At 39.6% G+C, this 72,089-nt stretch overlaps 2 protein-coding genes across 2 annotated transcripts; one reads left to right on the forward strand and one right to left on the reverse strand.

The window, feature by feature from the left end:
- Positions 1-7,445: 7,445 nt before the first annotated feature.
- TTC14 (tetratricopeptide repeat domain 14) lies at positions 7,446-17,033 on the forward strand. The gene is made up of 12 exons (XM_030954450.1): positions 7,446-7,640; positions 7,719-7,840; positions 8,058-8,257; positions 8,630-8,714; positions 8,804-8,933; positions 9,531-9,683; positions 10,358-10,429; positions 11,462-11,581; positions 11,661-11,783; positions 12,492-12,609; positions 14,548-14,657; positions 15,104-17,033. The coding sequence occupies exons 1-12, from the start codon at positions 7,483-7,485 to the stop codon at positions 16,053-16,055; spliced, it is 2,343 nt and encodes a 780-aa protein (XP_030810310.1). The 5' UTR covers positions 7,446-7,482; the 3' UTR covers positions 16,056-17,033.
- CCDC39 (coiled-coil domain containing 39) lies at positions 15,116-33,882 on the reverse strand. Its single transcript, XM_030954449.1, has 21 exons — positions 33,679-33,882; positions 33,220-33,339; positions 32,640-32,786; positions 31,466-31,624; positions 30,417-30,509; positions 30,202-30,330; positions 29,487-29,678; positions 27,757-27,860; positions 27,311-27,443; positions 25,011-25,205; positions 24,183-24,347; positions 23,489-23,626; positions 22,436-22,644; positions 21,099-21,222; positions 20,207-20,366; positions 19,799-19,905; positions 18,373-18,513; positions 18,062-18,241; positions 17,764-17,846; positions 16,985-17,139; positions 15,116-15,573 (listed from the first exon to the last, which is right to left on the reverse strand). Exons 1-21 carry the CDS (start codon positions 33,787-33,789, stop codon positions 15,563-15,565), a joined length of 2,856 nt encoding a protein of 951 aa, XP_030810309.1. The 5' UTR covers positions 33,790-33,882; the 3' UTR covers positions 15,116-15,562.
- Between the last annotated feature and the right edge of the window lie 38,207 nt (positions 33,883-72,089).

Here is a 72,089-nt window from a genome sequence, read left to right on the forward strand (position 1 = left end):
ATCCTTTCCCTGTCATGTATCCTCCCTTTACACGCTGCTGGTAGAGTGGGGGTTTTTTTGACAGCACTTTGCTGTGACTGGTTTGTCAAAGACTCTCTATAGTTCCTGACCACCTGATCCTGTAAATTATCCTTACAAGAAGGCACTTCTAGCTCTGGGTAGGGAAGGCTTTTCCTTTTATCTTGGCACTCAATGCCAAAATAACCCTCACAGTCTGGGGAAAATCCCTTCCCCTTCTGAAATTTCCAAACCTCTTCTGGATTGCAGGAGCCAGAACTCTCTTTGGATACTGAAATTCATTTAAATTCATCAGTTTTGAAGAAAAACTGTTCCTCATATTTTTCAGATGTACTTTGTGATCACTCCTAACACAAGGCAGGTTTTTCCATCTTTAAAGTGAAGTGCTAAATTTACATTATGAGATTACAAACCAGGTTAGAGAGGTGGAAAAAAAAAATAGCAGGCTGCATCGAGGACCTGAGAATTACCAGTTTTCCTGGCTGCCACTAGAATGTCTCAGAGGCACAATGTCTCAGGTGCGGGGGAGTGGGCAACCAGGCACTTCAACCACATCAGCCTGAAGTGTTACTTTTCAGGACCAACCTTTTCCTGGGCTATTAACCTTCTGCTTAAACTTTAAATTGCACGAATGCTATCTGGTGCTACCCAAGCTTTACAGCGTTTTTGAAAGCGCTACATCATTTCCTTGCAGCTTCTCCACTAAGGAAACATTGTATTGGAGCTTGGATTAACCCTCACTGTCAGTGAAGATACAGATTAGAGCTCGAGTAGCCTGAATTGTGCTTGCGAGGGTTTTGTTGATGCCTTTTTACAGAGAGTATGTTGACATTTCGTACAGATGGAAAAATCTGGATTTCTTTCTCCCACTTACTGCTCTCCTACGCACGTACACACAGTCTCCCATGTATATATTTACCAGCTGTAGGAGGATCAGATCATCACAATTACAAGAGGGGAGTTTTAGACACCAGTGGTTTAGATTTGTATGTTTATTTCTCACTCCCAATCAAATCAGCACAGAGCTACATCTGTAATTAGTTGCAACAGCAAACAATTCCATTTGCATATATAAAAAGTTAATTTCTGCTATGCTAATTATCATCCATTCTTAGGCCAGAATCACAAAGGTATTTAGATGCCCTACTTATGTTTTTTCCTTAGGTACATGCTGTGCTTTTAGCTGCCAATATCTTTAAAAACACAATTTGGTATCAGTGTCGTAAAATGTGCTACAAAAGGGAGGTGCAGGGAATGCATAACTTGTATTTCAGTTGTCTCTGCATTTGATTTCGGACACAGTATTGAAGGTTGTGGTTTCTGGTTTGGTTTGGGGTTTTTTGTAAGAAAGCAGTTCTGGCCTTTGCTGTACTTTTGGCAGAGGTCCCTTTCTCCTGCTCTAAGTCACGGTCATTACCTGCACACATACACATCTTTATTTCACTGTGGTATTTATTTTTTTTCACATTTCAAGCTACCTCCTCCCATTTCTGCTTTAGATTTTCAACAGAGCCTCTATTCCCTGTGATTATATATTTTGTTCAACTGCCTTAATAAGACAAGAATCAAGAGGAAATCAACAGCTGTATATTTCCTATATTCCAGAAGCTCCAGCCAAACCATGTCTGGACTTTGACACTTGATTGCTCTGATTAAATCTTAATTATAGACAGCAGGGAAAGCAAAGAAAGTTTAGTTACCAATTTCTGTCTTTCATGCTTGACCTGAAGCCTGCTGAAGTCAGTGGGAGTCCACAAAGTCTCCTTCCAAAATCCCTCAGAGGCACAAAACTGCCCATTAAACCAGTGGCAGTTGTTTTTGCCTCAGCCTTTGTAGTTTCTTCACTGGGCCAAAAGGCAGACTGGAAGACCAGGCAACAGGTTTTACTTACAGTTTTAAAAAGTTTTATGATAGAAACAGGAAGCTTCTAATAATAAATTACAAACCTAAAGATAATTATTAAATTCAAAGCAGATTTTTTTCCCATGTCTTGTTAATTTACTTGCAAATAAGTTCAGCTTTCTGGATTTAACACTGTGAGGAATTCACCAAATGTTTAAACAAACAAATATCATATCCATACATCAGTTTGGCATTCCACTGTTCCATCTGGCCTCTGCTTTTGGTTGATAGGAAAAATAAACCTGATTTGTTGAGAGACTAATGAATATCTACTTATGGCTGTTACTTACTGGAATTATATCAAACAGATAATTCTGTAATTAACTTCTCTTTCTGTTTCTAGAAGTATTCCTTAATCACTGTATCTCCAAAAAATTCTTATTGAGATAAAAATTAATTGGAAATCATATCACACCAATTCAGCTTATCATTTTTAATGAGAGATACACCTGCTAAAGACAAAAATAATTTTGGTACATTTTATTTGTTTTCAAGGTATGCTCATGCATTAAATTGGAGCAAACATGAATATAATTAATCTGTATTGTGAATTTGTATTGCCAACTGTTTAGCTCTTCATAAGTTAATTAAAGCAGTTTCAACTTTCTAGTTTTAGTGTAGTTTAAATAGTGGAAAATTTAAAAGAAATTAGGAGGCTGCTAATTAGTTTGTGACCATGGTTACATGCCTGGTTCATTGTAAGCCATTGAAAAAACAACTTCTGATTTTTGTACATTGCTATTTAGGCAGTATTTATTGCACATGTTGCACAAATTGAATGTTAGAGCAACTGACCATGAGATACATAAATAAGTAGCTTGTTTTACCTGAAATAGAACTCCAGCTGGTTTAGATCTTCAAAATACTTTTAGGGACTCCTTTGGACAACTTTTGAAAGTTCATGCATGGTATATGACAGTTATAAAGATGCAAATTTCTGGGAAAATAATTTTATACCGAAAATGTGAATATTGCTCTACTACAAATGAGAAACTCAATAACTAAGAGAAGTTGCATGCTTACAGATCTCCTTGGAGTGCTTGCAGCCTTGAGATCAAACATCCACACTGTATTTTGCTACATCCTGGAAATGTAATTTTTGAGCTCTAAGTAGTGATCTATCTGCTGACAGGAAACTTTTGATGCTGCTTTAAGGTGCAATCACTCTAAATCTGGAAAACCAGGATGATTCTCCCTTGCTATAAAGCAGAAGATACTGCCAGTCTGTGGAGTGTTAGAAGCTGGAAAATCCATAAAACCTCACAAAAACCTGTCTGCTCAGCATACCTGCTGCTGAGCCCCCATGTATCACAGGAATTTGCTCTGCAGGCAGGATTTCTAGATGTATTGCAAGCTGTACAGGTGGGTGTGTACATATTGTCTGTGTCATGATTGCTGCTAAGTTGCCTGACTGGGGTTCCTGCCAAATAAGCAAACTCTCATTCAACACAGTCTGTTTTTCATATTTAGGGTAAAAAAATGTCAAGGGCGATGTTTCCTCCAGTAACCTTTTCAATTTCACCTGGAACCTCTAAGTTCTTGTCACTGCTTGCAGGCACAGAACGCTGCACTGGTGCACAAGCTGAACTCCCAGCGTACAAAGGCTCAGCAGTGCCACTGCCTGCAGCCTGACAGAAATCCACAGGACTCCCAGGGGGGTCTCCACTGACATTTCTGAACCATTATTCCTGTTGGACTCCAGCAGGCTCTAACTGTCGATTCAGAGCCCAGGCAGTTCCCACAGTCTGTATATTTATAACATGCAGCTGACTATTCTTTGTCTACATCTTTCTAGAAATCTGAGAAGTGCAAAGGTCCTTGACACCAAAAACAGGTGCTGAGCACACTCCAGGTAAGTTTGTACCACTGAAAGTGTACTCTCTTACAGACCATGCCAAAGCTGGACTGAACAATGAACTCATTACAAAAGGAAATGCTTGAACGGCCATGGCTTGGGTTGCTCCATCACTCAGAGTTTGGGGTTGTCTCCACATTTCCTCCATCATATTTGGTGATCATACCTGCAGATATCTTGTTTTCCTCACAGTAGGGCTATTAAATGGCTAACAGTTATTCTGTGCTGAAGGTCCCTTCATCAGTCTTGAGCTAAAATAATGTCTTGGATATTGGACAGTCTCTTTGCTGCTTCATAAATTAGCAAGTCTAGGCAGCAGGACTGCTTTTGGCAGAATTTTCTATAAGTATAACACAGCTGGAAGTACAACTCTTCATGTTCCTTCTCATTACTACTATTAGCTTCCTCTTTCTTAGCCCAAAGGACATATTTAGTTGAATATTTCACTCCTCTTTGCAAGAGGCTAAAATTTATCTTCAAAGATGTCCAAAATTTACAGAGAATAATACTTTGACATGTATGATCTTGGAGAATCTAATCTTTTTGTCAGTGATAAAATGTGGATCTGGGCTCTGGCACAAAATTCTTTCCTGCAATCAGATTTTCTTGTAAGCTTCACCAGTGATATTGGATACTTGGAAACATTTGAAAAGCAGCTTGACCTTGTTGCATTCAAGCTGTGCTCACTGGATTTAGATGAAAATCTGCTTAGTATTTCATATACCCCCTTTGAAGTTCTATCATGCCTGTTTGGGGTTGTTCGGGGGCAATATCACTGCAAGTTTGACCCTGGGTCCAAAGCCAGGGGGGTGTAAATTCATCATATTTTTACTGTGGGAGCTAAAGGCTGCAGGATGGATTTTGTGAGCTGCCTTTCAGCATGCACCGACCTGAGCTGTCAGAAATCTACACCGAGCGTGCTCAGACACGTCTGGTTTCAAAGTATCCGCATGTTCCTCCTCCAGCAGGGTGAGATGTTGACTTGTATCACTTTCTCCTGCAGAATCAGGACACTCCTGCCCACCCTGTGGTTTAGTCAGCAGATGGGATCAGGCACTACTCATCCAGGCAGTTCCTAAATCAATGGAACAGAGGATTAACAGCATATGGAGCATGCCCCATCCTCAGGCCTGGCATCTCCTGAGCAGTGTATATAGCCCTGGCTTAATTCCAAACTCTTCCATTTATCATTATTCCTGTCTGAACTGTGGTGGATGCTATTCTCTTTTATCAAAAGCATTTCCTATTGGGCAACTGAAGCAAAGCAAGCAAAGAATGAAAAGCAGGAAACTTCCACCACTGAAAATGCAATTGATTTTATTCAAATAAGAAAATATCTGTAAGAAGAATCTGCTGTTGTAGGTGGTTGTGCTTTCACAGCGATTTTTGGCTGCTGTTTTAGGTCCAGAAATTGTAACACACTGGAAGTCTACTCATAATGTCTAATTTCTTGTACACTGTGTGCATGTGTATCTGCATATGAGGCTGGGGAATTGCTTACACAAGCAGAGTTCATGCTTCAAACAACTTTTTTTTTTTAGCTCTTGTATTTGCTAGGCAACACCAATTAACTCTTACTCAAACTACCATTCCCTCAAACAAAACTGCTGCTATTTGCAGTTGTGCCACACTGCTCAGGACACTGCCACAAAACTCATCCAGGAAAGGCTCCTGTTTGCACTGCATCCATCCTTCCTCATCCACCCTTCCCATGTCAACCTGTGTCTAACCACTGTAATGTCTAGAAATTTCCATCTGGTGTATATAGTGTTTCCCCACCATGGTAACCAGCAATCTAAGAGCACACCTGGTTTCATACAGATCAGGAAGACTCTAAATCAAAATCTTGGCAGCTGTTTGGTACATAGTAAGTGTTGCGTCTCCTTTATCTTCTTTTATATTAAAACAGGGGGATGTGAAATGCAACTAAAATATAAATTTGTCCTTCCAGTGTCTTCCCCAAGTCTGCTACACCAGTGATATCCCTACTGGCTTTGAACTGAGCTTCTGAGACCAGAGTCTTTGATATGATCCTTGCCCTCTCAGCCATGCTGCTTCCTAGAGGAGTCCGTGTCCCAGATCTGCTGACAGCCAGATTGCTACTTTTTCTTCAGCATTGTACTGAGGGGAGAAGTGACATTATGTTGTTTGCAGTGGGTTTTCTCCCACACCCACCTCCCTTTTTACAATTAATTATTAAACGCGATGCCAGGGACAAATTATTCTTGGGAGCTGAAAAACTGCGATCCTTCTAATAGGCTTGGATTATTTCCAGCTGGTTTTAAGCACCTTTCTCCATTAGCTGGAGAGGTGATTAGCATGAAGAGCCTCCTGAGTGAAGTGTCTTTTCAGCATCCAAAGTTAGCTCTGGGGAGCAGGGCGGCTGCCCTGGCGCCAGGCCCGCGGCAGCAGCTTGGTTGTGCCCTCAGCCCATCGCCTTCTGCCGCAGGAATCGCCCGTATTCCCTGTTTCAGTAAAGCCAGGATGAGGGAATCGACGTATTCTCTCTTTCCAGGATGTGTCACCTGTGGGCTGTGCCACAGGACCTTGGCCAGGGACAGCGCAAGGAGCAGGGATTAAGAACACTGCAGAGCTGAGCCCCAGCCCTGCACTGCTGCGCTGGCTCATGCTCTCTCCTTTAGTCACAGAATCACGGAACCAGCTGGGTTGGAAAAGATTTCTGAGGTTATCAAGTCCAACCTGTGGTCCAACACCATCTTGTCAATTAGACCATGGAACCAAGTGGCACTTCCAAACTTTCTGAAAACACCTCCAGGAACAGCGATTCCAGCACCTCCCTGGACAGCTCGTTCTGATGTCTAATCATCCTTTCTTATGAAGAAATTCTGCCAAGTCTCCAACCTACACCTCCCCTGGAGCAGTTTGAGGCCGTTTCCCCTTGTCCTGTGGCTGGTTTCCCGGGAGCAGAGCCTCACCTGCCCCCTCCTGTCAGGGAGATGCAGAGTGATAATGTCCCCCCTGAGCCTCCTTTCCTCCAGCTGAGCTCCCGCAGCTCCCTCAGCAGCTCCTCACTGCACTGTGTCCCAGCCCCTTCCCCAGCTCCGCTGGCTTTCCCTGCGCTCCGCTGCCGTAACTCGGGGCCGACACGGCAGCGCCGGCCGAGCCCCAACCGAGAGCCGCCCGCGCTGCTCCAGGGCCGCTCCCTCGGAAGCGAACACGCTCCAGGCAGCGCCCGGAGAACGCGGCATTGCCGCGACTGCAGCTCCTCGAGCGGCCCCGCGACACCCCCGGTTCGGGCCGTGAGAGTGCCGGTTCGGGCCCGCGACACGCCCGGTTCGGGCCGTGACACCGCCTGTTCGGGTATGTGACACCGCCGGCTCGGATAGGTGACACCGCCGATGTCACCCGCTCTGGGCGCTCCGGGCCGGGGCCGGCGGGGGCGCAGCGCCCCCTCCCGGCAGCACCGCGTCCGGTGCTGCCTGCACGGGCCGCCGCTGCCGAACCGGGCAGGATTCGCCTGAGGAAAATCTGTGTAATTTGTGCCGTGTGTTTCAATTGTTCTCTCTTTAATTACTGTCTGTTTATAAACTGGAGACGGGCCCACCAACAGGGCAGGCAGCGCCGCCGCCGCTCAGCGCGGTCCTCCCGCCCGCCGGGGGCGCTGCGGCCGCCCTGTCCCGCCCCGTCGCCGTTGCCCGACCGGCGGTTCCCGTTCCGGGCGAGGCGGCGGCGGCGTTGGCGCCGGGATGGATCGGGAGCTGCTCCGGCAGGCGCTGAACCACCACGGCCCGGCGCTCCTGTCGCTGCTCCGCGCCGAGCAGCACGACAATCCCGACTTCCGCGGGCTGCTGCCGCCGCCCGGGGCCGCCCCGGAGCCGCCTCGAGGGGCCTCGCCGGCCGCCTGGTGAGGGGCGCCGGGGCAGCGGCCGGGCGGGCCGTGAGGGGCCGCGGGGCGCGACTCACCGCGTTCTCCTTCCCCCAGGAAAGAGAGGGCGAGCATCGACACCGAGATAAAGCGCTTCATCGCCAAGAAGGCGGATCTGCTGTTCGCGCACTCGTGGAAACCCAACGGGCCGATCGAGGACAGCATCGAGGAGAATGAGGGTGTGTGAGTTGGGGGCGGTCACTCTGTAAAGGCAGCGCTTCAATTTGCCGTACCTTTAAAAAGAGGCTCAAAATTTTTCCTGTTGATTTTTATAGGCTATGCGTAAGCTTCCTGTTAGTACAGGAAATCATGTTTTCATGTGTTTTGCTGTCGTCAAATATTTTGTGGTGTCAGGATGCAGCTTGGCCGTTTGTAACTGGCTGTGCCTTGTTGCAGAGTGTTATGCTGTCATGCCACCCCTGGAGAGGTTCCTGGAGGTGCCCAGGGAGGAGAGGAGAGAGCTGTTCTTCCGCGACATCGAGCGGGGTGATATCGTCATTGGGAGGATTACATCTATCCGTGAATTTGGCTTTTTCATGGTGTTGATTTGTCTGGGAAGTGGTGTCATACGGGAAATTGCAGATTTGGAAATCACTGTAAGATACAGCTTTGGTCAATAGTTCGTTTTTGACATGTATTTGTTGCCTCATGCATCTCTTAATGGAGTGGAATGTGTAAAGCTGAAACAGCTTTGGGATGACGGGTAGTGCCTGGCTTTGTGGGCAGCTTGTGATAATTTCCTCAGCCAGTGAACATGTCTTTCACAGCAGTGACCCACATGTTGGGTTGAAAAGTTCATCATTTCTGGATGCATGAATTTTTACTTGAACCAAGCCATATTTTAAGAATTGCAGTTCTGATGTGCATTAAGCTTAAAATAATCTTTTTTGGTTTGCTCTTGGGGAGGAAAAAAAAACGAACTAACCCTATGTCTTCATTTATGGCATTCCTGCTCTGTTCTGTTGCAGGCCCTGTGTCCTGTGAGGGATGTGCCTCCTCAAAGCAACCATGGAGATCCTCTGTCATATTATCAAACTGGAGACCTTATCCGTGGTGAGTAGCTGCAGAAGTTGTCAGGAATGGGTTTGTCTGGGATTTAAGCCATTTCTGTGAATTTATCCCTCTCTATATTATTTCTGCAGCTGCGCTCAAGGACGTTGACCGCTACCACGAGAAGCTGGCAGTGTCGCTTTACAGCTCAGCTCTTCCACCCAAGCTTTCCAGTACAAAGCTGGGTGTGATCACCTCTGATGACTTCCCACTGCATTATAAGTAAGGATGTGCTGTTTGGCTGCACTTGCTGGGTGCAGTCAGGGTGTCTGAAGAGCATCTCTGACAGGCTGGCTGTCCCTTAAACTCCTCAGTGGGCTTTCTGATTTAATGGGCTGATCACATCCTCCTTGTTGTTCCTCTCTTTAGCATACTTGTGTCTGGGTATGTAGGTGTGGTTGGCTTTTTAGATTCTTTGCAAAAATATAAGGAAACTAAAAGGCAGGGTGAGATATCTGTTGCTTTTGGACTGTGTTAACAAATGAATACAAAAACCCCAAAGTCTTGGGAAGCTGGAATGTTAATTCTTAGCATTTTAAAATTCCTCTTAGAAGATGGGGACACAGCTGTCTGTAATATTTGTCATGTTTTTGTATGTCCTGGCAATAGGGGGTGGGTGCCCAAATAGGTTTCAAAAGCTCACTTGGGGTAAAGGACATAAGGGTCAGTAAACAGCAGGAAAACACGTGCCTCTAGAAGAGAGCAGTTTGTGAGCAGTAATACAGGTACCATATGGGCATTTTTATTCTAAACATAAGTGTGATGAAATAGGGCACAGAGCCTGAGGTCTCATTTATGTACATTGGTGCTGTTTTGAAGGAGAAGCCTGGAAGTTGCCAACACAGGAGAGACATTTGAAGAGGTTTTGCATCGTTCCCCAGGATTTGCTAATCCATCATTAGTTGAATATTTAGCAGAAAAACTGGGACTAAGTGAGTCAAATCCACCGTCTTTGCTGAGAAGTCTTCAAATGTAAGTGATTTTTACATTGTTCCTCTCCTGTAGCTCTGTGGAGATTATTCTAATCCATTGAAATAGACTTGTGAGTGGGAGTCCTAGACCACTTAAACCTTTTACATTTTGACTTGCATGACTGCAGTACACGTCCTTAAATATTTAAAAGCAAACTCCTCTAGAGTAAGACATTTGCATTTGAAATCCTATTGCTCTGAATAAGCAAGACACCTTACCACACACAGTGTTTGATATCAGATACTTACAGAATTTATTGTGTAGCTGCTATCAGCATCTGTGGATTGAAATGCGGGATGTTTAGGTTTTCATGTCTTCTGACAGATGTTATTCACAATGTTGATTTTATTGATAGATTTGACCCCGTTTTGTACAATAAGAGTCAAATATATGCAATGATTGATGCTGTGACCCTTATGTATATTAGGCTCAAAGCAGGCATGGACTTTGTTTTTGTTAAATGTAGTGCAGTTGTACTGGTTCAGTTCAGCACTTCTAGAATGGTTTGGGAAAAACTGGTTTCAGAAATATGAAAGAACAAACCTGACCGAGGGAGAGCAGCAAGGCATGGACAAATAACATTTTAGCTTATTTCAACTCCACTGCATACTGTAAGCTTAACTTTGTAGACTCAGACAGCCAACTTGATGTTTTTATTTGTTTGTTCCTTGAAGTAAAAATTTCAGTGAAGAAGATTTTGCCCCTGCATTGAGGAAAAAGCAGTCTGCATCTTGGGCCTTGAAATGGTATGTGATACTTCTTCTTGTCAAAGCTTGTTTGTTAGATTGGGTTGCACATTATATTTCTGCAAAGAAAACACACATTGAAACAGTTTTTCCACTGCATGTGTAGCAATGTAACCAGGATCTTACTGAAAACAAACCTATCTGCCAAGTGGGAGTGTGACAGATAAAGTCCTGAGATTCAGTTCCAAAATGTGTGTCAGGTTTAAGGGAGTTGTTCTTAGAATACTTTTAATATCCTGACGCATTCTAGAGTTGAGAGCAAGATTTGTGATAACACCAAGCACACAATTTTCTGTTTTATAATTGAGTGTTGAATGACCTCATACTTGTCAAATCATTTAAGCCTTAGACTGTAGATGTAACAAGTGCACTTGCTGTCTTTGGAAAGTTAAATGGAGCAGCAGCCCTGGATAATTACTTTTGCTTTCACAGTGTCCAGTGCATTTGCAATGTTAATTGCAGAAAAGATTGCATATAATGTTAAATTTTAATTTTAAGAAAAGTCTGTAATGAATTGTTTTAAAAATCAATTTATAAAAATTCTCTTCTAATAAGTTAATCTCTTGGAAAATGTGCAAGAAATGTTCAGGGAATATGAAATGTAAAGCCTGAGGATATTTGTGTGAGGTGAGCTCTTTTGAGCATGTACCATCTGCCCATGCCACCTTGTGCCATTGCTCTAATGGGGATTTTTAGCTTTGGATATAATTAAGCCTGTTCAAGGTTAATGGTGGTAGGTCACACATAGTTTTGTGCAGAAAATTGCTTAAACAATAATTCCATGAATGAAAAACAATGTAATATAGTAGCCCTATCTGCAGAAATGCTCTCAAATGCCTTAAGATATTGGATTAAAGACAATACATTTTTGTGGAATTAGGTCAGTATCACCTAACTGAAATGCCAGTGTAAAGTATGCAATAACAAGGTCAGGTTTTAACCTGTCTCTTGTTTGGAATCATAATTTGTGAGTAACAGAACAATCTGCATAGACTAATTGTACACACTATTTTCTAACTATTTTTTCTCCAGTGTAAAGGCTGGGGTGGATTATTTTAAGGTTGGGCGCCACGTGGAAGCCATGAATGAGTACAACAAGGCTTTGGAAATTGATCCCCAAAATGTTGAAGCTTTGGTAGCGCGTGGAGCTCTGTAAGTCTGCTTGTTTCACTTTTTTCCCCTTTTGTGAAAGAGAAGCGTCACTGTTTCATATGCAACTTTGTTGTTCTAGGTATGCAACCAAAGGAAGTCTGAACAAAGCCATAGGGGATTTTGAAGTTGCTTTAGAAAATTGTCCTACCCATAGAAATGCAAGGAAATATCTGTGTCAGACCCTTGTGGAAAGAGGCGGGCAGTAAGTTTTGGGGTTATGAGTTTTGTTGGTTGTTAACAAGTTTTCTCATAATATTTTTTTTAATACCATTCTAGTGAGGACAGAAAATGGCATCTTTCCTTCCTGGCTATGTGTTTAAAGAAAAATAAAAGTCCTTGGAAATATCCATCCTTGTGTAATTGGTTTACACTTTGTCCTCTGTCCCAGTTAAAATCCTGGCAAAATATTTGAGGTTTAATCCTCGATATCCTTTTTAATCCTCGATAGCCTTTCACTGGTAGGATGTGTCCTGTGAATTGTTTGAATATATTCCAAAAGGTTGAGGATTGTTTAGTTATTTTTTTAAAAAAGTTTTGTAACAAAATTACATTCTGTTACTCTGCTGAAATATTGGTGACCCGCTCGAATGCAAAATTTTAGTTTTGAATATTCAGGGAATAGATTTCTTTTAAGCCCTGTTATAAGAAAAGAGAGAGACAGTATTTCTGAAACTGGAATTGATATGTCAAAGAATAGTGTTACAGGTCAGAATTAGGAGATGATAAGGTCAGAAATACTGTTTTGTGTTGTTAGTGAGGTGAGCTGAGATGATAGAGGGGGTCTCAGAGGGATGCAGTGGTAGTATCAGAGTGATAATAAGAATTACTTGCAAATAAGAAAGCCCTAAAATAAGAAATAGCTGCCAAAATCTTTGTTCTAACTGTATATGAATTATCACTTGAATTTTAGGTTAGAAGAGGAAGAGAAACTGCTAAATGCTGAAAGTTATTATAAAAAAGCCTTGAGCTTGGATGAGACTTTTCAGGAAGCAGAAGAGGCCTTAACAAAACTCCGTAAGCACATGCAGGTGATTCTTTACTTTCTTTTCATATGGTGCTCTCAGTGACAATAAATGAACATCAAAAGTCATATTAAATCCTTTGAGCAGGGAGGGATTAAATTGATGGTTTGTCTTATTCTCTGCTTCCCTACTCCACAGTAAATGTTTTCTAGTGAGCATTATGGCTGTACCTACCAGAAGAAAGGTACCTCTTGGTGACCCCACTGTTTTGGGATAGTAAAGAAATGCCAGACAGTGGAGACAGGGAAAGAGTAAAGCAGGGATAAGAATATCCCATCACACAGCGTGATTAATGAGGTTAATTTAAAACATTCTCTGAATACAAATGTTCAAAGGGTAAAACACTCCACAAGCCAAATAAACATTGTTACTATAGTCTGGCCAGACCCTTGGTCCATGGGGTAATTAGAGAGAGTAACACCAGGCAAAGCTGAGGGACAGGGAGCTCACTTGAGAGGGAAATAAAAGGTAATTTAAAGGAAAACAGCAGGAGGTGGAGGGTGGGCGGGCAGACAGTTTGAATATCTCAGCTTTCTCCTCTGTTGGTGGGTTTTTTCTCTCTTCCCTTGCACGCAGCATGTTTCCCAGGTGAGCCTGCTGGGTCTCTGTGCTAATCTGAGTTGTCATCTCTTCCCTTTTATTTACCTCCTTTGCTAGTGTTGTCTTCCAGAGTGGGTCAAAGAGTAAAATAAAGCACTGAGGAACAGGCTTGTAGTTGTTCTGTGCTTCTGCATGTGAGGATGTACACAGGCTGGGGTAGATGGCCTTAGTCAGCAGTTCTTCAGTTGGTGGAGCCATAATGCTGACAGGATATGTGGAAATAAGGGGGAAGAGGAGATAGGACAATCTGATAAAACTGAACTACACCAGAGATAAAGAGGTGTAATTTGAGCAGTACCTGCATTTGGCTGCTTTAGAAAGAGGTGTCAGTTAAATGATGAAGAATATTCTCAGCAAGTAGAAGATAAATGTTACTCCTTAGACATTCTCCTGTGGCCATTGACACAGCAGATAAAGAATATGACAGCTGTTGTTTGTTGCTATGCATGGCCTTGGGTGCAGTGAAGGGTTTCCTTTATTATAGCTGTTAAGACAGTTGCTGAGCTTTGAAAACTATAAATCAGACTTCCTGCTCAGTCTGAACAGAGTGACTCTGTAGGGCTGTAAGTGGCAGAAGGCTGGTCTCTTATGGACTTCAGTAGTTTAAGAATTATTTATCTACGTAAAAGCTCTCCTGCATTTACCTGTAACTTTAGTACAGAAGTCTGATACTGTCCCTGCTGTGTAGAATGGCTGAAATAACTGCAGTGTGTTTTCCTGTAATTCTGATTATGTGTTTTTCTCCAATGCATTTCCCTCTGAACGGAACTGTTGTTGCTGTGCCTGCGTCTGGTGCTGCTCATCACCACCCAACCCCTGGAACTTGATTTCTTACGTAAACTATGCATCAAACTGCTCTGTGAAATTGTTACCAAACGGTTTGTATTCAAATATGGCCAACTTGAATTCATCTCCAACTGGGTTCTGCCGTGTTCCTCTTGTAAACTACAATAATGATGACACTTTTCCTCAAACTCTTTTCTCTCTTTTGGTTGTTGGGGGGTTTTGTCCATATTTTTCTACATGTTGGTAAAAAATATTGGGGATTTTTTGCATATTCTATCTATAACTTTTGGGCTCTGTGCTTCCTGGTGTGCTGGATCATGGGTACCACTGCAATGACTGGTCAAATATATTTTTAATGGAATAAAAACTGCGATATGGTCCTTAAATATAAACCTGTCACAATGGCCAATACCAAATTCCTGAACAATATTCATTTTTGGTCTGGGAATCCTGGTAAAACATTCCTGGTGAATACATTTGGATGGGGTTGAATGGGGGTTAATACCCGTGTTAACACTACTAATGTAATCTTTTTTATGATGCTTGGGTTCAAAAAAGAAATCTTTGGAAATGAGGGAGAAACAAGCTGCCAAAGAAGAGAGACAGAAAGCAAAGAAAATAGAAACAAGTGCAGAAAAATTGCGTAAGCTCTTAAAAGAAGAAAAGAGGTAACTGTTCCATTCAGTGTACTGGTTATGTGGCAATAAGTGCAGATGAGACTGTGAGCAATCCATCTCAACAAACAGCAAGCTGGGGAGAACTTCTCCCTGGGTAAGATGCTTTCCCTCAGAATGTTTTTGTGGATAGTGTCCTTTAGTGCATAGAACCTTTAATGGAGATGTGTGTGGAGGAGAAGTTGTTTAAGGAATATTTTGCAATGTGACATATTTGCAAAGCGCAACGACACGTGAAATTGGGAAAGAGGTCTTTTATAACAAAAATGTTCAGTGGATTTAATTTGTTGATGAAGAAATGACATTTAAAATTGTCATGTCAGTCAGGCTCAGTTTCTGTTCCCACCTTACAGTCCAAGCTGGGGTATGAAGATTTGCTTTCTATGTGTAGTTTTTGTCTGACATTGAAGGTTATCTCACAGGTTAATTATTTTTTTTAGGTTGAAGAAGAAAAGGAAAGTATCAACTTCCTCCTCCTCCTCTTCTTCTTCTTCATCCTCCTCCTCATCATCAAGCGATTCATCATCAGATGTATCAGCTTCTTCCTCCTCCTCTTCCTCTGTTCACAAGAAATGTAGGAAAAAGCGTCGGCATAGATCTGAGTCTGCTCGCAGCTCCAAAAAAAGCTCATCTAGAGCTTCTTCCCATTACAAAGATCAGAATAGGAAAGAGGAGTGGTATTCCCCTCCAGCTGATACCTCTGCTTCCTTTCTTAACCAAAGTTTTGAAGTGGAAAAGCTGCTGGAAAGGCAGGACAGCGTAGCGTGCCCAAAAATGGAGGGAAAAGAGAAAGACAGACACTGTTCTTTTTCGAGGACTTCAGGTGATGATGAAGACACTTTTGGAGGTAGGTCTGAAGATTCAAGAGATTCTTACAGTAGCTCCAGAAGTCAGCCAAGTCATAGCAAAACTGAAAAATACAGTAAACCAGAGAGATTTTTCTCCAGTTGGAGGGGTCCTTCAGGTTCGTATCATAAATCAGATTATAAACCCAGGATGCATTATCACAGGAGATTTGAAAGGGATGGAGAGTGGAGAAGGGAGCAGTTTAAGAGACATGGCTCAGGTCAAGACAGGTGTTACATGTCCCCAGGGTCTGACTATTATGGCAGGTCAGGGGGGAAGTACAGGTCATATTCTAGCAGCTGCTCACATGAAGGTGACAAAGGTTATGATAGTGACAGGCAGCATAAAAATGAAAGTGAGTCTAAGAATAGAAAAATAAGTTATGAAGAGACTGATAAAACAAAGGAACCAGATGAAGTGTCATTAAATGGTACAGAAGAAGCAGAAAGTGGTGTTAAAAGAAACCTGCCCCAGAACTTAGTTAACATTTTTAATCAGATAGCTGAGTTTGAGAGGGAAAAAGGAAGTAAGCAGAAGAAACAGTGAAGTACCTGAGAATACACTACTTGGATGAGTGTAGTTGTGTCAACTTTTAACTTAGTATCTTGTAAGGAAACACACACAAAGTGTGAGAGAAAGGCAGAATTTTTTCTGCATTTCAGAATGTCAAAGAATTCTAAAAGATCATATGGATCATATGGTGGAAAGAGATGGAAGAATATCTTACATAAAACATCAGTTATTTAAAATACAAGTTTCCTGTGCTCTTAATTTGAGGTGTTCCTGTACAATATTCTGTCTGATGGGCTGAAATCCCTTGATACCCCTGGGTATAGTTAGCTATGCTCACATCAAATAAGCACTTTAACAACAGCTGGGCTTGGTTTTCCTTGTCCCTGGGGTACTATTGACTGTTGATATTCTTCTATCAAACTTAACTTCCAGCTATAGAAAAGGGATGACAGAATGAAGTCATGTGCCATCAATGTATATAGCCCACTTGATCATTAAATTTTCTTAATTTTTCTTAATTTTTTGTGTCTGGGTTTTTGTGAATGTTGCTGGGATGTTTCATCCTAGTGCACCTTTTCATTTGCTGCCTACTCCATGGAACCCTGCTGCGTCTGTGAAGGCAAGTGTATTGCATGTTCTCTGAGAGTAATGTAAAAAACCCAAACCCCCAACTTGAAGCAGAAGAACAAGTTTTGCAACACCATTTATTGTCTAGATAAGCTCAAGCATGAACCCTTGGTTTGAGCTGTGGGGGGGATTTGCTTACAAGTGCTTGGAGGCAGCAGTTGTGTTGCTGAAGAAAAGGTTACATGGTTTACAGGGAGATCTGCAAAGGTGAGTGGCAGAACCACACAATGACAATTGTCCTTCAGCTGCAAGTCTTCCAGGTAACTCCATGGATATTAGTTTGTTGCAGAAAGTAAGAAATCTCAAATATAGTGGCCTGTAAAAAATGACTTAACTTTTCCTGCGTTCAGAAATCCCAGAGGTGCTGCCCCTGCTGGCTGGCTGTGAGCCAAGAGCTGCTGCTTCCTCAGCAGTGGGGATGGGCAAGGTCAGCTCCACCACTTTGGCTGGTGAAACCTCACTAGAGGCTGAAGTTCTTCTACTAGGAGCTCTGAAAGACAAACATTTACTAATTAGGATACAGAAACCCCTGCATCTAAAGCAGTGCTGCCAAGGGTGGCTCACAATGAAGCCACCCAGTAGCCATGTTCATTCCAGAAACCCCCTAGAAGATCCCTGTAGCCACCACCACTAAATGGCTTCAGTAACACCTGGGAATGTTGGATCATAACTGGGTCAGCATGACACAGGTTCTAGTTGAGCATACATTGAACAGGGGAAAAAGGTACCAGTAAAAGCATCAATATCTTCTCTAGTTAATTAGGAAGGAATGTTCACACTACCAAGTGTAAAATGTGGCTCAAATATGTCCTTTTATAACATCAAACCACTTTTTTTTTAGTTAGAGCACAGTAAACAGAAGTAAATGTAATTATTCTGTAATTATTGGGTTTACTAAACTGTGATGGATGCTGAAGTAAACTTCCTCATATGCTAGAAGAATGTAGTAAACTTAAAGGACAGAGTAAGGAGAAAGTTTTTACCGAGTCTTCAGCAAAAAGAAAATTGAGATGACTTTCAAGAGTAAAGAATTCTTTCAGTTATGGACTAGTTTTGCTGGTTTAAACTTGATCTTAGAAAAACCTGAAAGCAACCCAAGAGTGTTAGAACTTACCTGGTAGAAGGTAGTGAGCTCTGTGGGGACTGAGAAGTCTGACTACCACTGGGAGAAAGAGCCACAGGAAGCTCTAAATTGTACTAGAAAATTTGGAAAGAAAAAACAAGTTGACCTGTTGGTTGTATAACAGGATTGGGATATCAGAAGCATTTATTGTGCTTGGCATTTGCAGAGATGTTGGAAGCAGGTGAACACTTCCCTGCTTTCCCATATTGTGAGTTGTCCTTGAAAGACACTCAGTCCTAGGCTGGAGCTCTCACTCAAGATTTTGGTGGCAGTTAAGTGGAAAGCTCACCTTGTCAAAGTACATTTGGAAGGCTGCAGTTAAATCAGGATTTGCTTCTAGAACATCAGCTATCACTTGGTTGACAGTTTTGTTGAAGGCTTTCAGCTCCCGAAGATGAATGTCTCTCTCTTCCAGTGTTTCTGGTCCACCTTCCCTCTGAGACTCAATTTCTCTGGATAGTTTGGAACACTTAACACAAATATTTTTAAAGCATTATTCTTATGAAAATACAACACTTTTTCAGAAACCCGCTAAGTTAAAATCACAGAGTTTAACCCACACTTCTGTTGATAAAAGTTCTCATCAATAAACACACAAACCTGTTTTAGAACCCTGTTTAGTTTTGGCTTCTGTTCTTCAATGTCTTTCTTCAGCTGGAAAATAAGAGCTTGTTTTTCCTTCTTTTGCTGTTTGAGGAGGGCCTGCTGTGTCTGTATTACATCAAAGTGTTGTTGCATGCTCTGCAAATTCATTTGAACAGTAATATTAGTTTATAAAGCAGGTTTGGTATCCTTTCACTTTTTGTATTTGTGGAAGGGTCTGTTGTCATTACTACTTGTTTCTAAATGTAGCTCAAGCAATTAGTGCTAATGTTAACTCAAAACTTTCTGCCAGTCCAACTGCTTGGTGGATACAGACCTGGGCAAAGAAACTCCCAGGTAATTTACATCTCTTTTAAAGGCACTGGTAATGAAGTTACAGGTATGTCTTTTCAGATATATCTCATAGTGGCCAAAAACTATTTACTTGGCACCCTACCAATTTACCAGTGCAAGCTATCCTGAAAAAAATCCCAATATTGTTTCCTGTAGGAGAAGAGGGATACCTTCGACTGGAATTAATAAAATCAGTTCCGTAAGGACAACTGGGTTTTTTAATTAATAAATAAATAGAACTTTAAAAAGTTAAAAGGCAGGATTAGGTTTGCTGTAACACCTCATTATATACCAGGACTCCACTCCCTGATGAAGATCTGTGTCCCTTTTCTTTACCTTAAGAAATAACATCTCTGAAGTAAGAGCTGTGTCCTGTGGTGGTAGAATAAGCCACAGGAATGATTATTGACTGTAGGCAGTGACTCAGGGCTTAGAACAATCATGTGGAATAGGACAATGTGCCTTTGCTTTTTCTGCCTAATAAAATTATAACTGAAATGTCGCACACCAGAATTAAGTGTTGCTCTTTCCTAAGGTCCAAGTGGCTTTTGATAACCAGGGGAACCATGAGTGATTCCTTGCTATGGAGCCTGAGACCACAAACTCTTGTTTGCCTGCATTCAGTGCTCAGCCTGCTAAGTAGCAAGTCAGCTAATTTAATCCCGTTTAACTGAGGCACTCTCAGTGCTAATAAAACTGAATCTGTTCCAGAAAAATCCTGGGGTGTAGATGCCAGAGTCCCAAGCTGTGTGGATTTCTATCTGTGGTGCTGGGCAAGATGATACCATGGTGCTGTGTGCTGCACATGTGGCTGCTTTAGTGGCTGCCAGAACAGCAGCCATCAGTGCTGTCAGCGTGGGATTCTGAAACTTCTAGCTGAATGTGACTAAACCCCTGAAGTTTTGGTGTGATTCAAGAAAATTCAAATAATCACTTTTTGAAAGGGGATGCAGAACCTTTTAAAAATCGTATCTTAATAAAAGAGCAGAAAAAAATTGTTCTACAATTTCCTATTCTTTCTCTAGGATGACTTGCATGGATTTAGCTACATGTTGCAGTCTTGTCTGACTGAACTTTACTTGTATTTTACCTGGATATTTTCTTGAAGTTCCTTGATCTTTCTTTTTTTGTATTTGTATTTTTCATCAGCATCCTTTTTGTCCTTTTCTAGTTTCAATTTTTCCTCAATATCCTCACCTGTGATCCCAAACAATAAAGCAGCATTATTGCTGTGCATACAACTCAATTTTCAATTGAAAATAACTGCATCTCAGAATACTACTATATTGGTGTTGGCAGTATTTCAGTGCCTCAAGGTTTGAGGGGTTTTTAAGTACTCTCCTACTAATTCCAACTCACTGTGAAAAAGTAACTGACTTCATGAGGGAGAATGATTTTAGAGCTACTGGTTCCAGAGCCAGCAGAGGGCACAAAAGTTAAATAATAAGTATTATTTAGAATTAAGTTCTCTTTTCTATCTAATTTGTATTTCACATACTTGTCTCAGGGACTGCCTTTAAAGAGTTTTTGTAGTGTCTGTTCCAGTTTTTAAGTACACACAAACTGTTTTCCATAGCTGTGATTTCTTTTTCAGCTTTGCAGATCTTTGCATCCAAATCATCCCCTTCTTGCTGAAGTGCTTCCTTTTCCTGTGCAGCCTGAAAGCAAACCCACTATTTTAGGTGACCGCAGACATACTGAAAATATTAAGATAATTATACAGAAAATATTTATTATACAGCAATATTTCAGGGTTAAAACCACTTGAACTGAGATTTGGGTGCCTAGGTAACTGGAAGGAGGAGTTATCTACAGTATTGAAGTTCTTTGAGGTGTTTCCTTATGGATACCTGTCTCTCTGCCTGAGCTCACTTAGTCCTGCCAGCAGCATCTATATTTTGTGGAGATCAAAATAAACAGATTCTTGTTCAAGAACCAGGGTATTGCATTTTGGATAAAGACAGATTTTCTCTTTTTTCCAGGGAAAAGCTGAAGTATACATAGGTGATTGGTAAGTGAAAGAGGAAAGGAGACATTCTTCAAGGTATAAACCCCATATGGTAAAATGAATACCTGGAAATAACCCTGACAGGTAGAAGAACTTAAGGTCCTGTGAGATTCCAATAAAGGTCTTTCCAGTTCATAGTGGATTGTAACTTGACCACTAATTCTGTATTTGTAAATTAATGAGCACTGAAGTTTTCAAAGTGCTCAGAATTAAAGCTCCACATAAATTCTTGTTAAATTACTGTATCATTTAAATAACCAATGGTGTCAGATAACAAAACAATTAGACTCAAAGTAGGCAGTAGGCAAAGAGGTTGTCTAAGAGCCCGGGGAAATCTACAGCTTAAATAATTGAATTATAATGAATGATGTTGATAAAATACCTTAATTACATAGTAGGCCTGGCTTTTCATCTCCTCTCCTTCAGGTGGCATCATGGAAAGAGTAAAAATTTCGTATTTGCGTTTCAGTTTATCAATTTTCCATAGGCGATCTTGAAATTCAGCACTGATTTGTTTGGGAAGAAAGTAAATGGGTTGAGAAAATGTTTGTCTGGTAGTGTTTTGTGGGCAATTCTTGCTGCAGCAGTTTGAATTCCTGATGTTATTCCAGCAGCCTGTACCAGGAATTGTGCTGCTACAGGTCTTGGTGGTTTTCTGTGCTCTCCCAGCCACAAACATCCCTTGTTCTGGTTGCCTATGTTACTTTTGAAGTTCTAAACAGTCAAATCTGTTTTCACATCCCAGATCACTGTATCCTGGGAGGCTGTGCCACAGTCCATCCCCAGATTTACAGGTTTGGCAATGCACTCCCAGAGCTGCCCCTGTTGATGGGACCTTAACATTCCCACTGCAGGATGAGTGTGAGAACAGCCAGGAACAGCCCCAGATCAGACTCTGTGGGAGTATCCAACAGCTGGGTGACACCAAAGGAAGAGGGCCACAGTCTGTGCTCTCAGTCACACTAAATCACACTCATTCCCATTGTGAGGGGTGTGGGCAGCAGGGCAGCTCAGCTGCTGAGTGTTCATTTTTGGCTGAATCTAGACACTGGGATTTCAGGGCTAAAACCATCCCAGATACTTTGGACTGATTATTACAGGAAGGAAATGTTATTTCTATGTCATTGCTTTATAAGAGGGTACAGATGTAATTAATAAGATGTTATATAGGATACATATGGGACACATGATGGGAAGCTCATTAGTTAAAAAGAAGAAAAAGCCCAACCAAATGAAATACACCACAAAGCAAACCAGTCTTACTGTTTGAATCAAAGAAATTGCAGTTTTGTCAAGCAGCTGGGAGTAAACCCTATTTAAAAGCAACTTTTCTATTTCATATACTTTGGCATACCTCCAGACACATGGTTTCACATGTCCAGATTATTTTGAAAAAGGCAGAGTCACACACACAGTGTTCACTGTAAAAAGATGTCTGTGACTGGGGCTTCCTCTTACTTCTGTTGAGGCTCCTCACTCACACACAGCAAGGCCACTGATCTCCTGTTCACCAAGGGATCAAAGCTGCAGCCTGGGGGGGGTCACACATGGGGTCTCTTGCTGGCCTCAGCTGTCTTGGTAGATAACTTTGAGCAAGATTTATTTAATCTTCAATTTCTCTAATGGTGAAGCTGGGTAAAATGCTTCTCTTTTTAGTAAGTCCCCATAAAAAATGCACTTGGTCAAAGTTACAAGTTGAATTTTTGTAAGAGCAGTTACCTCAGGTGATGCCGTTCCTGATCCAGCAGCCTTATCTGGGAATCCAGCATTGCCTTATGGATCCTGATTTCCTCAGTTCTTTCTGCTATGACTTTCTTTAACTCCAATTGTTGTTTTTCCAGTGTTAGAACTTTCTCTGCTTTATTACACAGAGTATTTCGAAGGCGCTTCAGTTCTAGTTTTAAGAGATTATCTTCCACCATCATCTCCTAATCAGTGCCAAATGGTATCAAAATAAGAAATCATTGTTTTAATTAAGATTATTTCTAATTTAGTAATATTTATTCATTATTTTACCTTTAATATTCATTATTTTACCTTTACCTTTAATATATACACAACTGTAAAACTCAAAAAAGTTCCATGTTTAGGGAAAGAGCTTTCATTGATGAGGAAGTGCACCAGTGAAGTCAAAGGCAAAACTCTTTCCCCTGCTACTTACTCTGCTTTTTGCTACTATGTTAGTGCTTCCTTTAGGAAGGCTACTGCAGAAAAAAAAAATTGTGCAGTAAGTGGAGGAGTGGGAACTGTATTCTTCTGCTTATCAAAATGTGAGGAAAGGATTAATTGTTTCTAATTCCTTAAACTGGAATATAAATTGATTCAAAACATCTGTTAGAAAAAACATGCTTACAGTTTAATAACAATACTGTGCAGAACTTATTAGTAGGCATCACAGCTTGAAAGTAAAAACTCTCAAGTGTTATGTAAAGACATCCTTGAGCAGTAAATATATTTTCTATTTTAAAGCTAATTGTTTCTCAGGGGAAAAAACCAGCAACACTCCCTGACCTGGTGCATATTGTAGTATAACTAATGTGGGATTAAACTGATGTTTCATCAAACCTCTTGCTGTGGAGGGAGGAGAAGCAACAGTTTGCCTAGTAAGATGATAGTGATGAAGATGACTTCAAAGTCTGGGAAAGAAGTGTAAACTAGAAAACTACAGAAGGTGTACTAATATCTGTAAGGATGTAACACTGTGGAAGGCAGATGAGACCCCAAACAAACAAGAGTGTCCTGTATTAGTAAAGTTGCAAAGTAATACTGTACCTGCTTAATGTGTTTTGCTTTTTTTAACTCCTGAAGTGATCTCTCATTGAAAAGAGTTAGTTCTTCTATCTTCTCTATCAAACCGCTTGTTTCTTCTCTTTTCTTATCAATTGTTCTCTTTGTGATTTGGACATCATTCTGTTTCAAAATAAGTTATATTGGGCTTATTTCAGTGAATGGAAATTGCCACAAAAGCTACCAGTTAATTTTAAATGAGATGAGATGTATTTAAGTCCTGGAACCAGGAACCATCACCATGATGTGTCCAATATGCTGCTCTGCAAACTGCATGGCATGACCTCATGCAGAGTGCTGCATGGGGACTTCGGACAACGCTAAATGCAACTGTACTTACAAATTTATGAAAACTATAAAAGTAATAGCTTTACAAAACAGCATTCTCCTCTTTCTGCATGGGCCTAATGATAAATTGAGACATTTGCAAGCAGTCTGTCACACGTTGATGAAAGCTCAGCTTGTCTTTCCAACATTCAATGCTTGTCTTCATGGTAAGGGCAGTAATAATCTATTTTTTTGGAAGTTATAGGGAATTTATGAATTTTTCCACATGGGTTACACAAAGTTCTGATACCCTTTAGTCTACTACCAACTTCTTAATTACTAAGACCCAATCTACTTAATTTGCTGAGGGTTCTAAATGAAACACAGTCAAAATATGTTCTAAGGGAGTTACCTGAAGTTTCCTGTACAGTGACTGTAGAACATCATATGCCTTTTTCTTTTCTTCTAAAGTTTTCTTAAGTTCAGCAACTTTTCCTTCCAAAACTTCTTTTTCATCTGAATTAATCTCCCCTTCTAACCGTGACAGCCGTCTCTGTATTTGCTGAATATAAAAATCCTGTTAAAATAAATTTGAAGAGAATTAATAGTCTGAGATAAGCCATAAACTTGGATCTAAATGTTGGCTTTAAGACAGTCACCCAATTAAGCTATTGTTTTCTAGCTTTTAGACCTCATTAGCAAAATATCTCAGATGACTGATGAGCAGTGATGGTTTGGGGTAATCTTCTAGAAGAGTAACAAAGCACACTCAGCACAGGCTGCTGTAGGGAGGCTTACAATGGAGTTGCCATCTTGTTGCTACCAGTGGATGCTGATATAAAAGCAAATTTTCAAAGTGGTGCATAGGAAATATGCACATAATCCAATTAGTAAATAACAGGATTTTGGCATGTACCTCTTGTATTGCTTTAAAAATATACCCTGAGGTGTCTGTGGTTCAGAGGGATCAAAGTAAAGAATGGATTTTAGGAATTAGTTGTAAAAGCAGCAGATCCAAAAAATAATGAAACACACAAGTGCAAAATGTAGGTGATATACTTTGAAATTTCAGTAATTTCAATTTTATCTGTACATCTAGAAACAGAAATAAATGCAGACTTCAAATGACACTGCATAACAGTTCCAAAATGGAAAACTGCTCAAGATTACAGAATTCAAGCAATGTGCTATCAGTAGACTCAAGAAACAATCATAGTATGAAAATACATTATTATTTTACCTGGTTATATATTAATTCTTGTTGTTTTAACAGATCTGCGTCAAGTTTGCACAGTCGACTCTTGAGACTTTTAAGTGTTTTTTGACCTCCCTCAATTTCTGCCAGAATAATCTTCTCCTTATCACTCTGCGCTTTTAACTCCTGAGTCTTCTTGAAAAGTAGGTCCTTTAACTGTCTCATTTCATTTTCTTTTTCCTGGTGACAAATTGATCATTAAGTAGAAGAAATAAGTAATTCACCACATCAATTTCTGAGAAACTGTTTTTATTAATCATAGATAGAAAAATATTATTACAATATATATTAATATGAACGTGGAATTTTGTAAGTCTTCAAAATGGTTGTCAAAAAAACTATTTGACTTAAAGAGGAAGTAATACTTTTAGTTAAATGTAGATTGCCTAGACAAATTCAAAACTCCAGATGTGAAAGGCAAGTGTAAGTTTAATATGAAATTATTATGGACTGTAGGACATGTCAGTAGGCTTTGCATCATGCTTGAACAAAGGAATTTTCTTCTGGAAGCAAACTGATTTTTAAGCATGTACCAAATGCTGAGCTGTATTTCTGATGCTAATAACAATTATAAATTCATCCACTGACACTAGATCATGATTTGACCTTCACTTTATGGTCCTTATTGCTTATCTGAATTAATTTTTTCAACAGAAATTGTTGCTCTCCCTTCAAGTGAGGTTGTTAAAAGAGATAAGACATTCAATAAGCTTCACTGTTCAACAGTGTTCTGCCACAAACTGAACAGGGAGAAGTACCACAGAACTAGAGAGCAAAACAGTGACATTTCGTCCACATTGTTCCTGTAAATATCTCTTCACAGCAAATTAGCAGATGCAGTAAATAGCCATGTGTGTCTAATGGTGATGGAAGGGAGGCTTCTGACTAATAGATTACAGACATTGTTCAAGAACAGTTCATCCTAGCTAAAATATTCCCCTGCAGCTGTGGAGCTGCCAAGCTCAATGTCATCTTAGGTTATCTGCCACAGACATGGGTAAAGAAACCCTGCTAAGGCTTTTGCCACCCTGGAAACTGTCTAAAGGGGAAGAAAAGAAGGTTTTCATTTTAATTAAATGCTACGTCATTACTTGTTTTCAAATTATCTGAAAAGCCAAAACAGCAAGGCCTGTAATTTAAGAAACTCTCTATAAAGGAAAGACATCCCATCCCTAGTTTCTGAAAGTGTATTTAAAATGTGTGATTAATGCCTGTGGAGTTAAAAAGTTTGAAAGATCACATTCACTCTACTGCAAGGCATCATTTCACATGCATGCTCTAGGAAACACAAAATGGAGAAGAAAAAAGAGAGCATACAGTTGAGAGAGCATGCAGAGGTACAGCTTTGTTGTCAGTCGTGTGGGACACATGCTGTCACATTAATTTAACCTGGTCATTCTGGAGCAATGAAAGCTTCAGAATATCCAATGCTCAGTTGTCCAGCAAAATGTAAAAGACTATTTCAGTCATGTTCAGTCAGAAGCTAAGTAGTGAAAATACTTTAAGAGAATTAGTAGCAAAATGACAAAACAGCATAAGGATTTCCTGAAACGCAGGAAAGTTCAGAAGATTGCATTACAACACTGCATTTATTCAAAATCTCTTTACAGCTAAGCAGTTGATACAGAATTTTTTTCCCTATACTTAATTTACAACCTAAGAAGTGGGTTTTCAGTTTTATAAAAGTATTATTAGGCGTGTTAAAAAAAAGTCACCTTATTATAGCTTGTATATGCCACTTCCCAGATCAAAATCTTTATTCACAAAAATGAATCTAAAATGAGCCACTAATTATTTTAACAGTCCACAAGTTGGATGTGTCAGAGTATCATGTAGTAGAATTAAAATAATGAAGAGCAGACCAGGCCAGCCAAATCTGATTAAAAGATTTCTAAATAGTTTTTACACTGTTTGCCAAAATCGCAGCTCTTTGCAGGTTTATAAATTTTGGTGGTGTTTTACTAGAGCCAAGAAGTTTTTGGTGGCAGTGATACTGAAAAGTCATCCTGACAAGATTCTCACTCTTTAAAAAACCTATTGATGGGTATCAGTATCTTGAACTAATATAGTTGGAATTACTTGGATCATTTATTTTCTTTCAGAGTTTTCTCAGCACAGACATATCTACATGTACACTTCAATATCTCATGAAATAGCTACATGTCCTATCAATACTTTAATTTCATTTTAATAGAAAATTTTTAAATTAAAGAGATAATTTTAAAATATAAAGCTTGAAAATACAAACAACTCCTCATTTCTAGAAACCATGAAAAACATTTTACCTCAACACTTTTTTCTTCTTCTTTCAATATTTCTTCCAACCTCAAAGCTTTCTCTTCTGCTGTGAGTGTCTCCTCAATTGCAAGCTTCAGTTTATCAGAAAGACTTGCATTTTTTTCATTAAGAAGTTTTAAGCTAAACAAAATGACAGAAGTGAAATGTAGGTTGCCTAGACAATGCTGCCAAAAGGAAGCAGCAAATCTGAGCAGTTGCCTCAGTCTAAACTTCAATCTATGATAAGCAAGGCCCTGATTGTTTTCCCCCACCCTTTAAAAACAAGGATAACCAAGAGTATTTTGCCTAAATTACCCAGTGCCAAATCTATGCATAAATAACCAGAAAGTTGGAGGTTTCAGTCATAAACATTATTTAAGGTTCTTTTCTATCTCAAGGATTTGGTTGTATTATTAATCCTTACAAATGTTATCTTTAAAGGTCTGTTTCTTACCTGGCTTGTTTTCCCTGAATTTCTTTCTTCAGATTGGTAATTTGTGTTCTCAAAGATTCTAGATCAGAAGCAGTTCTGTTCACAATAGATTTCAAATTCTGCAGCTAATAAATGACAAAATTGAACAAGAAAGCTCTTACTTACTTTGGTACATGGCAAGATACTTAAAATTATATTTTTCTATTTATTGGAAAGTATTCCATTGCTTTTAAACAGTGCTCTCCAAATGAGGAGTGCTGCAAATTCTGAGGTACTGTAAATTGGCCCAGCAAGTAAATTCAATAGACTAATTACACAGTATGAGTATTCGTAAAAAATAATAATAATTAAGAACATGAATTATGGAGGTGCTATGGACTGCAATTCTTGTCCAACAGCATCTGTGTAAGTGGAACCATGGTTTTATATTGCACAGCTGACTTGGCTGAGGCTCTTTGTGAACATGGATAACCTTATATATCTAATAAACATTTCTATGTCAAACTTTGCTGGATACATAAAATTATTTTGATTAAGATATCACTGTGACAAAAATACACAGATATTTAATTTGCTGAAAAATACATGAGAGCATACACTCCTTAAACAGGATAGGAATACAATCAGTAGCTCTTTCATCTTCACAGTATCACTTAGCAGCATAAGTTTAATTGTTTTCACTATCACAGATGAAGAAAACTGATCAGGAGCATGTATAGCAGGTTTCTTAGAGGTCACAAGTTGTTGGCTGAACTGTCTCCTTCCCTCCTTGTTTCTCACATGTATCCCACAGATATTCTAATAAGGGGAGACTGTTCTATTATCCCATCATGGAGCATTAATTGTGAAAAACTTCAAGCAAGAATCACAGCTTGAGATAAAAACCGACCAATTCTACAAACCCTCAAGCTTGCATGAATTATAGGGCAATCTAATAGCCTACACCTTGTTTGAGCTACCTACAGTTTAATTAGGAGATCAGTCTATAAACCACCTGCTACAGAAAAGCTATCCCAAAGTTAAGGCAACAGCAGATGCAGAGTTTTTCAAAAATTACTAAGCTTGCTGAGTACCCCAGTGTTACCATTTTCTTATTAAGAAAAAACTTACTCAGGTAATACAAGTGTATCCCTTCTCAGCAGAGCCATGAAACTTGAATTACTTCTTAGAAATACTTCTACAGGCATTTAAGTAATTAAGCAGGGCAGCTCGTTCCCAAGTTTAAGTGCAAATTCAGTACGGACAGCATCAAGCATGGCTTGTTCACAGGGCAGCCCTGTCCCACTGCCTCTTGATTAGAAAGCCACGTGAAAGCACTGGGTGTTTTCCCCAGGAATTGTAACCTCACCACCAGGCCATTAACTCATACCCCGGAGAGCACAGGACAGGAATTGTTTGGAATCTGGAAGAGATTTCTCTTATCTTTATCCAATATTGCAGTCTATGTCTGCTAAAGGAAAGAAGCCTCCTGAGGCATATAACAGTGTTGGAACATTTAAGAGAAAATTCATCCATTTTACACCCACACAACAGAGAATACATTCCAATCTTTTCACCACTCTCAATGACAGGATTAAGTTGAGGGCTCAGATCCCAATAAACAGGACTTGGCCGAGAAAAGCAGCATTTTGCTGAATTATTAAGAGCCTAGTATAAAACCAGAGAAAAGGAGATGCTATTCCTGTATTTCCTCCATCTGGTGCTCAGTTGTTGTTTCAGTCTGTTTTCCTGAACTGTTTGGTCACTCTTACCTCATCCTGCAGCTGAGTCCTTCGAGTATCCTGAGCCTGGAACTCCTTTCGGAGGTTGTTTGCTTCCCGCTCAGCAGTGAGGATTTTCTTTTCATATTCCATGTTATTAAGAGTTTCATTTACCAAAAAGGCAGTCTTCTCTCTCAGCAAAATTTCTTTGTTTCGGATCTCCTGTTTTATCTCTGCAATTAGCTGTCAGGATAAAAACTTTTTAGATTTGCTTGCATTAGTTGTGTTAGATTAATAAAGGGTACAACCAGAAGATCAATTCCTATTATGATTACTATTTTCCTGAGACAGCCCAGTTATCATTCTTAAAGTTACTTTATTCCATGGATACATCACACCAAACACTACAGTGGTTTTGGACAGGAAACTTCCAAAATATTCCAATAATTTAAAAACAAAAAGACACTGTAAACTCTTATGAAAATAAAATAATTCTTTATTGATTGAATTGGGAAAAAAGAAGCTAAGCAGAACTTCGGGTAGCCTTGAAACAGATGAAATTAAATAGGAAAATTATCAGCATTAATGATGCTTACTTTACCTGACAGATTTATAGCTACTCAGTGAAAATTGTGCATTTTGAAAGGTTAAGTAAAACATTAGCTACCCAGAAAATTATACTGTAGTTTTGATGTTAAAAAAAAAACAAAAAACCACCCCACATCAAACCCAAACCCCAGAAACGGATCAGTTACAGCAGTTTTACCAAAGCACATTGATCTATCTCCTGATCTCTTTTCTGCATCTGATGAATTGCATTCTCCCACTGCCTGATGACTTCTTGCCTTTCTTGATGAACCCTGCGAAAATCCTCAGCTGCTCTGTCAAGCTCCATCTGTTTAAAAGAAAGCACTTCCATGATTTCTGAAGTTTAAAATGCCACATATAAACAAGGGATCTTTGAGAACCTTAATCACAAACCTGAGCTGTGATGGTTTCTGTAAGCTCATTATCCAGAGCTCTGCGCTTCTGGTTTGCTTCCATGGTCAACTTTTCTATCTGAAGGTTTAATGCCTAAAATGAAAGGATATGAAAATATTTGAAAATGAAGTACTTGAAAATAAATAGATCACATTTTATAAATTCTTAAAGCCCTGCTACAATCAGGGCTTAAATTATTGAGGAATCAATTTTATTGTGTTTTAGAAAACAAAAAATTGACAGTGTAGCCTCCCAAATTTTCAGTCAATACAAGTGTGCATAAGCACCAAACTTCAGCAAGGCCAAAGTAACCCTCAACTGATGTGTGTAAATGTGTGTGTGATGTCCTTGGCATACAGCAGTGAGAGTGTTTGTGTAAACCAAAGTTTTTGGGTTAAGTATTTAATAAGTAAAAAAAGGAAATTTCTCCTCACTCTATTTGAAGAATATTTAAAAATAATAATATTAATAAATAAAGAATATTTAAAAATAATAATAATAACCAGGGTTACTTATCTCTACATTAATAATATACTTGGGAACTCACCCTTATAAACTCTGAACTTTTGACTGGAATCCCTCTTTATACAAACATATATGTTTATGTCTTCCATTGTTCCAGGTAGCTTTACTGAAGCAGCAGTAATTTGTTCTCAGCAATATCAACAAATGCAGTTCTTAAGGGAAATCACTATTCACTCATACTCGGTGTGAATTTTTGAACAAACTCCTCTTAATTCAGTGGCCGTGTTTCTAGACTTTATTATCTATTTGTGCACCCTCTCAAAAAATTTAAACTTAAATCTTACCCAGATGAATAAGCAAATTAATGTCTTCAATTATGTCTCTCATTATTGTAAAACCTGCTCTCTCAACTTCAAAATGAGCCTAATATGGAATTGCACTGTTGTGCCAAATGGAAACCAGGTTCAAAGCAGTGTTGTACAAAATCTTGTCTTCATTTTATCTGACTTGATAACATAACAAGGTCTTCAAGTGATAAAACGGTTCTTCTTTGGTTTCTGAAAATTGCTGTCATTTCTACTTACTCCTAGTTTCCCTTCATCTTGCAGTGCATACTTCTGGATTGCACTGGCATCATTATCGGTGCGGTTTAATTCCTTTAGCCAGCTCTCCAGAAGTTCCTCATCCCAGTCCATCTGTTGTTTTAAGTTTTCCAGCTTCTTAGTGGTTTTTTTTATAGTATTCTAATAAAAGAAGAGAAAATGAAAGGTTCAATATCAAATGTCTAATATCCATTGAATAGTAATTGAACCAACCAGTTCAAGCTACTGTTAACAAGTCTACCCACATCTTGTTCATAGAACTGATAGTTTTCTTTTTTATTAATTATACTTGAGGAATGCTATTGGATATCCTGGTCTTAAAGAAGAAACAAGCCAGTAGGTTGCCACAAATTTAAAATGCAAATAACTTTAAACAGAAAAGTCAACCTCTGGCAAGATATACCCATCTGCAGGGTATTTGTTCCATATAATAAACTGATCTGAGGCATCCAAAGGTAAAGTTTCTCCCTCACTCATTGAGGCCCAGTTGTTGTTAGACCCTTATCCTACGTATAAATTTTCAAATGTGACCTCTTCACATGACTGTAAAGAGACATCCTGACACAAAAATGAGAGAATCTAGATCCAGATGAACAGTGTGAATCTCTTCATCCTGCTACCCATTCTGAGAGACTGGAGATTACAGACTTAAGAAGAAAAAGAGCAAATTTTAAAAAATAATTAAATAATTAATAGAAAGAAAAAGAGACAGTTTCAAACCCAGAAGACCACCTGTAATTGAGTAGCATTAGATTACTCTGTAACTTAAACCAAATCTTTGATCTTAAAATCATGACCCAAATCAAAGTTTATTTTATGTAGAGATTTGCCACCAACTATTTGATTTTTAAACCATTAAGAAAATACCTGTGAGAATTAGAAATACAGTGAGATGGATGCATGGCTGTGTATCTGGCATTAAGAACAGAATTCTTTCAATACCTAATTAATATTTGCTAAGTCTTGACCAGTCTATGCAATAACATCCTCAGTGTCACTTTACTTGCCTGCACAGGGAAAAGCCCATCCAGATAATCTACTACAGTTTGTAAGCTTTATTATAATTAACTATTAATGACATACTACCATGTACAAGTGAGGACAAGCCATAAAATTTTGCAATATAGGTGCTCCCTTCCAAAAATTCAAACCTTACTTCTTGAGTGTTTTTCTTTTCTCTCAAGGAAGCTATCTCATCTTTCAGTCGTTTAATGTCGTTTTTGAGACGTCCATATTCTCTCTCAGCAAGGGCTTTAAAGTGATGCTCAGTTTCAATCTCATTCTCTTTGGCTTTGTAAAGAGACTGCAGAATAATAAAGTTCAGTATTTTACAATAAACAAAAGGCATACATCAGCAATCTTTTCTTTTATATATAATTGAATCCCAAGTCAGAGGCGGTTTCACCATGTAAATGACAGAATTTTCAGAGAAAATTTATTGGTTTGATTTTAGTATCTCATATGCACACATTCTATCAAGTATCCACAGATCAACCTTTTGTAGCCCTAAAAGCTCAATTCTAAGATTTTTCACCCAAAATTAAGAATCTTAACATTTCAACACCAAAATCTTAGTCTCTTGATTACCAGTGACTTTACATCAGATCCAAGAGGCACAGCAAAAAAAATATTTTATTGTTCTGTGCTGAGAGAGACCTCTCCTGCTGGCCTATAGCAGTACCTGGCTAATGCCTAACTTTTCTTTCCTTTAATTCAAATTAATGCTTGAATCTTACCTGAGAGAAGTTTATCTCTTGTCTCACATTTTTCAAATGAGACGTCATTGCCTCTATGCGCTCCTCACAGTTGCTCAGCTCATTCTGCAGGTCCTCTTTCTCCTTTTGCAACTTGTGCAGCTGTTTAGGAGTTAGAATCGTCAAGTTACTGTTTGTGGTTAAGTGCTTATTACCTGCAATTACCTAAATACAGTCACTGCAAGTATTAATGAAAAAATAACGTAAGAAGTAGTTGCTGCATCCCTCCAAAGCAGTGAAATGAGGGATTTCAGGAGAAAACCCGGAGTTTGCTGAGGGAAGGGACAACTCGCACCGCTGCTCCTGTGCGGTTCGGGGGATGCGGGGATCGCCCTCACGATCCCCGGGCAGCTCCGCGGAACCCGTGAGGTTTCCTTCCATCCATCCATCCCTCCCTCTCCCCGGCCCCGGGGAGAAGGCCGGGCCCCTCTCCCCGCTCACTTCGTCCTCCAGCGCCTTGTTCTCGGCGTTGGCCACGGGCACAGCATAGCCGGGCTCCCACTGCAGATCGGCCAGCACCAAGGCGGCGGTGGGGTTGGACACGTTCTCCATGGTGGCGGAGGGGCCCGCAAGGACCCGGGCTGCGGCAGGCCCGGGGCTGAGGCGGCTCCGGGCGCTCGGCAACGGCGGCAACGGCGGCTCCGGCCGGGAGGGGCCTCGGGCGGCACCGCCCCCGCTGCGCCCGCGGGCCGGGCCGAGCCGAGCCGGGCCCGCTGCGGATGGCCGGGGCTCGTTGGGGGTCAGCGGGCCCGGCACGGGCTGTGCCGTTCGTGGCCGTGCTGCAGAGGAGGGTGTCAGCCCCAGAGCCGCCGGCAGCCCCTCAGAGCCCCCCGCTCCTGTGCCAGAGCCAGCTGCACCGCGTCTGGGCCGGCAGAGGGGCGGCTCATCTGGCGCTGGGGACACCGAAGAGATCTGGGGCTGACAGCACCTGCCCTGGGGACACCGCCTGACGGGTGTCTGGGGGGGTACACTGTGCTCGTCCTGTTTGCGAGCAGCCCTTTGGCATTATCTCCACAACTAGCAGGTGGGTTTCCCGAGCCACGCTGCACTCAGGTGACCATAAACACTAATGTCAGTCCTTGTGAACTTGCCTGTCACCTTGTGAAACCATCTGTGCTTCTGAGGTGTAAATGACCCTGTGCCCCTGAGTTCCATCATCCACAGACCAAGGCAGACACAGCACTCTTGGCAGGAATCACTGAGCCATAGAATGGTTTGGGGTGCAAGGGACATTAAAGCTCATCTGGTTCCAGCCCTGCTGTGGGCAGGGACACCTTCCACTGGCCCAGGTTGCTCCAAGCCCTGTCCAACCTGGCCTTGAACAATTCCAGGGATGGGGCAGCCACAGCAGCTCTGGACAACATGTGCCAGGGCCTCACCACCCTCACAGAAAAGAACTTTCTCCTAATATCTGATCTAAACCTATGCTCTTTTAGTTTGGGTCCATTCCTCCTTGTCCTGTCACTACATGCTCTTGTAAAAAGTCCCTAAATAAAGGAAGGGTAGCCTTGATGCAGAAATCCTCTGTTGGTGACAATTGTCTGGCTACAGCATCTGAAAAGACATTAAAGGAATTAATCAAAGCGTGATTCAAAGGTGACTGAGCCAAACAGCAATAAGTAGTGACAGATTTCTTACAAACATGGGCCCATGGCAGACTACCAACACAGACCCCAGAAGACATTGGTGTTGCTACATATCTATAAATGTATTATGGGGTATTTTTAGAGAAGAAAGGTTTGCTGAAGGACAGAGAAAGTGAAAATCAGGCCTGATGAGGATGGGCTTGACTTGAAGTATTATGCAGATTATTACACTGAGAACAGTCCTGCATCATTCTTAAAGTATTGGAAGAAAAAGGAGCAACAATGTATGGGGGCAACAGTTTCTTAAAAATAAAGGAATGGTATAGGGTTTAGTACCTCAGGCTACCTGTGAAAAAAATACAGATGCCATGAGGAAGATCTTTTTCCTCTTGTCTCACCTGGCATGGTTGGCTGTGGATGCTTGTAAGAAGCTCTGAATAATATTTTTGAAGCATCAAGGATAACACAGTGTCTTAAGACAGTAATTGGCAGCAAGCAGTCCCCTGCCACCTTCCTGTTTGCCCTCTGGGATATAAGAAGTTGTGATGGCCAGTGACCTGTGTTTTGATCTTGCTGTATGTACACTTTCCCAGTCTGCAGCTCAGTGATGATGTGTCTGATTGTGATAATGATGTGCTGAGTACAGTTTGTGTCTTCCAGAGGAGCATGGGATGATGAGACCTTTATTACCAATGTGAGCAAGACAAAGATGCAGATGATGGAGAAAGATAGCTGAGATATATGGCCATTAAGAAGGGAAAATTCTATAGGCAGAAAATTCAGATTTTATATATATATATATATATTTCCTGATTCTAGCATACATGGAGGAGACTTCTAGAAGCTGGACATGTGTAGCCAGGTGTCTTTTCAAAACGAAATCTTAGGACCAGCATCTCTCAGTGTCAGAAATGGGGATTAGCACAAAGGGATGAGTGCAGAGGTGATGCAGGGGTGTGATGACAAGGAGGGAGCCTCAGCTGAGCCTCAGCTGCTTGGACAGTGTTGGGTGAGTGCCCACAGAGGACTGAGCCTTTTGACCCCCTCAAGGGCTGTGTGCCAAGAGCCACCTATTGCAGAGTGCAGGTAGGTGACCTGGCTCAATGGGAAGGTGGAATTCTAAAGACACTACAAGCTACTAGAGAGACAGCAGAGACTACAATGGCACATCCCTGTGTACATATAAGGGCCCCTTCCTTTCCTACCTTAAGTGAGAAGCTCCTTTTACTCACAGTATGTGAAGAAAAAATGCAACTTGCCTTGCAGGGGTTTTAAACTGACCTGTAATTCATTGTGGCTTTGCAGTGATGAGCACCTGATAATCCTGTATCCTCCAAGCTGAGCTTTTGTGTGAAAGAGCATGAGACCATATAGTGCCTGAGAAGAAGAAAGCACATTATTGGAAAACTGTTATTAGGTGAGCAATCAGTCCTGTTCACTAAGCAAGACTTCCAGTGAAAAAATGGTAATTTATGAATACGTGCCTTAATGCATGCATGAAGGAAATCAAATTAAATAAATCTTGAAGCAGTTAGTTAAATTGCATACCAAACTTTTGAATTTTGCCATTGTAAGTGTACTGTTCACATATTTTTGAGTCCAGATTTATACATTTTGTCTGAAAAGTATAAAGTGTTATATGAGTAAAGAGTATTATTTCACAATTTTCATGTAAGTTCCACCCTCTGCACTTTCTCTTACCTGATGCTGACTAAACAAATCTCCATGAGATGCTTTTGTTTGTATGGTTTCTCTCTTCTCCTGCCTGTGGAAATGTGTTCAGGAAATGCAGAACTGTTTGCCAGACCTGCTAATCCACCAGGTGGTGCTGCATGTCTGTGGATTCAGGGGGGTTTTGTTGGTATCTCTTTTTAAAATAGCCCCAGTCAGTTATCGACTCTTCAGTTAAAAGGAAATATAAAACTCCTGTCCTTATATATATATATATACATACACAGAAAGTTGTTTTGTTTTGGTTTATTTTTAAAATAATATCTCTTAAAGGTATTAGAGGAACAGGAGTACTTGTAACATGACAAACTGTTTTTCTGTTAACACTCCTTTTGGGCTGAATTTTCACTTACGTAGACCACTGTGCCCATTTGTTCAAAAGACTTAAATATAAAACCACTGTTTCTAGCCTTCAAAAGGCTTAAAGCTCCTCTTGTACCTGTTAAAAATGATCATTTTGTTTATGCCAAATCTCCTTAAACAGTTATCTATGTGAAAATAAAGATTTCAGTTATGGATTTCTTCCTAATACATGATACCTTTGCTATATAAAATATGGGGAAATATTTTTTCCTGACTGTACATCTAAGCCACCCTCTGAAAAAAGACTAATTTAAGGTTTTGCTGGATTATTTATAACTAACCCGGTGTAGCCAGTTGGTGTCAGTTAATTGTTGTTGATTATCAATTTCCCACGTGAACCTGCAAGTGGCAGGGTTTTTGATGATGGGATGTAAAGGCCCACACTGTATCTTCTCTTTCAGATGGGTGCACTAAGGCTGCTGCAAGCTGGAAGAAGAAAAACAGGGAGAGAGATTGATGGGACCACACAAGTGAGTGTGAGATCAGGACATGCAGGAAGGTTGAAGGATGGAGGATCTGGCATGATAATGACTGAAGTGTTGACTAAAAGCCCAATGTCTTTTTTGAAACTTGGACCTCCTGATTTGGGTAGGAGAAGCACAACTGCATGAAAAAGAATTGCTCATAATTCAGGTCTGATATGTTATCAGTTATGTTTATCACTAACCAGTGAATGAAATAAATTACGAGCAATTTAATACATTGATCTTGGGGGAAAGAAAAAGACAAATATGAGCCAAAATCAAATACTTTTGAAGTTTGCGGAAGCTTAAATTTATTCTCTTTATCCTGTTCTACACTTTTTGCACAGTTGTGCTGGCAAAGGCTGCAATATTGCTGGTACAGTGCAGTGCCTTTTGTGTGCTGGAGATGGGTGCAGAGGACAAAAACCCATCCTTTTGCTGCAATATTCATTTGAAAAGTTACTATAGGACAATGTGCCATAGGGTAATTTGTGTTACTCGTAGGTGCCGGGTTTCAGCGAGCGCTGGGAGGGCAGCAGTGAGAGCAATGCCTTTGGCAAGGCAAGAGCGATTTGCAGAGGGCAGAGCAGCCCCTGCGTGCCCCGCCCGGCAAAGGCGCTGCCGGCGGGGCGGGGTGTGCCTGCTCCAAACACTGCTCAGAAAACGTTCATGTAAAACCATTACCAGGTTTTATTTAATAACCTCCTAACCCTCTCTCTCTCTCCTCCTCCTCCCCTCTGTTCCTCTAATGCCTTTTACAGCTCTTGCTGCACAGCGTGAAGCCTCAGAGCTGTATTCATCAATGACTCACACCCTTGCTTAGGGGCCAATTTTCATGGAAGCTATACAGGAAAATTTTGAAATGCACCTATCTCATGCAGGGCACAAGATGATTTCTCTATTCATTACTATTCCAAAAGGACTTGTTGTCCTTTGGAAATGTTCACATATTACTTACATTTGTGTGTGGGTGCATACATGTGCAGAGCTAACTTGCCTTTAGATTTGAGTGGTCAAAAAATAAAAATGTATTGTTATTATCATTGACACCAGTCAGCTGAAGGGTAACTGAGGGCCTGCTTACACTCAGTGAAAGCAGACAAATGCAAAGGAAAATGCAGCGTTGTGCATTAGGGGAGCAAATTCTACAGACTCAAGCACAAAACTTGTTAAAAAATCACCCTTTTGTTTGGTGCTATGAGTAGCAACTTTCTGAGGAATTGAGGAGTAAAGCTAAGGACTTACTCTGAGAAACAAAACTGCAGCTCTGAAAGAGCTTTCTGTGCTGATCAAGGTTACAATACCTTTTGAAAACACTCCGAGAAAACATGTTCCTTTCCCTTAAGACACCACGAGTTAACTCAAGTTTTAACTTTGAGGGGAAAGAGAGGTAAAATCATAGAAATTATTATTCAAAATGACCTTTCAATTTAAAACCCATTTGATAGGAGGGGAATCATTACTGCAGAATTGCCAGTCATAGACTAATTGCATTCTCAGGGGTTGCTAATTATACCCAAAATTACTTTAAACAATTTTGGGGAAGAGTCTGAGACTTAGTGCTTAGCATAAAGCAGTTTATTTACGCATGTACAAAGTAGCTTACATCCCTAAGGGATTAAACCAATTTCAATATTTCACTGTAAGTTGATGTAAAAACTGTCATGCAATGATGAATCAGAAGTGGTACAAAAAAAAGAGGGCAAAATATACTTTTGCTTTTCATAATTTTTCCAACAGGCATTTCAAATTGTAATTCTAAAAATAGCTTTTTCCTTCACTTTGTTTCTTTAACAAAATGGAAAAATCTCTTTCTGCAAATCAGGCCCATCCACTGACATTAATTTCTACCTTCTGTCTGTGCAGGTGAGTTCCTCAAGAATGTGTTAAAGATCAGAATTGGGTTTTCCTTATTTGTTGATGTTGTTTTGCTGAATGAATTTTGCTAACAGACCTTTTTGCTTGACAGATGAGCTTTGTCTATGGCCTAACAAGAGACAATTGTCTTACAGGAATGCACAGAATTTCCAAGCTCCACATGTATGTTACACAGATCAGAAAAATTCACAGCCCATTCAGAGCCAAAAAATAGCAGTGAGTCCTGTGAAGGCAGTAGTGTGATCCTTGTTTTAGAGATGACAAAACAGAGGCATGAAGAAGTTAAGTAAATTCCCTCATATTGCCCAGAATACCAAGTAGGAAATTAGAAATGTTTTATTTGTAATTATTTTTTAAATTTTTATTTATTTTATTTTATTTCCAGGCACAGCTTTAGTACCTCTGGGGAAGTAATGGCTGTTTTGTTTACAATAGGCAGCCTGGATCCAATTCTTCCTTCCCAAAGTGCATTTGTGCTGCAGAGAATATGTAAGGATTGTGAATGTACTCCTAAGTAGCATTCCACAGTTGAACTAATTGCCAGGCCAAGCGAGGGACCACAGTAAATGGGTGAATAATTTGATCCAAGATGGATTTGTACTCTACCAACACAGCCTGAAATCTTCTAATGCTTTTGGATTTGACTGTGAGCTGTTCATTGTTGTTTGAGCCTGTTCTTTTCTATTACCATATTTTCTCTGGATATCATTTCTGTGTACCTTATCTTTGTATAAAAGGCCACATCTTTACCATATTTCCAGGGAGTAGTCAGTAGAGGCATACAAAATTTACTGCTGTAGACCAAAATATGACAGATAAAGGTAGTACATTACAAAGTTCTTGCCCTCAATCATGCAGAAGGCTCTCTATGCCTCTGTGAGCAGTGGCATGAGTGTGGCTGCACTGTAATGGGAGAAGGGTTAACAGCAAACCAAGACATTTTCTGCAGCAAAAAGAGATGGAATCTTCTCCAAGCAATTACCTTTTATGTAATAAACAATGTCAGTGGTCAATAGAGGGAGTTTTCTTACTCTAATCCCCTTTCATTTAGCTTAAAATAGAAGTGCTATTAGTTTGACTAGCAGGTTGCTGTATCAAGCCTGGTCTTACCTGGTTGCATGTTAAATTAAACTGCTAGCAGAAATGTTACCCCAGTAGCTTTTGTCTGCGCTTTCCTTGAATAAAATACAATAATGCATGCTGGAGCTTCAGTGGTGTTAGATGCTTTTGTCAGGTGTGTCTATTGGTATGCTGCAGCCTTTTGGAATACAGAGTGCATTGCTTTTTATTACAGATTTCATTGGCATCATGAAGTTGTGAGTAGCTTTTCCTGTACTTTTAGCTTTTATTGGCTCCGAAAATCCAGCTTTAATTACTAATGGATACTTTCAAAAATCATTTATTTCTGGTAAAGGATGCACATAATCTGTTATCATTAGATATCTGCTGGCAGTAGATATAGCACAGCTTGTGCTTTGGCTAACCCTTGAAGGAGGGGAAGGTTTGATAAATGAGAAAAGCCAAAAGCTTTTGTGCTTATATGTGCTTAAGGTAATGAGGAATTTAAAGATTACAACAGTATATCTGTCCTTCAATGGATGTGATGTTCCTCATGGATGCAGTGAGATGTGACAGAATGGTCACACAGCTGAGTATTCTATAGCTGAGTAGCCCTCAGCTCTGTTACAGGACACAGAAAAACAGAGCTTCAAGGCACCATGTTTCCTTTGTGTTACATACATCACCTCTGTCTGCTGTCCTTTCTAGTGGAGTGCAGCTACTGTGATCTCTTTGCTGACCATCTGTTTTCTTGTGTCTTCTTTTTTGCTTCAAAAATACGTTCATTTGAAGCAGAGTTGAAGTAAAAAAATTAAAATGTGGCTCAAAATTAGAAATAAAGGTAGTCCTACTTAATATTATGAATGGTTATATACAAAAGCAGTGAAAACTGCAAACCTTTTAAAATTCCTTTTAGTGTTGTTTTAATTTTGTTTTCATTCTTGTTTTTATCACCTTCTTTACAAAGAGTGTAATGGTACAGCAAGGGTGGTGCCATGGAAGGCCAGAGGTCTTCCAGTTAGAGAAGGGTGATCAAAGGGAAGAGCCTTAGCCTGACCTTAGCCACAGCCATTCCCAGCTCTTTGCTGAAATCTCAAGCAACTGCAATTTCTTCTGTTCCCTACTTGTGTTTGTGAATTCTCAGTGCTTGAATCCTGCTGCTTCTGGCTTGTAAAATCCCGTGTTTGTAGCAAGTTTCTTCATTTTCTTTCTGGTTTTGGTACTACTGAAGGAATCAGAACACTTTTAGTTGTTTATTCCTTAGCAGTTCTGTATTTCGTGGAAGGAAATTGGCCTTCCTCCTGCCAGCATCTGTGGAGCCAGAGAACACCCCAGAGTTGTCAAGGCAACAGCTTCTGCTTGGGGAGCTGCAAAAGAGAAAGGGACAGGAACATCCTCTGGGCTTTTGTTGCAGGGCACAGAAACAGGTGTGGTCCTTTACTGCAAACACCATCTATGGGTGGCTCAGGGAAAGTAGAAGTTACTCACAGTAGCATAATGAGGTGGAGCTTCTGAGAGCAGCATCCTGATGTGCACTCTGGTCTGGAATCACAGGCCCACGCTGGGCTTCTCTTCAGTGTGTTTGTTCTGCTGGGCAAGGCTCTACTGAAATAGTGGCATAAATCAAGTGGGTTTAGGCTTTTGGATGGGAAAGGGAGCTCGGTTCTCTTTACTACCAAAATATTTTAGCAAGCAAAGCTTTCTATTTAAAAATTTTATCACTATTCAGTGCTCTAGAAGGGTTTCTATTGGTCTAATTACTAACTGGATTCCTGTGGTGATCTTGCTTGCCTCTGCTGGGAGATTTGCTTCTCATGCTGGACAAACCTTACAGTGAACACAATCCTTAGCTAGAATAAGGCACAGGGCTCACCTGAACCAACAGACCTGTGCTAAAATTTACCTGGTGCACACTGTGAGCTGCATGATTCCAACACAGAAAATGCCATTGCAAGAGCTCTAGAAATGCATAGAACCTAGCAGAAGTTCCTTCATTCTGTCCCAAGGACAGGATCCAAAGATACTGTGTGCATTGTAGTATTCCTGGTATTTCTACTGCTTCAACAGCCAGCAGTTAGAAAATCTTACACCTGTATATTATATTGGAATACTCAATGCATATTTCTATGGAGACATGAAAAATGGTGCATTTTGCATTAAACATACAATGAGGCTATCAAGGGTTTAACAAAGTATTTTGTATGGGGAGATCAGATGGCCCCAAGACTTGTTGCTGTGCTTGGTATTTGGCATGCAGTGTCACCCTCTTCATGCAGTAGCTACTTGATACCTCTGAAGTGCATATTTGCTGTCATGTTACTGCTATGTGCATAGTAAAATGCTATATAGGACATAGCATAATCTTGTTTGATATTATGATCCTGTAATTTACTTTAAAAAGATTAATCTTGTAAATACTTTAAAGTTATATTAGGAGTTGCAGTAAGCTGTTTAAGATTTATGAAGCAGCATTATTTATATTTATAGTCAGTGACCTTGATACCTTCTACTTAGAGTTGAGATATTTTTATGTTACTTTGCTTTTTTATTTTCTTGGCCTTGGTTAAAAAAGAAAAGTACCCCCAAAAAGAAAACAAAAACACTGTTAGATTTTTGATTTTCAAAAGATCTCCCAAACTTTTATGACCTGTGATCCACAGAGATTTTGGAGGCTATTTGAACACTTATTGCCATTTCATGTAGTCATTTAAGTCATTAGGGTGTGAGTAAGGTACACTTAGAGAGACAGGACATTATCTATGTATTAGCCTCTTTGAAGTGCATTTTATTGTTGCATCAGTCATTTCAGGAAAAGGTTCTGAGCCTAAGAGCACAGATGAAAATATATACAATCCCTTTAAAAGGTGGAATATTTGAATTTAGCTTGCAACATAGTTGCATGAAATTATCACTCCTGTCGTGTCAGCTGAAATATCAGAAATCCTATTTCTAATCCCTTCCATGTAATGTGGCACAGGGACACAGATACATATCAACCACAAAGGGAGCCAGCACAGCCTTTCCAACAGACTCTGCAGGCTGCCTACAATTCAATTCCCCTTCTCCAGCCTCCCCACCCACTGGTTGAGCCTCTTGTTGCCCTTCCAACACCTAATGCACTCCTGACACAATGGAGGGAGGGCAGGAGCAGTGTGGTGAAAAATCAGACACTGCAGACAAAAACTTGACAGACTGTCTTCCTCCCAGTGCCACAATATGAACTGGCCAAGTGAAAAGTGATGGCCATTATCCTTTCTCACTGAATGGCTTAAGTGACTTACAGCCACATGCAGAGAAAGTTCTTTGGACTATTTCTATGGGGGTTTTTAATTTAATTTGCATTATTAAATGTACAAGGTAGGTTTTACAGTTTGAGGCAGCTTCATTTTCCTCTGACTCCTATGTAAGGTAAGGATAGTTTCACTGAAGTCATTGGAGTAACTTCATTATCAAATGGATGTTGGGAGAGCACTTTCACAGTCCTTAGGCAGCTTTCCAGTCATTGCTCCTCAGTACTCACCATAAGCTCCTATTTACATCTTCCCTGAGGCTGAGGGTTCTGGGCAGGCTGGGCACTCACCCAGCACTGCACATCTCAGGAAAGATGGCTCCTGATGGATTGCCCAGTGGTGTACAGGACATAACCTGAGTCAACAGCCAGGAGTCTCATGCACCCAAGCAACTGCTGTATTGACAACATCTAGAAAATGTAGGTGTTCTGTAAGCACAGTGTTGGATTTACAACTGTACAGATGCTGCCTCAGGTTCACTTGAATGCTTTGTCTTTGACATTCCAGGCTGGTACCTCTATCCTGGGATGCTGGCCATGCACCTCTTTCTTTGCTTTGTCACAAAAACTGACTTGAGATACTTTTCTCTCTGAAAGTTTTGCTGAAATGGATAAACTCTGGTGAAAAGTTTCAGTTCAGAGAACTGATTTATTGAAGAATTTCCAGCAAGTTCTGTGCAAAAGCTCTGACAGAAGCAACTGCTCTCTACCTCCCTGTCCAGTGACTCCTGCTAACTCAAAAGCATATCCACGGGCTTGAGAGGAGCAGCTGTAAGAGCAGAAGCAGCCAGAGGCTAAATGTAAGCAGAGAGGAGATGGACCAAGATCTGTGTACTTGTGTAATTGTTGTGTCACATGGAAACTTGGGGCACCAAGCCTGGCTGTTCCCTGGTGTGTGCTACAGCTTATGGAGCCTGGCCTGACCAGCAAATCCTTTAATTATTTACAATTGGGCCATGCTTTTATACATGTCCAAAAGCCAGGAGAAGGCTGCTTGGACCCACTCTCCAGTTGCTGTCAGTGTGTACAGCTCTTAGAAAGCACACATGGAGCAGCCAGGAAGTGTGACTTGAGAGGCAACAAAAGATGCTGCTTGTCTTGTATTTATCCCTAAAGTACATAAGATACTGTAAATAATGGCAAGCCAAAAAAAAAAACAGATTGTTGCAAGTGCAACATACTAGAAACTGCTTTTTTCCCTTTGCAGAGGAAATGCATTTAGCAATCTCTTCCCATTTATTATTTCTGATGGAAGCAAAATCTTACCACATAATAAGACAATATTTCATATACCTGAATCCATGTTCGTCCTTGAAGCAGCATCCTCCATCTTTTGTCCCTTCCTTTTCTTTTTTTTTGGAATTTGTGGTTAGGCAGTACTTATAGTAAAATAATATTTTTATGAATTATTACTTGCAGAAAATCAAATAATAATGTGTACTATTTTTCTTTTTTTCACCTTTGTTCTGATGTGCTAAAATCATGTTTTTTGGCAGTTGAGCACTCGGTTGATAAAACCTGAAATACATGACAATATGAGTGAAATTCATTATCAAGCAAAGAGTGTAGTGAACTTTGCAGCAAATCATCACAAAGTAATCTTGCTTTTCTCTCTGGTCTTACTCTAAATGTGATTTGCACTCTTATGGAAAGGACTTTGTGCTGGTTTTTGATGTTACATACAAATAGTCTTGCTTTGTAAAATTCCCATTATGCCTGTTTACATTGAGCAGCAGTGCCATTGATTCAAGCTGTACTGATTGGAAAGCAGAAGTCGTTAACGCTAAGCCCCTTCAAAGTTTTTCATAAATTTGTGGCATTTTTCCAGCGTTGCTCACAAAACAGCATAGAGCTGCTGGAAGGAAATGCTCCAGCTGCAGGGATAAGAGGAGCCAAAAAGTAACATCCAAATAGAAATTATCCAGTTCGTGATTTCACTTTGATCACCAGATGTTTGCCGTGTGACTTTGAGAACACGAGAGAGAAGAATGTGATGCTGTGGTACTTAACTTAAATCTAACACAAGGGCTCATAGCTCAGCAATAAATATACACAAACAGTTATTGGCTTTTTCCATCTTTTGAGAAATTCCCTGCTTTTAATATTGGTTACAGCAAACTGTGTCCTCATGCCAAGTTCTGCTTTGGTTTTTCAATTCTTTGAGTTCTGAAAGACTGTGGAAGCAGAGCAAGATACACTCCAGATTAATGGTAGAGTTTACTCTGGTTTGGTTGGTAATTTGTCTCTATGAAGACTGGTTAGTGATGTTAGCAAGTCATAAAGAGCATTATTCTCCACCTCTAGGGATTTCACACTTAGATTTGAATCTTTTTCCTAGTTTTAACACTAGCAGTCATTTAACTGCCTCCAATACAATGTACTTGAGGGAGATTTTTCAGCTTTTCTTAGTTAAGAATTAGTTGAGGCATTTCAAAATGCACAGAATTAAAAGGACTATTTAGAGTTTTCAAGTTGCAACCCTTTATGACCTTGGTCAACCATCTAATACAGTGCAAAGCTCCATCTAAAATATTTTTACAATTTTTGCTCTTATTAACCTTACAGGATGGCTGATGCAAATTTTGGGTGCTTCAGAGATTCAAAAGTGTCTTGAAATATCCATATTAAACTTATCTGGGGTCTGTTTATAGCCACTTATAATTGAAAAATTACATGATGCATGCCATAGAATTTTTTCTAAGTGAATTTGGATAAATGACCGAATTTCTATGTATGACTTATCCCAAAGCAGGAGTTTTTTCCCCTCCATCCTCTCCCACCTGGCCACACATTTGTTTTCTCTTGCTGCCTCAGATATTTGCCAATTCCTTTACTGATCACAGTACCTTACTGTGCCTGGTTTTGAAGGGATGTTTTTATGCTGGAATAGTGAACCAGGACAGCTCAGCAATGGCCTGAGGAGCACACAGAGAAGAAGGGCTTGGCAGTTACACTTCTAATTTATCTTGCTCTGGAACTGCAGCCTCAATTCTAGATTGAAATGGTGTAATAATTTTTTCTTTCCTAACATTTTGAACGATAATTCTTCCTTTTCCAACATTTTAACCAAATTCTCTTTTTAGATTTTAAGTTCTGCAGATCAAAGACTGTCTTTTAGTGACTTGCACTGTGACAACCACAGTGGATCCCCACATTTAGATATCAAGACAGTGAAGGTACAAAACCACCACAGAGCCTTTTTGATTGTTGACCTTCTACCCCCCCTTTTTTGTGTTGTGCTTCAAATGTATCCAGCTTCACTGAAAACAGATTATATTCTCTGTCATTTGCTTCCAGCCTAATATTTATCATTATATACAATATAATGTGAATTTTTAATTGTCAGCTTCATTTTTCATTAGTGCAACGGCATAGATTTCATTAACTATATAAATTCCCCCTTTTCTTTATTACATGAAAGTTTCTTAGTTGTGAACTTCCTTGACCTACTTGGCAGTCCTAACAGTGAATAGCATTGATCTTCTTTATCTATTAACCTCTGAAATGAGTGATATTGACTTACAACATAGGTTTTAATGTAAGATGAAATAATGCCACTTATTATTTTAGAATCTGAGAAAAAAGTATTTTATAATAGGTTCTTTTATGTGAAACAAAGTGTTCTTAACATTTTTAGCAATTTCTGAATGTACTCTCTCCACCCTTCACTACAGTGTTTTGCATACGTCGGGGATTTCTGGGTCTGTTTCTCACAGCAGTGTTGAGAAAATTTCATGCTTTCACATTTTTTAGCTGTAATACTGTTTACTTTGAAGAGAACTGAATATCCTCTAGTATTCTGCCAGGTCCCTCTCTAGACTTCCACACTGAGGTAGTTTTATTTGATCCTTTTATGTGAAAGATTAAATTTCCTTGTGTTGTATGGTGAGATACCAGTGCTTATTTTCAGGGAATTATCTCGTGGAATGTTCTCTGTTCTAAATTATTTGCACCCAAATCCAAAATGCCAGGAGCCTTTGTTTTAGTAACAGAACATCTGATCTGCTCTTGCAGTTCCAGGGAAGGTCCATTCCCCAATATTTACATATATTCTCCATCTTCCATTAAGGAGTCAACCTTTTAATTCTTACTTAGAAAACAATACAAATAATTATAGTTATTAATATACCAAAGATAAATGGATAAACTTACATTGAGTGGATTTCTGGGAAGGAATTCTCTGAGAAGTTTTGAATATTCATTAGTTTTCAGGTATATGAACTTAAACTGAACTTAAGGCATTTATTCCAAAACTTTATGCAATTTTCTAATTCTTGACTTTCTGAAATGTTCATTTCATTTACTGTATAAATGCCATAGGTATTTCAGAGCCTGAGCACACTTTCTATGTTCAGATAAATATCCACTGTCTCCAGTGAGGAATTTTACATTGTGAAAGGAGTTTTGACTGAGGAGAGGAAGCCGGATCAGTCCCACATGTTGTAGAGACTTAAAATCAGGAATTAATATGCAGCAGAGCTATGACAGTGGCTTTAATTCTACTCACATTAATTTTCACTGTTATTATTAATTAAACCCTGAAAATCAGGGATTTAATGGAAACTCTGACAGACCTTTAATTATAGCATTTCAACAGACTTATAGTATAGGCTGTCCTCTACTAGCTCACAGGACATTCTGTACTTGAGAGGGCATAAAAAGTCATAGTTTTTGGTGTACTTTATGTTCAAAACATTTTTTAATTCTTGATAGGCTTTTACTCATTGCTGTCTGCTACATCTGGCTAGGTTACACAGAGTGAATAACTGTTGTGTTCAAGAACAGTTTGGAAACAGATTTTTTATATGTTTTTAATGTAATTGCTCATTATTGTTCAAAGCCATCTGTCATTGTTTTAGGAGAATGGGTTTCTCACCAGCTATTTGTGTAGCAGAGTGCATTATGCTCATGAATACGTCTACAACTTAAGTTACTTGGATTGCAAATTTCTGACAGGAAGAACAACCTCTTTTTTCCCCGTGTTTGTGTGCCATCTACCATAGTGGGGTCCAGACCAGAATTCCTATGTGTACCCCTAATATAAACCATAAATTCCAGTCATTCATCCCACATGATTTGTACCAGTGTGTCTCAAATCTTTGCATTGTGTGTCCCACTGAGGCCTCACAATGAGCAGCTCAGGCCTTGGCTGTGCAGGGCGAGTTCCAGCAAAGTCATTCATAGGTATGGAATTGCCAGGAGGGAGAGGAAACTGTCAGATCCTGTGGGCAGCAGTGTTCTGTAATGTTTCCTACATCACATTTCAATTTGTCCAAGCACACAACCATATAATGAGTATTTCTGTGTGTGAAAAACAGTATTGCACCCTACCAGCTAATTTTTACAATTTTACCATGAATTTTGCAGCACATACTTTCTGAAAAAGAGTGTTCCTTGATTCACAGGGATCCACGATAATTGAAAATGGCATTGATGAGTGGAGAGAAATAGATGTAAAGCTCTAACCCTGGAAGAGGTACAGTCTAAAAATGAAGGAGGTACAGTCTAAAAATCTCAGTATCAGAGACAGATTTGAAGTATTTGTAGCTATTTGTAGCTAGATAAAACAATGAATCATTTTGAAGAAGCTGAGCAATAAGTTTTCAAATATTTTTGATATTGATAAAAACTGGTGTTTAATCAGTTAGACACCTGTTCTCTGGATTAGATAACCAAACCATAAGAAACAAGTAAAACTGTGTATGTTCTAAAATTAATAGGGAAAGGAGTTTGAGAAGTTCCATAATAGAAATTATTTCAACTTTTCTTGACTGATTCTGAGATTTCTAAATTTGTACAGTATACAATAAAGTTTGAATTCCTGTGTTTGCTTTTACATGAATCACTTCTAGAAGCATTTTAGGCAGCTAAAAAAAGTACTTTTTGCTGGAAATCTAGTGAAAACTGTGCGTATTTGCATTGCATGTTCTATCCAAATGCACAAGGTCTGTTCAACTTAGTTCACTTTTATAGACCTACATAAGAAGGAATGTGAATCACTGGATAGAACCAGTGATTCACTCTGCATTGAAAACCACTGCTGAGGGGAAACACTTCTAAGAATTAAAAACTTCTGGATTACCTTAGGGGTGATAGGCACATGAATGCACATGAATGGCTGTGATCAGAAGTTGTTCTCTGAGATCCCTGTCCCAAGCACTCTGGTTGGCTTTTCTCGCATGATTACCCTTAGTGAGGCAAATGTTACTGATGTGAATAAAGCTTAAATAGACACATGAAGGCAGAACTGTTCTCTTCTCCACAGACATTGGAGAAGTGGCTTAAAACTCAGCTGAAATTCTTGAGTGCTGGCCCAAGGACTCCCATCAGCACAGAGCAAGATTGCCAGGTCCAGAAACCCAAGAGGGATCACAGTGTGATCTCTTTGCCACCTGCCTGAGGGAGAACCCAGTGCTGAGCACTTCCTGCTGCCCTGTGTTTATGTCAAATTTAGAACCAGAATCCAAATTTGCATAAACAAACTGTTCAGTTGATTCTTCTCTCCTCAGCTCTGTAATGAACCCAGCAGAGTTTCAGAGCTCTGCAGTTTGTTTGCAATCTATGACTATTTTTACCCCCACTGATGGTTTCTCATTCTGCTGTCTATCCATAGCCTTTTTTTAATGAATGGACATTTAAAATACTTCATTGTGAAACCATTTGTTCTTAACTGAAAGCCACATGACCTCTCTGCTTTTATTATCCCACTCTGGCATTTATTCAGCCATCTTCTCAATCCGATAAGGAACCTCAATTCTCAGAAAACTGACCTTACCAAAAAACTGGATGGTTTTCTCCTGGTTTACTTCTGTGAACTGAAATATGGAGGTAGAGGAAGAGCAGGAGGGCTCCCCATGGTGGCAGGGAGCTGTTGGGTTTTCAGTGCTGTAGTGTGAAACTACAGCCTGAGAGCTGGCCAGCATTGTGTGTCTCTACTCCCTTCTGAGAATGCAGTGTGAAATAAAATAATGCCTATGTCAGAAAACAAATAAATGTAAATTTAGGGGAAAACTCCTCCAAAATAATTGCTTTGAGTCATTAGGAAAGGTGCTTAATGTAAGGACTACAGAGGCTTCTCCTTAGCAGGACCAGCATTACCTGGCTGGGTTTAGCCAAGCACTGGGGATGTCAGCTCTGGGCTGAGTTGTTGTTAGCATTGGGAAATTGCCTGCTGTGTGGATGGGCTTAATGCACTATTATACGGTGTGGATGCAAATTTAATGGGCTTGAAAATAGAGAAATTGAGCCTGAAACCTGTGGGGCATGTCCTTGGCCCAAACTAACCCACACCACTTCTAAGCAGAGTCAGTCTAGTCAGAGAAGTGGAAGGTATTAAACCAGTGGCTGATTAGAATCAGGACCCCTTACTTAAAAATGAGTTTTGGCTGGGCAGGTGACCACAATGGCTTTTTGATTTTTTTCCTTTTTTTTCATATTTGTATTTTTTTTCAAGGAGCAGAGCAGCCATCCATTTAAATGCACGCGAAATACAAACCCAAAGTGTTAAAATGACATTTAGAAATAGCATAACAGTAGAGACAATGTTAAAAGAATGCAATTTGAGAAGGTGTCCTTCCTCACACAGTAATGGGATTGCCACTGTTGCTCAGCACATCACAAGAAAGTTTTATCTTAAAAGAGAAAAATAATATCATTAACAGAAAATTAAACTTAAAGTCACCATGAACTATGGACTTAAAAGACCCTCAAGAAATGAAAACCAATTGTCTGTTGGAAAACCAGGAGGTCAAGTAGTCATTGACCAACCAAAAGCTGCACCGATTGCTGAAACGTACAGTACTTTCAAATCCAATTAACTGTTTCAAGCAGACAGTCCTCATTTTCTCTTTCATCAGGAAGGGAAATTTGCAATCATATATTCCAATGAAAGTTAAGTTGTTTTGATCTGATAATTGTCAGATGTATTTATCTTAATTTGTAAGTTTTAAATGCTAAAGCTCCAAGCTGTTCAGATATAACAGAAGTACTGGGAAATGAGGTACAAAATGCTGGAATTCAAATTAACCAATAAATATATTTTAATATATATCAGCAGGACTCTAGAGGATTCCATTAATGTTGAAAAATAGAAAGGATTTAGGTTAATTTGGTAAGAAGGCAGGTCAGAACGTTTACAACAGTGGCATAGAATTGTATAGAGATGCAAAATTTTTCAAGAGAGCAGAATTTTTTCAAAAACGCTGACTCTAGCTGTCACAGCCCTGCCTTGGTTAAATCCAGTGGAGAGATATGAGGACTTTCTAATTTGCTTTCCCTCTATTTTAATAATAGCTGTGCATAAGTAATTTATGAAAGGCCAACCAGGCAGTGGGCAACAGAAAATTAAACTCATTTTATCTGAAAGCAGGTGGATTTCTATATATCATTAGCATGCATAGAATTCTCACAATGTTATTTCTCATACTGATGGAATGTAACCAAATAATATATGAGTTTTTTGCTTATGCACGAGTGAAATTTTTAGATAAAAGTGCCAGCCCCAATGGCAATTTTCTGCAAAACGAAAACTAATTCTGCGAAGCTTCTTATTACTGGGAAGACTCATTTGGCTTGCATTAGAGACTGACATAAGTGACTTTAGGATTTTACTAACAGATTAGATGAGATGTGCTATATGCAGTAATATCATTAGAGAATGTAGCAGCAGAAGCAGAAGAGTTTGTGGCACTTAAGGACACTGGCACAAGTAAATTGTTTCCATTTAAGACAAGCTTTTAAATGATTTTTTTTTCTCCTGATGAGAATATGTTTTAGTTTTAGGTTTCCCTCACTCTTCCCTAAGACTGAAAAAAAAGCTTCTGCCTGAATTACTGCTCATGTTAGTTCAACTCCTGATACCAAATCTATTGTATGTGCCTGCCTTATCACCTGTATCACCTTGAGAGGGGCTAGATTTTTGTGAAGAAAACAATACTAAAATTAAATAAATTCACTGCAGTGTTATTATAATCTAAATAAGGAGAGAGAAGCAAACCACATATTTCTCTACTTGCTGTGTTTTCACTATTTGTTAACAGAAACATGTTTGGAATCTCTCCACATATCATTCCAAGTATTTTAAAACAGCAACAGATATGCTGCAATCATTTGGCCTAAACAAATGCAGCTTTCCTTTTCTTACCTCATAAAAGTCTGTTAGGACTTTGGTTACTTTTAATTATGATACCCAAAGGTACATCCTGCATAAGACTTTTTTCACTCTTACATCTTGTTTAACAGTAAAGGGCATTGGCCAAGCAGTATTTTTCTCTGAGGCAAGAAGCAGTAAAAGACCATGCTAATTCCTATCCCATATAATTTCATTTTTTATGATGTGGATGAAGGCGAAACTTTCAATTTTATTTCTTTTTTTTTTTAATTCAAGAAGCAATAGTAGCAGCTACTGGGTGTTAGCAGTAACTACTCTTCAATGGTTGCATTGGCTTGTACTGCCAACTTTGTAGTTTGCAATATATTTTGTTCACATTTGAATTTCAAAAAAGAGGGAAGATATGACTGTGTTGTTGGAGCCAATAGCACTGGCCCAAGTCGTGTGACAGAGATAGTCCTTTGTAACCCTGGCCCATGTGAGGTGACTGTGTCCAGCTGTTCTTAAGCTGTTTATTCAGTTTCTTCTATCAGCACTCATGTATGTCACACTTACATGACTTTTTTATATTACATGACTATTTTATTGGTTTACTTAGATAGCAAAATTTGTATTGTCCCTCACAGTCAGTACTTTTATAGAGCTATCTTCACTACCAAAGGCCCTGAGGAACAGGAAAATAAAATCCTGAGGTGAACTGCATGGGTGTAAAGGTAGAATGACAGTGTTTACCTCAGTGAGGCTAATCTGGGTATGTAGTGCTCTGCTAAAAAAGCTGAGTTTGACCCAATGGAAACAATATTGAAAACAGATTTGATACTAAAGAGAACCATAAATTCTTTTCTCAGAGGAAATGCTGGTGTTGGCCATGGTGAGGCAGACACAAAATACTTCTGCTGGAGTCCATGGATTTCCTTGAGACATTGCTCAGCACAAACAGGGACAGAGTTTGGCTCTGCTATGCCATGGACTCAGCCAGAGTATTCAGTCATGAGGATTAGAATTAAAGCGGTAACATCCAAATGGATCCATTGCAAGGCTCTTTACATACTCTGGTTCATAATGTCACTCCCTGTTGCACTTGCTACAAATGTGTAAAAAAGAGAGAAAATAACTGAAGAAATAAAAAAACCTGGAACTTCTGTAGTGAGGTGCATGGTGCCAGCATGTGCTGAGATCTGGCTCCTGCTGGCATGGGAGAGCTGAAACACAGGGACAGGAGTATGTCCTTATTCCAGGTCAGTCCTTCCCCATTCTGTGCCACGCCTCCTAACAAATAAACTGATCGGTGGTAATTTTTATGTGATGCTAACACATAGCATAGAAACTTAGGTCAAGACTTTCTGGAGGATCATAGACCATTACATCTGTTTCTTGCAGGAAGTTGAAGATGTGTGACATGGTTCTGACCATAAATATCTGAAATTCCATCTTAAAGCAAGTTAGATTCCCTGCCCTCACATTCTTGACTGGAAAGCTGATCCAAAACACCCTTCCATGACAAATTTTGACCAACCAAATATAGCACCAAGTTTGTTCCAGTGCTGTCTCTTTCCTTTTTTAACTTCGCTCTAATTCAATTTTTATAGAAGACCTGCACAGTAGATCCTCAGCTCTGCCCTGCTATTCTATAGACTGCCCAGACACTTCCCGAGTCTTCTGGCACTATTCAATTGTACATTTAAACAAATATCTCTTAGAAAAGCCAGTTCAACTCCTTCAGTGCTAGGAAATGCTTTTTCCCTTATGATATTTCCATTTTTGAACAGCCTTCTGATAAATAAAGAGAGCCTACAAGACAGTCAGAGAGGGAATTTTGACAAGGGCATGTCGTGACAGGACAAGGGGAAATGGGTTCAAACTGACAGAAGGCAGGGTTAGATCAGGTATAAGCAAGAAATTCTTAAGTGTGAGGGTGGTGAGACCCTGGCACAGGCTGCCCAGAGAAGCTGTGGCCGCCCCATCCCTGGAATTGTTCAAGGCCAGGTTGGATGAGGCTCTAAGAAATCTCCTCTGATGGGAGGTCCCTGCCCATAGGAGGGTGTTGCAATGAGGTGATCTTTAAAGTCCCTTCCACCCCAAACATGCTGTCATTCTGTGATTTACCTGTGGTGCTTCACAGCTTTGCATAGTGAGGGCTTCAGCACTTGTGGCCTTAACTGAGACTTCTGTAGAGTATTTAACTTGTTTATAGCAGTTATCAGAGAATCAACAAAAGACAAAAGTGAGAAAAAGTGAGTAGATAATATGGTGGAAGAACATCAGAATAATTTTTCATTGCAAGTAGACTAATAGAAGGTGTACATTTTTCTCAGTTTGCATCTTCTTTTTTATTGTCATATTTTATTCCCTACTCAGAACATCAAAGTACAAAACAAGCATATGGATATGTCTTTATTTCCCCCCATTTTCATTTCATATACAATATTTGAGGGCATTCAACTTTCTGCTTTTTACTTGCAGCCAGCAATCAAAAAGTATTTTCACTGTATTATTAAAAACTGAAAAATAAATACTATATTTTTAATCTTAAGCGTTTTAAAAATGGAAGGAGATACCAGTGAGTGTCAGTAAGTCTAGCTCTAAGTTGCTTGTGTTGACATACTGCTGAAGGCTAAAAACAGCTTATACAGATCTTATTTGTTTATAGGGCAAATTATAAAATGTTCCACTGAAATAAGTAATGACAATTTTTGTCTACATAAATGTGCATGTAAATGTAATGATGTTTGTTGTCATTTCAACATGACTGCCATTATTGAAATAGAAGAGCCAGTACTAATTCTTGCTGTCATATTTCTTAAAAAATGAAAATAAGGGTTTAAAGAAGCGTCAAGGTTTTCAGTGTAGATCATTCATCTCCTGCATGCTCTTAGAATAACACCCTCAGCAAAACAGACAGACAAAAGCTAACTAGAGTTCTGCTCTCTAATCTTTTTAAGAAACATTCATTTGAAGATATTTTCCAACTTCAGAGTGTTCTGGAACTCAGCAAGACCTTAATGAATAAGATGTGAAGTTTTGTCATTGTGTTAAAGGTTGTGTAACCTGGGCAACAGGGTAAAAACCTGCAAAAGTCTGCCTTTGATCTCATCAGCCAAAAGAAACCCTTGTCTTTTTCAGCTGAATACTTGGATGTGCCGTGCTGAGCTCTCATGGTGCCCACCCTCCTGTGGGACTCTACAGGATAATAATTGACAGCAACATGTAGGCCAAAACCCCCTCAACACTGAGCTTCTGGGGGATTTGAACATAACACTGTTTTTACAAACTCCTTGGAATTTGTTCCTTTTTTCCCCTTCCCTCATCAATCCTTGCCCATGGCCAGTTGACTTCAGCATGATCAGAAACAGAACTGAAAAGTACCATTACTAGACAATAATGACTATTTTGAGTAGGTTACATGGCTGAGTAGATTTAGGAGTTGAGAAATCTTGAATTTTAATCTTGCCTCTTCCACCAAAGTGGCCTGTGACCCCAGGCAGGGGTGGCAGGGAGGGTGGTGTCACCTGTTTTTTGAAGCAACATCCTAATTTTTTGTGCCTAAGTAGCCATGACTTTAAAAAGGCCTGAGTATTCCCACAGCTTGAAAACAATTTCAGCTTAAAACTGCAAGCATGCAAAGTCTCTGAAATGAGATGCCTCACATGTTCCAGAAATGAAAAGCTGAGTTTGAAGCATTTCCTTTTCTCCATGCCTCAGTTTCCCCCAGGTTCCATCAGAATGAGACAGAACCTATGATACGAGGGTAAGAGGGATACTAATTTGTTAATATCTGTGAGAGGCTTTGAATATGTGAATGATATTAACTATTACCATGGGCTTTTCCATTCCAGGGGCTCACAAAGTGTTGTGCAGTGGGACAGGCAGCAGTCCCTGCACCCCACTAGAACACATTCAATGACAATTTCTGCAAGGTAGGGGCTCCCTCTGTGCAGTGACTTTCTGGAGCAGCAGAGCACAGTCAGGGATACAAGGCTGTTTCCCTCTCGGAGTAGAAAGCTGGAAGATGAATCTGTAGGTTCATCTGAACCCAGGAGCTCTGTGCTGTGTTCTGTCTAGGTTAATCCCACAGAGCTTTTGCTAACTATAAAACACATCTCTAAGAGCCAAACAAACACAAAACCAGCAGTCCACATAAATTAATGAGTCTTATTTTAGGGAAATAGTTCTGATAGAGGTTCTAGACATAGCTCTGACCATAAAACTCAGGAAAAATATTGGAAAGTTTTTCTTCTACCCTTTTAAATTGATTTAGTCCCCAGCCACTGCTTTAATTATTCATGCAGATGATGCGGTGCTTTGTGCAGCAGTTTCTGGGAATGCAGCACCAGGGAGTGCTCCCTGATTGTTACTGTCATCACAAACTGCCCACCAGCCTTCGTCTTATGGAAATTTAATTCCAAACACACCACTTCATGCTTTATTATCTCACAACAGCAATTGCATTTGGCCCTTTGATTCATCTGTGGAGAATGCATTATGAAGCAAAGCATAAATATCATAAAATGGTTAGTTCATGGGGCTTCTAATTTCAGGAACATCACAAAATGCTAATTCGTAGACTTCATACTAGCACAAAAAATATATTTCAGTGGATGTCGTGAGGGTAAATCCCTGCGCTCGTCCTTCACTTGGAAAATGCTGCAGTTTAAAGAAACTTAAAAGCTCCAATAAAACTTAGAGCAAACTAACTTGCTGGAGTGTTCAGCTACACTTCAGTGTATTCTGAGTTAAAAAAAAAAAAAATTAAAGAGGCTTCAGAATAGTCCAAAAGGGAACTAAAATAAAGAAAGAACAGGTTGCATTTTCTTCTCTTTTACCGGTCATATATTATGAGGTGCAGTTTTTTTCCCTTTCGGTGCAGTTCTTCTTAAAAAGTGGTGAAAGTGCCCTCCCCAGTCATTTGCCAATGGTAATGGTACTGAACCACACAAAATCAACTTGATTTTACCAAGTGTTGTTCAAGAAAGAGAAAAGGCAGTGCCTTTAGGCAGAAGCCAGTGGCAGCTGTGTGCATTTCCAAGTGGGGACTGTGTGGCCAAAGCAGAAAATCTAGGCTGGGAGAAGAGTGTATATTGAAGAGAAAATATGAAGTACACTGCTTACAAACGGCACTCTTGTTTGCCTTATGATGTATGTGTGTATGTGTGAAAACTTCACCCACAGATGTTGCTCCATCGATTTGTCCCTGTTTTCAAGAATAATCCATTTGGAAGATGCATGGGCTAGGCAGATATATAGGTTTATTTTAGCTTGAATGTAACACCATAAGTAGCCGAAAAAGTTTAGGCAACATTTCCCAGCTGTTAGAGGCAAGTGTGGGGTGCGCCTGTGAGATGGAACAAGGGGATTGGGGTGGGCTGGGCCAGCACTTACACAGCCCATCAATAGGTGTTAGTGCCTTCTTAGGATTTATGAAGTGACCTTTGCAGAAGATCATTTCCTTTTCAGCAGTTACCAACCCAGGATGCTGAATGCTACTTTTTCATTTTCTGGCTCATTTACACTTAATTCCTCTTTTTCTGCATTTTAACAAATATATAATTAGTGTGGTTTTTACCTTCCAGCAGCAACCAAAGGGACCATGAAAAGCCCTGTCCATATTGAACAGCTCAGTGTGAGCTAAGTGAATTTAGTTCACTGGAGAAAGCCTGAATCCCTGGGATTCCTGCCTGCTGCCCTGAAGGAGCAACCTTTAGACCATCTCCAAACATGTCGCACTCCTCATATCTCCTTTGGTCCACTCACCTGCCCTGTGATGTTGGATTTTAGTCCTGTTGGCCATCCATCTCTGTTGATGGTGGGCAATCGGGGGCCTAAGATCCTTCACAAACAGCAAAGGACTAGTTAGCTTCTGCTTTTCTTGTCCATTAATTATAAAACTTTTCTAAAATCAGAATTAACTCATTTTGCTACACAACAAAAATTTGTCAAGGGGTTTTGTGTTGCTTTCCATGTCTGGTAACTAGCACAGCAAGTTCAGCCTGTGGATGTGTGTATAAACATGGTTCTTTCAGAAAAAAAAATTGCAAATTTACCTGATTTGTTCATATTTCTGGAAGTATAAATCTGAAGTAATCTGCTCTTAATCATAACTTTAACATTAAACCCAACATTGTTTTCTAGCCCATGCTCAGAATTACTTGAAAATTAATGAAGTTAGATTATTGACTGGTGCAGACTGCACCTCCTTTTGCTGGGGTGCACAGAGATCCATTGATTTGTCTTAGTAAGGATATAGTTCATTGTCTCTCGAGACCGTTTATGAAGCAGGGCCATTGCATTCCTCAGTAGGAACTCTGATAAAAGCACCTCCACTCCTGCTCTCCTGCAGTCAGTTGTATTTATATATGTAAGTAGGAAAACACAAATTAATCCAATTATTTTTTTAAGTGGAGATGACAGTAACTGCAATAGGGAATAAATGGGATCCTGCACCTAGCACAGGCAGCACGATTTTTTTTAGATTTTGGAGCCTGCTTGCTTAGGATCAGAACATTTCTTTGTGTAATGTGACAACCTTGATTTTTGTAATGGCTATCAAAACTGTTGAGTTTGTCATTTTAGTCTCTACAAATCGTCATCATTATTTCCTCTTAGATGAATAATTTAGATATGTTACTTTTACGAAGACTGGAAGGAAAATTGAGTCTGTATCTCCAACACCAGCAGAGAGTTTGTAAATTGTATTAGGATGGAGTTTCTGAAATCCGGTCAGTGCTGTAGATTATTTCATATATGAATGGGAAAAGGTGAAGTATATTTATTGCAAGGTGCATTTAAATTTTCAAACCTGTAGGTAAACTTTAACTTCTTAATATTAATAACATTGCATTGGTAGGAAAACACACTTGCTCACCTTGTGTTTTTATATTTTCTTTAATTTTGGATATTGCAAACAACATAGGCATGGAAAGCCATAATAGCCCATGATTTCTAATATTGGGTAAAGCACAAATATAAAATATACTTGAAGCTCAGCTCTAAGTAGATTATAAACATTTAATATAGAATGTTATCATAATATTCAGAGCACCAAATTGCAGACTTCTGTCACCCACTTTCAGGCATGCTTCTGAAGATCATAGTTAATTCTGCCGATTTATGGTAATGCTGTAGCACTATCATATGCAGCATCAGAAACCACTAACAAGCTTAGTATAAGCTTGGACTGAAATGGTTTGAGGTTTAAATTTCTGTAACGATTATAAACTAGAGGGAGTGAAATCCCACTTCAGCAAAAAAATAAAAGTGTCTTGTTACAATTCAATATTGCATCCTCTCTCTCCCCCCCTCTCATTCCAACCCCCCTTACTTTCTCTTCTCTCTTTAGCTTCTCTGAGGAGCCATATTTGAGAAAAGTAATTTTAAATTGTGACTGGCATTTTTAAATTTAAAAATAATCCTTTTTGTATGGTAATGCGCTTTATAATTAGGAGACACAATGCTGGCATTTATTAGAAGTAGAAAAAAAGCTCAGCTGAAAAGTATTAAAATCAACTAGATTTTTTTTGCCCATTTCATTTGAAATGATAGCTATTTATAAAACAAATCTGATGAGTTTGCCAACCCTTTCCATAAACATTTTAATAACGTGTCATATTTGACTGTCTCAGGGATACTGTGGACTGCAATTACCATAAATCTGTTTCAAAACTCTCTTTCAGCATAGGGTTAATAGGAAGGTGTGAACAGAGAAAACATTGTGAACCAGAACTTTAAAGAAGGTAAATCACAGTGCTGTTGCTCCAAAATCCAGCCAAAGGCACTGCATTAACTTGGAGCTGTTGGGATCTCCCTTTGGTTGTTCTCTGCACTCCCTGGGCCCCTCTCTCCTGTGCCTTTGGGAGAGCTGTGCTCTGCAGCCATTTCTGGCAAAGGGCTGATGCTCTACAGCAAGGACAGAACTTCAGGAACCTTGCCATTGGTTTAGACCTTATACTGCCATTTTTAAATTCCAGACTCCCCACTCCCATCAGCCAAGATTGCTTTTTCTCTCTCTAGCTATATGAAAATGTAAAAATTGCCCAAGCTTTTGAAAGGATTTGAAATGTTTATGTTGTGGACATCGAATTTGATAGCAACAATCAAATAATGATTTCTGAGTATCAAATCTTAAAGAAGGATATGTTCAAGTTATCTCAGTTTGGGCAGGTAAAACATATTACAAACCACCACTGCCATCCTTCCCATTCCCCACTGCAGTCATTCTTCAAAATTAAGGTCAAGTAAAACATTGCAAGGAAAAGCAGCTACATTTCTCCTCTTTTTTTGTGATGCTTGTACTGAACTGATTGTTCTACCTTGGTGCAACCTATTTGATTTTGTAGAGTTCTCTTAATTGTTTCTTATCTCTTAGAAATCATTAGGAAACACCAGTGATAAGTTCATTCTATTCGGTCAAATTCAGGCATAGCTCTTGAGGTCAATGGGAAATTTGTGAAGGCAAGGAAAAAATCAGTATCAGTTCTTTGTAATTTATGGAAGCTGAGCCACATCTTGTTTCCAGTAATGCTAATTGTACCTCCATATTGCCTTTTTCATTCCAAAAGCTTAAAAAAAGGTATCATGAGTGAAGCAAAACTCCTAATCATTTGCACTGTCACCTTTTTCCAAATAAATTGTAGAATTTTTCATCCGAATCCAACAGTAGATGACTGTATGGCAATAAGTTTTGCCCTCATCATGGGGAAATTGGTGCAGGCACCAAACTCATCATGTGTTCAGAGTCCACAAGAATCATGGGCTCACACAGTTCAGCTCACCTGTTTAAAGAGGCATGTGGGATCCACTGCCTGTCTGTTGAACAGCTGAGAAAGGGAATCTGCTCTTCTGGGATCTGAACCTGTGTCTCCAAGGTGTTCAGTTGGCACCTCCTGCCAAGGCTTCTAATGCATCCAATGGTCAAAGATTTTACTGTAAAAACAGATCTAATGTGTCTAACCTAACCAGTCTCATTAGTCAGATCTAATGTTTCATTTTCTTCATCAGCCTAGCAGAGATGTGAGAAGGAAGCCACCAGGTTCTGTAAGATTTGGGAGGGTTCATCATCTGGTGCTGAAATACTGACTCCACATGCTACAGCTTTCTTTTCAGGATGTCACTCTCCCGCCTCCACACTCACCACCAAACAAACATAGAAATCTACTACTGTTCTCCCCATGCACTCCATTTTCTTCCAATCTGAGAGCCATTTGTGTGTATAATTGAAAATTAGCAGTGCAGCTGTTTGAAGAGAGTAATTTATCACAGCACATTGTTCGCTCCTGACACTTTAGACCTGGCTCTAACAAGGCAGTGGTTGCTGGGGGTTGAGCTGCAGAAAGTGATTCGGCTGTAATGCCGCGTTTCCCCTGCTTTGTTGCTAATTGTAGCCTCTTTTTCTCCATTGAATTGGGAGTTGAGTAAAAGAGCTTGTTTGCTCTGTGCAACGAGGCTGCCAGGGCCGCTTGGGCTATTATCACAAGATACTCTTGATCTTTTGAAAAGCAGGAAATAGAATTTTTCTCCAACAGGGAAAGTAATTTGCGATGCGTCCATTAGTTCTTCATTAAAGCAAGATTAAATTGCACGGCAAATCACATCTGTGTTTGGATGATTAAAGGGTGGCATTTTAGAGGCCAAAACTAATTACTAGCCAAAATGAATGGGAGTGAAAAAACAGTCATGTTTTTACATTAGATAGTGTGGCTTGTAATTAGATTCAAGCTAATTCCACTATTTCTTCTCATTTAATGAGATGAGCCTGTCCTCATCTTTTTCTAGGCCATGCTAACAGCCCCAAATGTATAATTTTGATAATACTGAGAGTTTACTTTATTGAAATTTCTTAGCTACCTGCCACAAGTGACTGTTCTGTCTAGTGGTGCTTCATTATACATCAACACAAGCTACTGTGCATGATGGCCCAAGCAATATCTCAGGCAATCTCTGTACATTTATATACGTGCACATTTACACAGCTATGAGTTTGTGTGTCTGTATATGCACACACATATAAATAAAATGCCCATGGTATGTGCACGTAGCCTTGTTAGATGATTACAGAACTGTTTGAGAGTATGGAAGAAAGGAAGGGAGCTCTTTCTGTGTGTAGAAAGTACAAATCTCCACATAAAATTCCTTTAATCATGGTGGTTGTGGAGGTAGTTTTTCTTTAGGCATGAGAAGAAGGAGGTAAATAGGGGCATCAAGTGGTGAATGATTGAAATAACACAGTTATTTCCTAAATTTAAAAGAAAATGAGGTTTTGCTTGTTTTTATAGCAATAACTCTCAGTAGATCATTGGAACAGATAGCTAATTCTAAATGGCCAATTAATTGACTTTAGTATATATTATGTTTCTAAGATCAACATTTCTTTTTTCTCATGAAGAGATGCTGCCAATGAAATGTGGTACTATTTCTTCTCTTTTTGGATTCCTGTATTGAGAAGGAAGGAGGCGTAAAGGGCCACAAACTGCATGAATATGAGGCTCAGAATACAGATATTGTCCCTTGATTCTTCTCCTGGGGATTCTCTAGAAAACTATCAGTTTTTAACAGGAGTTTTTAAAAATAGTTACCTATTCCATAAAATTTCACTGCAGTTACTTCCTGAGAGAGACTGGCCAAGTGTCTGTTGATAGACCTCAGGTAAGCACACTGCTGGGGGGTGTTGAGAGGTAGCTGGAGCAGGGCAGAGGGGGAGGAAAAGTTCAAAGACTAATTGGTAGTAGGCCTGTTCTACAAAATCTTCTGGCTGTTGTTTTATTTTTGTGAGATAATTATGGGTATGTTACTACCTTTAGTGTAAGTGTGTAATCAGTCAACTGCAGGGAATTAAGTACCCTCTTTTGAGCATATATTTTATGAATAAGTGGAGTGTGTATTTCCTTTTTCTTCCAGTTCCCAAACTGGTTTTTTTTAGATATCACCAATGCCCTTCTAAAGGGAATCTGCCTTTGTCTGTCCTTACTATTCCCTGAATCTTTGCTGTTGGCCACAGTCATAAGACAGAACTACAGAAGAGACCTTTCATTCAGTCCAGGATGGCAATTCTTATGTTCTTGGCACTCTCCAATGGATTAGTCACTGCAGGATGCCCCAAATACGGGGCTGGTGTAAAGGCTATAAACTAATTTATAATGTAGAGCTGTACTTTGATAATGTACTCACTTGAACAATATCAAAGAGTTCCCACTACCTTCAAAATTCTTTTCATCCTCACTAATATGTTAGGATATTTTTTCCTAATTTTCCTTTCCATGCCTTACTGTCTCCTGTGAAACTTAGAACAGGTCAGTGGTGGTCCATTTGTTGTCTGCATTATTTTCAGTGGATCATTGATTTATATTCCCTATATCAAATTTCCATTAAAGATGATACTTCAAAATAAGAGCCATGAAACTGCCTCCTGGCACAATACACAGAGGTCATTAAGATCACTTCTGATTAATTTTTAGAGATTTGGAGTTTCTTCTAGAAAAACAATGATGTATTCCAGGATTGCCAGTTTCATCTGAATTTACTATGGACATTATGCAAAACAAATTATGGAAGTAATGCAGAAGTTACAGTGAAGGAGAAGGTGAACTTCAAATTGAAACTGCCAACTGAAAATCCAGTTACAGAGAAGTCATCCCCCTTGACCATGGAGTCCTTTCCTTCTTCTCACTGAGGAACTTTCCAACAACTTAGCCAAAGGGACTGGCTTTGTTGTGCTTTCCCCCATGACAGTTCTTTTCAGAGATTACTTGTAGTTGCATCCCCAGTCTGCCTTCTGAGATTTCCAACATGAATTTGGGTTATTTTCTTAATTCTTTTTGTTCGTTTGTTTGATTGATTTTAGTCTGATTAGAATGAGATTTTAGTGACTCAGGTGTCCACTATGCATTATTTCTGTTTCCTTGGAGATTGGTTCCGTGTTCTTGACTAATGAACATGAGACTCACGGCTTAGTTTTAAAGATTATTCAATATCAATGTAATAATCAGGATTTGCACTTGGCAGAATTTTAACCAATATTTTAAAGTTATAGTACTATTTTAATACATGCATTATATAATATGCACATTACATCTTTCTACTGCAATCCACATAGATCAATAACATAGATGAAAAGCTTAGTATTTTGAGTGTTTCATCTAAAATACTTTTCTCTATTCTTTGTAAGTTGTAGGGACCCATGCCATTGCACCTGCATTTGAATTCTCCTGATTATAGGGAACCTTGCTTGCTAAAACAATGAGAGAAATGTGTTCATTTATCATTGCTTATACCCAGAAGAACTATGACTGACATTCCTGCAGGTATTCTGGCAAGCTAAACGGTTTCTTACAGCTAATAGGAGGGACTGAAATTCATTTGAAGAAAGAAGGGTTCTATTTTGCTCTAAAGACAACTTGTATTTTCTAAATTGGGGATTGCAGATTTCAAAACTTTTCTAAGCCCTCTGCTGACCTTGAACACTTCCTGCAATAATGGAACCAAAGTCTGCAATAACAAGCCTTACATACTGCTTCAAAATCACTTACATATTCTGTACTTTTGGCTTCCTAACCTATTCCTTTAAACTGTGCATGCAGCTGTGGTGGTTTAACCCCAAGCATCAACTCAGCCCCATACAGGCACTCACTCACTCCCCTGCAGTGTGATGGGGGAGAGAATCAGAGGGTAAAGATGACATAAACCCATGGGTTGAGATAAAGACAAGTTAAAAGCTAAACCAAAAACTGCACTCTAAGGCAAAACAAAACAAGAATTAATTCTCCACTTCCCATGGGCAGGTGTTCAGCCATCCCCAGGAGAGCAGGGCTCTACCAGCTGTGATCCAGGGAGACAAATGCCATCACTCTGGACATGCCCTGTTCCTTCTCCTCCCCCATGATGAGGGGGATATGATGATCCCCCCTGTGATGAGGGGAGGATATGATGATGCCACATGGCCTGGGATATCCCTTGGCTCAGTGGGGATCAGCTGTCCTAGCTTTGTCCCTTCCCAATCTCTTGTGTCCCTCCAGACCCCTGGCTGTTGGGATGGGGTGAGGAGCAGGAAGGGCCTTGGCTCTGTGCAAAGCTAAAATATCCCTGCATTACCAGCACTGTTCCCAGCACAAACCCCAAACACAGCCCCATAGTAACCCTAAGATTTGCTTATCAATCACTCAAATCTATGAATGCAAATAATTGTCCTCCTTCAACCTACAGAGGCTGAAAAGCTAAAGAGAGGATAACATACGAGAAATATTTTTTTTGCCCATAAACATAGGATCCATAAAAAGCTACAATTAAAACAAATAATAGTAAAAGGCCAGATTATCTTGCTTTTCCATAAATAAAGCTCAATCATCCAAAGTCTCCAGTTGTTTCTCATTGTTTTCCAGGGAAAGAAGAATAACTGCTGAGATGTTAACACCACAACATATCACTGTGTGCATACACATATAGTTACAGAAATCATTGTATATGAAGACCTTATAGTCCAAGGGAAGATAAAGATATGAAAGACTAGTAGATCACTCGATTTATTCAAAAGATTATAAAATCACACACAAAGTTACCACGTTTCTGATGGGAGGAATAATATAATCATAGAATATACTGAGTTGGAAGGGAGATAGCCAACAGAGGAATTGGTAACAGTGACTTCTTAATCTTCTTCATTATCATAAGTATTTGTATGACTGTGTCTGTTGGATGGTGAGAAGTTTGGTCATAGCCCAGGAAATAAAATTCTGTGAGTTGTGAAGGGGAAGTTGTAAGAGAAGAGGTTTTATGTCCTGCAGCAGGAGGAAAGGATGTCTGGGCAAAGGCAACAGGAGTGGTAGGAAGAGGTAGAAGAGATTGTGAGGATGCAGCTTTAGCAAGACAGGGACAAGATTTAGCTGGAAGCAAGGAGGGGGAGCCACCACCGTGTGACTCTCCAGCCAGTGTTTGGTGCCACTGGTATTGCAAAAGAAAAAATCTCAGGAAAAAAAATTCTATTTGAGGTAGAATAATATATCTAAGTCATGATCTTGGCATTTGGTGGAGATACTATAATTATAAAAACTTGATCAGATCTTCCAGTAAGAAATCCTGTAAGATGACAAGTAATATTCAGGTCACACTTCTCCTTTGAAGTTTTAATGGCCACTACAATTTTATGTTAGTCACTCACTCATGTTTGAAGTAGGCGTGCAAAGCCTTGGCTGGCTCCATTTGTCTATAACTACTTTAGAAGCTTCTGAAGGCACTGAACTCATAAAACTGCAGGCTTCAAAGAGCTTATTCAAAGATTCCATTCTGCTGCTGCCATTTATCAAAGAGACACTTTTAAAATATATAGCTCTTTATAATAAAATATTTTTGAAAATATAAACCTGACAATGGGGATGATTAAAACAAAATCTCCGTTGGCTTCAATGGCAGCAGAACTGAGTTCCATAGCTTTAAATATAAAAATTATATTTCTACAAATAATGTTATAGTCAAGCAAGTTCCTAATATAATGAAGCACGGTTCATTTTCCCCTCTTTTTTTCCCCTCCTCCAATAATTTTTTGGAACTTCACTGTGTGTTTAACCTTGAACTTTAAATCAAATTTTAAATTTAACCCCACACTACAGAAAAGGATTGTCTCTCCTAAAGAAAATAGAAGCTTGCTGTTTCTAAGTAGAATTAATTCCATTTTCTGATGCAAACCTGAAGGGTGAGTAGAATGTTGATATTAGATTATAATTAATTTAAAAAAGAAATCCTAATGTATTTTATTTTATCCTGTCATTTATCAATTCCATGATAGATCTTTCTGACTTCTAGTACATGATTCTAGATAAATCACATGACATTGAGTTATTTTTTATCCCATTTTTATCCCAAACCAGAATGACAATACTTACCTACAGGACATGGTCTCCTGTCCAATCCTGCTCCCCAAAACACAGCAGGAGATTTTCCATTGACTTTGTTAGATCAGCCCTTTAACTCCTCATCTTCTGTAAAGAATCATGGCCTGTGGGGAAAGCGGTAGTTGATGTCTATAGAATGGGTATGATATCAGCTAAAAATTATTTTATAAGTGCATCTTTAGGGTTATAAAGTGCTGGTACTCCTTCCTTAGGCCAGCTCAGTTGCTTGTTTTGTTTGCTCCAGGAGAGGACATCATAACATCACATCTGTTGCCATGGGAATGGCTGTGAGTTTGCAAATTCAGCTTCGTGTCTTCATGGAATCAGGCAGAACAAAAGAAATGGGCAATAGGTGAAAAGCTGTTGTTTAAGGACAAGGGCAATTTGACTCTAAATTCAGGCCTAAACCCTCTGTCTTTCCTGGGTTAACTCCCCATCAAGCACCTTTTGAAGTTACTCCTTTTTGCTGTTTCTTACAAGGTTTCCCTGGTTGCTTTGGGAAGGGAATTCCACATCCAGTCTGCTTGAGCATGGCCTAGTGGAGTGGCCTGATTTGAGTCTCTGGACTCAAATAAACAAAGATAAAATGATGATAATGATATTGTAAACACAGGTAACAGCACTTCACTTTTCCCACTCTGGAGTAATTCCCCATCTTTCCAATTACAAATCACTTTATTCCGAAATAATTTCTCTGGTTTGGATAACAATCATTTTTCTAAAATAAAATTATTACTATTTTAGACTAAAATTCCCTATGACAGAAAATATACTGGAATATCTAAATGACAAGTATCTGGTAGATGCTCTGTTTACACAAAACTTCAGAATCTGGACTTCTTAAATAGGTGTATTTTTTTTTTCTTTTGCTGTAGCATTGTTGCTTCATCTAATTGAACAGAGGAAGAAATTTGAGGGTTGCACTACATTTACCAATCATTGTTTCCAAAGTGTTATTTTGAATTCCTAGCTATTCCTGGAACACACAGTTCTGCTTGGAAAACCACGACTCTGTTAATGGCCTGCTTTAGAAGTAACACAATTGCCAATCAATAAAAATTGGCATAGATGATATTTGGGAAATGCAGACAATTCAGGGTCTCCATAATGCAGTCCTGAAATATCAGGGTAAATTATGGACTTTCTTGGAGTGTTGTACAAATTTCTGTTTCATCTTTGCAGAACCATTTAGGAAGGTCAGAATAATGATATATTCCTGCACCTAATGTTTTTGACTGGACTTGTGCATCAGTTAAAGAGTTTGAAGAGTTTGCCTCTCTCTGGAGATGGATTTTTTTTTTTCCAAGCAGAACTGTGTGAGGTGGAATTTATAATCTATTTCTTAGAGAATTTGATGACAAAGGGGCTTGCTTTTAAAGTGGGGCTTACCCAAATTTCCTCAGATGTCCTCAGGTGCTCCATGCAGTTGCAGTGTGATGCTGGAGATGTGGATGTGCCATAGCTGTGCACAATTTTCACATTCTCCAGGTTCCTGCCTGAAGATCAGCCTATGCATTGTGCTGCCTTGGGGGAGCCCAGAGAGCACAGGGGCTGATTCCTTCTCTGCAGGCTGCTGCAGTTTAGACCTTTATGGAGTCAGAGAAAGAACAAGATTGTGATTTTTATGTTCATTTCCACCCATTGCAGCCAATAATGTCTTCTTCAACCATCAGTCAGAGGATTAAGTACTGAAATAATCCCAGGATGGGAGGGTGGTACCTTTTTTGTTTGCTGTACAGTAGTTTTAAAGGGAAATGTATTTCAAGGCACCTTTGATCAACATTATTACTTGGGAAAAATATTTTTTCTCTTTAATAAACTGTTGAATAAGAGCATTGATTCTTATGGTTTGAACCTGGCTAATGAATTTGTCTAATGTGAGGTTGGTCAGACCAAATATTTATGGTACACAGAATAACGAGGCCAAAGCAATTGTTGCAGTAAATTGACCAAATATTTTGAGATCTACTGAAGAATTCTTCTGTACAAAAGATGGTATTAGCAAACAGGTACAGACTTGAACTGCAGTCCTGAGAAATGTACACCTTGGCACAACTGCAGAAAACAAAAAGGTAAAAAGAACAACAAATAGGTTTTCAAAACTATGGAGCAACTCGAAAATATTTCAAAACAGCTCCATGAAAGGAGGTGCAATAGTGTGTCTAGCTAAGCTGGCACAATTGTATCAAAGCTCAGCTTCAGTTTTCCTGTTTATTTCAAGCCTAAAAACACCATAAAGCTGGTCTTTCCCACTTATAGCATTTTTTCTAGTCAATTGTACCACCTTTCTCCACTTTATATTATTTACTTACAGAATGCAAACATGCACCACACAGGAAAAATTGCTGAGGTATAAGAGCAAAGGCACATCTGAACAAACAGCTTGAGGACAAAGCTGTGATGACATGGGAGCAGTTCTCACTGAGGCTCTGAATACATTTTCAAAGCAGGATTTTGTACCTGATTTAGTTACTGTTTTAAATTTCCAAATAAATATTGGTGTTCAGTGAAAGATAATTACTAGAGGCATTATGAGTCTGAACACAGTGTCAAAAGCAAAAGGTATGATTGTTTAATAATGTGAACAGAATGGGAACCCTTATGTCTGAAACACTTTGAATCACATCATAAGGAGATGAAAATAGGGCTTGAAATGATACAACAGGGATCCAGTGTGAATCTGGGTGGAATCTCTGATGCAGAATCAAACTATCAACTCTGTGCATTGGGTAAACCTTCTCTGCTGATCAGGATTTGAATGCTTTTCTTAAATCTCATAAGCACTCTTAAAGTTCTTTGTGTGTTTTTAGCAAAAGATAGCACATTGACATAAATTCCATTGTGCTGAACTGTTAACACCAAGAGAAAGCTAAGCTGTCAAAATCAAACTTACTGAATAAGTTCAGACTTCTCCTAAGGTAAAAATAACTCACTGTTAAAAAAAAAAGATGAAGACACAAAGATAGTGGCAGATACACTGAGTGCATTTTGAAATGCAGAAATGTTTTTATTTAACTAATAAAAAAAGGCATCACTCTGAATAGAACCAAGTTAGAAGTGTTACACCCATTCTTAGTAGATATTTTTTCCCATTTTTCTCTTTGGCTTTAAACAAGCTGTTAAAAGCCATCAAAATGCCCTGATCTGAATATTAGAAGAAGTGATTATCTCTGGACTGCTTCTGTGCAGTAAAACTTATCAGTCTCATAGTTTGAGAGACAGTCTGCATTACACATCTCAGGGACCAAATTCCAGGAAAGGACTAACAAACTACATAGAAGTTGTATTCACTGGAAAATTTATCAGAGCACCAAAAGGAAGTTGCACAGAGGGTGAGCCTTTGAAAAGAGCCATTCCATGCTGAGGTACCTGGGCAGCTGCTGGTTTCACACTCCCATCAGGCTGAAGCTTAGGGACAGGACAACTGGCATGGGAAAAAAACCTGTTGGAAGTTACAGAAACAAATTCTTGGGAATGCCCCGAGGCTTCCCTTTCCTCCATCGTGTCAGACACTATGGATTTCCTCCCAATGCCTGGACATGCCCAGCTCTGAGTCCTTCCTTCCAGCCCCATAGGGACTCTTTCCATGCCCACACCACTCGCTCTTCATACTTTATACATGTTGGACCTTTATGGCTTCTTCCCTCCACACTCTTTTCACACCATTATTAATTCTATTTCTATAATGGGAGCACAAGCAGAGATGAGATATTTTGTTGCTGATATTTTGTCACACTGCATGCTGCTAATAGCTTTGATCTGTGGGCAATTACAGATCCTTTTGTAGCCTCTGGGTCAGCCAGCTCAATATCTGAGCTTCCTATATTCCCTGATTAGCTTTTTTTCTTATTTGATTCTGCTAAAATCTGTAAATACCTATGAATTTATGCCTAGGACATTCTTTGAGAAATGGTGGAGCTGATTGGATGTATTATTCAAAAGTTTCCATGTTACAGCCTAAAAGCCAAATGACACCAACCTGAGAATAAAACCCTGCTCCATTTGGCTCCCTGTTATCTGCAGCAGCTTTCCTGGGGTGAGCTATTTGGAGCATGTACAGAAGCATGTGTCACTTTCATGTTGCTATTAAGGTGAGGCCATTGTGCCAAGAGCTGTGAGGAGTTTTCATATAGTTTGAAAAGACAAAACCAGGACACTGGCTTTGCTTCACATGTGGGTGAAAGAAGGCAAGGGGCACAGCCAGAGGAACTAGGAACCAAGAACAGCCCGCCAGAGAAAGTTCTGTGATCAAAGTCCAAGAAAAGGGGTTTTTTTTTCATGAAATTTGCCATTAGAGATATGGAGGAGGCCTATGTATTGAATTCCTGAGTTTTGAGGCACTGTAATAGAGCTGTCAAACAAAGATATAGAAAGTGCCACTGTTTCCATGAGACATGACAAGCTAAGGATTCCCAACAAAGTCAGGCCACCTGAGGAGGGATAATGAAAGTGATTACATCAGCAAAGAGGAAGGAACAATCCAGGTAAAGAGTTGGTGGA

Source organism: Camarhynchus parvulus, chromosome 9, assembly GCF_901933205.1.
Source record: "Camarhynchus parvulus chromosome 9, STF_HiC, whole genome shotgun sequence".
Lineage (NCBI taxonomy): Eukaryota > Metazoa > Chordata > Aves > Passeriformes > Thraupidae > Camarhynchus > Camarhynchus parvulus.

Excerpts from the sequence above, each read along its gene's own strand:
- TTC14 (XM_030954450.1), top strand. The coding sequence starts at position 7,483 with ATGGATCGGGAGCTGCTCCGGCAGGCGCTGAACCACCACGGCCCGGCG. Across the intron at positions 9,684-10,357 it reads TTGCTGAGAAGTCTTCAAAT|TAAAAATTTCAGTGAAGAAG; the intron begins GTAAGTGATTTT and ends TGTTCCTTGAAG. Across the intron at positions 14,658-15,103 it reads CTCTTAAAAGAAGAAAAGAG|GTTGAAGAAGAAAAGGAAAG; the intron begins GTAACTGTTCCA and ends TATTTTTTTTAG.
- CCDC39 (XM_030954449.1), bottom strand. The coding sequence starts at position 33,789 with ATGGAGAACGTGTCCAACCCCACCGCCGCCTTGGTGCTGGCCGATCTG. Across the intron at positions 33,340-33,678 it reads ACAAGGCGCTGGAGGACGAA|CTGCACAAGTTGCAAAAGGA; the intron begins GTGAGCGGGGAG and ends ACTCCTAAACAG. Across the intron at positions 19,906-20,206 it reads AAAGGCAGTCCCTGAGACAA|GTGAGGATATTGAGGAAAAA; the intron begins GTATGTGAAATA and ends TTGGGATCACAG.